This window comes from Tasmannia lanceolata, unplaced genomic scaffold, assembly GCF_043159265.1.
Source record: "Tasmannia lanceolata isolate RefF3 unplaced genomic scaffold, GAP_Taslan_0.1 ptg000012l, whole genome shotgun sequence".
NCBI lineage: Eukaryota > Viridiplantae > Streptophyta > Magnoliopsida > Canellales > Winteraceae > Tasmannia > Tasmannia lanceolata.
The window spans coordinates 38280670-38352758 of record NW_027518689.1 but is presented as its reverse complement, the minus strand read 5'-3'; the positions used below and the strand labels follow the sequence as shown (position 1 = coordinate 38352758).

General features: G+C 38.9%; 3 protein-coding genes across 3 annotated transcripts; all 3 read left to right on the top strand.

Annotated features, from left to right (window-relative positions):
• Nucleotides 1-18557: 18557 nt before the first annotated feature.
• Nucleotides 18558-21200, top strand: LOC143887308 (putative (S)-N-methylcoclaurine 3'-hydroxylase isozyme 2). The gene is made up of 2 exons (XM_077391418.1): nucleotides 18558-19469; nucleotides 20365-21200. Exons 1-2 carry the CDS (start codon nucleotides 18567-18569, stop codon nucleotides 20965-20967), a joined length of 1506 nt encoding a protein of 501 aa, XP_077247533.1. The 5' UTR covers nucleotides 18558-18566; the 3' UTR covers nucleotides 20968-21200.
• Nucleotides 21201-43146: 21946 nt separating this feature from the next.
• LOC143888134 (putative (S)-N-methylcoclaurine 3'-hydroxylase isozyme 2) lies at nucleotides 43147-53946 on the top strand. The gene is made up of 2 exons (XM_077392455.1): nucleotides 43147-44194; nucleotides 53127-53946. Exons 1-2 carry the CDS (start codon nucleotides 43292-43294, stop codon nucleotides 53727-53729), a joined length of 1506 nt encoding a protein of 501 aa, XP_077248570.1. The 5' UTR covers nucleotides 43147-43291; the 3' UTR covers nucleotides 53730-53946.
• An 11199-nt stretch (nucleotides 53947-65145) lies between these two features.
• On the top strand, nucleotides 65146-67608 carry LOC143887307 (scarecrow-like protein 28). Its single transcript, XM_077391417.1, has one exon. It carries the CDS (start codon nucleotides 66283-66285, stop codon nucleotides 67534-67536), a length of 1254 nt encoding a protein of 417 aa, XP_077247532.1. The 5' UTR covers nucleotides 65146-66282; the 3' UTR covers nucleotides 67537-67608.
• The last annotated feature ends 4481 nt before the right edge of the window (nucleotides 67609-72089 follow it).

Genomic DNA, 72089 nt, shown 5'->3' with positions numbered 1-72089 from the left:
TCTTTTCATGTTTTTTATGATTCTCCTTTTTCTTCCAATTGAGTGCTGCCTCTGGCTGTAAGTTGAAGCTCCCAACGTCTTCTGTCTGTTTATCAAATGGGTTTTAGAGGAGAATAAAATCGGGCTCTCTCTCTCTCTCTCTCTCTCTCTCTCTCTCTCTCTCTCTCTCTCTCTCTGTGTGTGTGTGTGTGTGTTTATCATGGTTTTTGACATCTCTCCCTCTCTTAAAATACGCCTTTCACTTATTTCTTTCCACGCTTTTTGTTTAATTCTAGCCCTAGCATTTTTGTAATTTCCAGTCGAGATGTTGTTTTTCTCTCAATCTGATGCATCGGGAGGAAGTTTTGTATGTTGACTTATGATGAGGATGATGATGAATCTCTTGAATTGCTTCTGCAATTTCATTCGATTCCGTTTTATTTGTATGCTCTTAATCACGGTTCTTCAGTTGTATCATGGGGTTTGGGTTTCTTTTGATATAATATTAACAATTCTTAATGGTTTGATATTTTTTTGGATTTTTCCTTTAAGAATTCGGGTTTTCCTCTCTCTTTGTTTTTTCCTTTGATGCTTTAAGAATTCGAGTTTTTTCCCGACAAAATGAAGAACCCTATTTCTTTTATGGGTATTCTTAGATTTTTGTTTCCCCCTTTTTCTAGGATTCAACGTGTAGGGAACATCAACGATTAAGAAGAAGATGAAGATAATGCCACCGTAGTCATCAAGGGCAATCTGCTTCTATTATGGATCAAGGATTCCAACTCTTGATGCAAAAATAAGCATTTTTTTATGGGGAAAAGGAAAGAAAGCCTTTCTACAGATTCCATGGTATCACTGATTTTATTTTCCTTTTAAATAAGATGGTTTTTGGCGTCAAATTCTATGTGTTAAAATAATAAAATTTATCATTTTTTCTTACCGTATAATGGCAAGAACATGAGGACTATTTGCCTCAATATTATTGTATTTTTTTGTTTTTTTGGAATAGAAAGGATGGTCTCCAAGAACTAATTTTACTCCATACCCTGATTTTTTCTAAGATCAGTTCCTTACAAATTTATAAATTCTTACTTTCAAATTATGAATTTTCTTTTTCCCTTTTACTTCAAAGTTAGTTGATTTGTTAATTTCTAGAACCACATCGAATGCATATCCGTGTCTCCCTACGAATTGTTGTTCTTCATGTTGATTTCCTTTTTAATGTTTTGTTGAAATTTATGTTCTTTAGTGTTTGATCTTTGCCATTGTGACTAATAAAGACTTTTTCACCCCGTGTAGTAACCTGCCATTTGGCACCTCCTAAACAAGCATTCAATAATTCGAGCTAAACCATTGGTAGCTCATGCTTAGGATAACCAAGACTTTAAAGGTTTAAGTGATCCAAGGCTCGAAAGGACACCTTCGCGATATTTATGTTGCTAGGACATGCTTTGGAACACGATACCTTCTTGATATTTATGTTGAGATATTCGATAGCTCATTAGTAAAATTTATCAGTCTGTGGTTAATGTTTTCTTTGTTCAATTTTTTGTTTGGATGCTGGTAGTAATCTTGCAGATGAAACTTGGAAGAAAAGAACATGGAGAACGGAATTTTCTTTTATATGCATTTTAATTTCGAGCTAAACATGATCCATTCTTCCTTTTTCTCTGCTGCTAACTTTGGGATTTTCCAAAACCTTTTTTTATTCCCCAATCCAATGACTAGAAATGTTCAATTAAATTTCATTTAGAATTTTTTTAAGCACTCAATTTCCTTTAGTATCTGAAATATTATTTTTATTTTTGGGTAAAAATGAATCTTGCTACTCTGTGCTTACTTCTAATTAGTAGTACAGTTTTGTGGATCATCAAGGCTGAATATCATAGGGGAACACCATTCTGATCTCGTTTATTAAGGATTTTTTTTTCATTTCTTTTTCAAACATCTACATAGAAGAGGATATAAAAGGCCTATATTGGGCTTCAGGTACGTATGATGTTTTGTTTTGTTCTTTATGGAGGCCTATATGCTATTGTGTTTTTTAGGAATCTTATTTTTGTCGTCTTTTTGCAATAAGAAGTCGTTGCATTTGTAGATAACCATATTGGTATTCAATTTTGTACAATTGTAATTTTTCATTCATGCATTTTCTATTTGATATTTCTAAAAGATAGTTGCTCCTGCCAATCTCTTTGTTGGCATTCGCCTCCAAGTGGAATCATGTCTGCAGGAGATAGAACTGAAATAATCTCAGGAAAGCAGCTGGATTCATTTCACATGGTCATTGTATGATAGTGGATTGTTTGATCAGAGTGGTCGATTTCATTCACATAATTTATAGTGAGAGGAAAATTCCTTTCTGGTCTTAATAGAGGAAATTAAATTTATTAATTTAATGTCTTTAAGTGTTTCCTTATTGCCAGATATTCAAAATGAGTTTCGTGTTTCAAGATTTTCCTAAGTTGTGCTCTTTAAAGTCTCAAGAAGAGAAACATCGTACTTGAGAAGACAAGTCTTCGCTAGAAGCTTTAGCATAGATCTGTGTATTGGTAGCCAATACTAGAAAACAATTTGCAGTTTCAGCTACTTATATACCATGTCTTTTAATATGGTTATGGTTGTTTGTCCATTTGGCAATCAATGGCGATATCTTTTAGAAGGCTGAAACAATGAATCTATCCTCAGTTTTTGATGACTCAAAGTCGAGCCGTAGCAACTTTATTTTACAATGGTGACTCTGGAATTTCACTACAACCTTTCCAGTTACTAATTTTTATTCTCCCTCATTTTGTGACCAATCTCTTAACCTAAACTGTTATGTAAACAGAGGACTTAATTGAATAAGAAAATTTCTATATACCTATGTTGCTCCTCTATTAAGTTCTTCATATTACATGACTCTTCTTCGGGTCCTTTTCCATCTTTTTCTAATGTTTTATGACCTATTGGATCCTTTCTTTCAACATAAATCTGCTCCACTCCTACTTTTAATTATGCTTGATATAGAAGCATTCGAATGTGGTAATTATAGTTCATCTAAATACTTAATGTTTCTTTGATAAACTATCAGTAGATTTTTCAATTTCTCTTTATCACCGCACAATCGATAATGGGGATTTTCTGTTTTTCTTCTTCTCATACAATTACATCCTCATTTGTTTTAAATCATCACTTTCACCATCATGTCTAGCCTCTTTTTTACAAATTGAATTCATTTTTTAAAACGTTTTTAGCGCATCTTATGAGTAATTTACTTTTCCATTTATATCTTCCATGAATGTTTATTCTTTATTTTCTTTTCTTTTTTAAAAATACCCTTTTTTTTAAAAAAAAAGGGTTCAATGTTTTTTTAGTTTTGTTGTACCTGCAGGGCTCAAAGTCCAAGTGACTAATTGCAGTCTCCGGAGACCAATCAAATCCTTGAAATTTGAGGGGGACATTTTGTCCCTGTTGGTTTAAGATTATGACAACCGATTGTGAGTGTCAAACCTATTATTCGATTCAAAATTACGTTTAAATTTTAGTGCAATAATCGGGTTGGCACTTGCAATCAGTTTTCCTAATCTTAAACAAATAGCTTCTTAGCAATGAGCCAATTTGATACAGGACTACTGTGAAATTCAAACTTTTAAAGTGAATATAACGATGAAATCTCAAAGTTGAAGCTAAATTGGAATAATGATGGAGACACCAAAGTATCCCCAATTTTTGGCAAACAAACTCTATTTCCATGTGAGGAGGAAGAGATAGCATTCACAAAAGTGAATTTCTCGAATGATGTGTCTTTTTACATACTAATTTGAGAATATAGTTTTTCTTTTTAGTTGTTGATAATTATTCAATTTGTTGGTATAAAACCAATGTTGGAAGTAGCCTTCTAAATCTGATATCCTAACTCTAGATGTTTTATAGGTTATAGCTTCTCAATTTTCTGGTTCATGGTTCAGTTACTTTCAGAGCCTGTGTTTCTTTGTTTGGAAGCCTGTGTTCTTTTCTTTTTTTTTTTAAATGTATATTGTTTCTCTTCTTATGTGATTGTCTACAGTTACTCCTTTCCACACATAATTCTCTTCTTCTGTTGCCTCCTTAATATGGTGTATGGTGATACTTATACATATATGCTTCCAGATTATATCTAATTTCTTGCTTCTTCTTTTTTATTGTTGAAGGGAGTGATTTTGAATATTGAGCCATGATTTCAAAGGTTATTGGCTCATCATATTTCTGGTTGTCTTTCTTCTGTTTATATACATCTAAATAAGTTTAGACCTCAGAGATCATTTGTATGTGAAATCCACTATTTAAAGCCTCACATAAAACAGTTTTTCCCTCTACATTTAAAATGTATTACTTTTTAGACTTATCCATACCACTTATTGAAGATTTGAATAGTCCAAACTTCACATGTGAAAGTTCCCCCCCCCCCCCCCCTCCCCCCTGAAATGGCTTGATTTCTTATTTGGATGAATTTTAGGCTACGTTGACATTGGAATAGGCCCTATTAGTGATCTACTTTGCACAATGTATTGGCTATTGGTAATGGCATCATATTGTTGATAGTATAACTCTGTCTCTTATTAAACTTTATTTGTTATTGTTCATCACATTGTTGATATTATAAGTCGGTCTCTTATTAAACTTTATTTCTTATTGTTTACTGACTCAACAACTAACTATATCTATGGGTTATAATTACAATGTCTTAAATAATCTTTTGTTGTCTTTGTCATGGACAAGACTGTCTTTGGCTGGTCTTGCCCATGATGCTTCTTAATTTGAACTTCATCGATCTTAGTGTTGATTTTAATTACTTCAATTGGCTTATGCATTGGTTGGGTTTCCTTTTACTTGAAATCGATACTGTGTTGACTTATATTTATCAAAAACAAAATACATGTTTTGTCGATACTGTGTTGACTTATATAACTCATCTTACTCCTTTTAGTCTTTTATTTTTCCATGGTTTGTATCTTATGATATGCTTTCTATGAGAATTCGGACGAAGTTCTGGGAATTTCAGGCTGTCTTGGCTCATATTTATCCAAAACACAATAATTGTCGATACATCTTTTTCCTTTTCTCGTTCTTCTATGGTTTGTATGTTATGATATGTTTTCTATGTATTGCAGAATGGGGAAAAGTACAGGAATTTCAGGTTGTTTGGGAGCCTCTAAAATGGCGTAGTTAAAGAGATGTTCGATGGAAGGAGATGCATTGTCAAGCTATCTGAAATTATCTCTGAAGCGACGTTGGAGACGTTGGAAACTGATTTAATTGAGCGGAACATTAGAAGATGCTCTAGCAAGATCGGGTAGCTTTGAGGGTTTGAGTTCATTTCCTCTTGATCCTTGGATCATATAACAAGGGGTTTGTCTTTGACAATGCATGCACGCCCGCTCACCTTATAAAATCTTTCTAAAGAATTAGATGTCTATATTCATATGACATATTTTTGTAAGAACAATGCTCATTAACTAAATGATCATTGTAGATTTTTTCCTCACTCTTGAACGATTTCAAATTGATGGTTTCATGTTTACCATATTTTTGTATTTACTTATTTATAGAGAGAGATATGGAAAAGGAGAGAATCCAAAGTTATTATGACAACCTCCACCTTTTTAGGATAAAAACTCTGTATTGATAATACTTAAATCAACGCACGCAAGTTGGGTTTCCATGTTTCACTATGTTATTGATTAAGCAATTTGTTCATTTTCTTCTTGCATAAGGGAAAATTTCACCAATGATTCCTGTAAGCTTCAAACAAATTTTATTAATCATTTATGTTTTCTGGTCACCCCGTGCATCGCACGGGTTTCCCACTAGTGTGTGTGTGTGTGTGTGTGTGTGTGTGTAAAGGAATGTGGGACACTGGGGGGTTGTGTCACGTGGCAACCCCTCCTCTATCCCGCAATTTTAATAAGAAGTCCAATACGCATTCAATTTTTTTGGGAGAAAACGTTCCCCAAATTTAGAAATACTTAACGTTTGTAATTGTTATCCAATGTGGTTTTTAATTGTTATCCAATGTGGCACATAAAAGCAAGTTTTTCCTTTTCAATTCCGTTTTCCATTTTCTTAGCAAGTCAGTTCATATCCCTGAAATATCCATTTTCCATTTTCATATTCCTGAAATCCCTCACCAATTCTAAGTGGACCGTTTTTTGAAAAAAAAAAAAAATCAATACTAATGCATTAAATACAACCACATAGAACGTATTTGTTTCCTCCAATCCTTTCCTTTCACATGGAACTCAATTACATGAGTAAGAACTGAAGTTTTGTTCTTCTTTCTTTACACCACCTCGAATTTGAGTATTTAATCGATGTCTTTTTTTTAAAAAAAAAATTTAACAGTGTACCCTTTTTATTTTTTAATTCCATATTATCTTTTTTATTAAATGTTCTAAGATTATTTGTTTCTTATATGTGTTCTTGATACTTTTTTGAAGGTAGCAAGCGATCGACCCGTCTGAATCATAGCATGAATTCTTCCTTCTATTACCTGATACCCAAACATCAGCTTCGCGGTGAAGTCGGTCACCTAAGGGGCTATTTGGCCTTATGTCTCAACGTGGGACTCACTAATATACACCTCATTACTTTGTATATATCTTAGGTTAGTTTATGGACTTTGGCCTTAGTCTTAGCCACATTAGATCATTGTTTAGTTGACATTTAGGCTTCACTATTTATCCAGTCATTATGCCTCTATATAGGACCCACTACTATATAACTCATTAGAATATGGGAAATGGCATATTCACTCTCCTTTCTTCCCTTTACATTTAGTGACTTCTCAAATTCATTGCAAAGGAAACCCACATTCAATTGTTACACGAATCTTTCTTCTTCTTTTTTTAAATTGACAAATATATGCATCGCAGCAAAAGTACAATAGGGGCCATTAGTCTCACCAGATTTATTCATAGAATTGCCCAAGAGCATTTTCCTTGGCCCAAAAAACCCATTACCCCTTACATTACCCAATAGCCTCAATTAAATAGAATCAAGCAAAATGTGTCATATTTGTGGGGCCCACCAAGTGAAGGTCGTGACCTGCCACATCATACTGACTTCTCCACCACAGTCCAGCTGGCTAATTCGATTTTCCAAAATTCCAGTTGAAGGCCCAGAGCTATTGTGCGCCCCAAACCGTGCATGATAGCCAACCACCTAACATTATCATCCAATCCCGGCTGCTTCCACCTCGAACCACCAACAGACACCAGCGGTTCCCTATTATATCAAATCCTCCCACCATCCTTTAAATTTTGAAACATGTAAAAGACCACCATCGGACACCGGCGGCTCCCCATTAAAAACATATCAAAAGGTCAGGTTTTCACTTATGGTTTATGTCCTTTGCTGTCACCTTCTTCCTCTCCGTCCCCAAACTCTTTATCATCCAGATCATGATCTTCTTTGAAGAAGACGAGTGCCCCTCCCATAGTACCCTCTAATTTTCGAGCTTCGTAAGGCTTTGACATCCCTTTTTTCCTTTTTCCAAGCTTTTTTATTTATGTTTACCGGCTCGATCCTTGTTTTTAATCTTCATGAAAGTTTTTCGGGTGCACACATCATCAATGTGATCGTCACCCATAGCATTCATGGCGACGAGCTCGTCAATCATGCCACCACCCTTATGGAAGGATTCCAAGAGGCCCTTTGCGCTTCCATTCTCGTTTTTTATTCTTTCTTGTCTTTGATAACCTTTCCCCAGCTGTCACATTATCGTTTTTCTTTCCTGAGCTAGCTTTTTTAATTTGAAATTTAAAATTCGAAAACACTTCACATTAGCTCGTTTGAGTTTTCGAGGACATGATCTTTTGTCATTTACTAACGTCGTCCATCCCAACATCCGCCGAGGTGCGATTGATCATTGGACCCTCCATGAGATCCACCAAAGCATCTTCTCGGCGATGAACCGCCGTTTCTGTCAAAAACGGCACTCCTTCCCCTTGAGCCTCCTCCTTCGGCAATGGATACAAGTTTTGAACCTCCAAACCTATCATAAAAAAAGAATCCAGAACTTGTAGTCGTAAAGAGGGTATTGACAATTTTCTTTTTGATGTATGAATTTTCGCCGCATAACTCATGCTCCGGCCATGATAAACAACTAGAGAGAAATTAGCACACAATATAAACGAATTTATTCTACTAGGTGGGATGGATACATTTGTGCACGTAACAAATCAGCATCATATTTCTATTCCGTCCTAGTTCTGGCATTCACCGAGTTCTAGTCTGTCCCAATTTTACCTCCCAACTAAAGAGTTAATTAGATAAGCAGGTTTGGTGGTTACACTTGTTGACTCGTTCGCACCATACATGTGGCCTGACTAAATTGATCTGAACCGTTGGTTGGTGCCCTATTGGATCCATGTCATCCAACCACATTTATCATTCCTTCAATTTATCATATTCATAATGTATAATTTTCAATGCCGTTGTAAATACAATTGGGTGATGTGGGTCCAGTGGGTACGTGGCTAGGTTTGGTGACATGAATACAATCTGGTACCGTCCCTAATAGGCCTTTGTTTGGATCGAATTTTCTGGAAAAAGTTTTGAAAAGAAACAGTTTTAGAGGAATGCTAAACTCAGGAGCACCCTTGCAAAAAAGGCCTGAAAGAGTGTCCCCATTGGCTTTTGGTCCCCAAAGTGCATTTAATGCTCTTTGGAAAGGGCGCCCTTGAGCTTATCAAACCTCATATTGTTAAAATTTCCTACTTTTATTACACACTATACGTTGAACAAACCCAATTAAATTTTGGGATTTTTGCAAAAGAAGTCTTCTACTTTTCTTTATTTGCCACAAAAAAAAAAAAGAAGAGAGTATTTGACAATTAGCAAAGGAAAATGATTTTAGCACTGAACTCTTTTGATATGTAGCGAAAGCTTCTTGTTTTTTAGTGTTTAAAGGGCTGTCCAAAGTTTACTTACATCTCCCAAAAAGCTCTGACCACACCAATTAAAAACTAAAGACAAGAAGCTTTCGCGACATGACAAAAGAGTGAGGTGCTAAAATCATTTCCCTTGGCAAATAGAGTCCCAAGATTTGAGTGAATTTTGCAAATCAGGTCATGCCATCTAATTGTCATCAAAATACCTGCCGTGGATTGTTTTTTAATTATAAAAAGACTAAAATGTCCTTATACGTGAAAAGACAAAAATTCTTTTGTAAAAAGATCAAAATACCTATGATAGTCAATGATATGTAATGAGTCAAGGGTGTGAAATATCATCTCTATATATTCTTAGCATTCTTGGCCCATGCAATGCATGGGTGTAAAAACAATGGGCCCACCCTATTAAAAAAAGAGGTTTAAAATGGTGGGCCCCGGCTTATACATGAGCTTGGGTGGAGATCGTGAGACCTAACCCAATAAAACATGAGGTAAAATGGTGGGCCCCATCCATTGCATGGGTTTGAGTTGAGTTGGTTGGACGCACCCTATCAAAACATATTACATAGCATCAGGGTTATTTTGGCTTTTTTATAAGGTCATTTTCATCTTTTTACATAAAAGGACATTTTCGTCTTTTTATAGTGAAAAAAATCAAAGACGGGTATTCTCAACTCAACTCAACAAAACCTTTGTCCTAAACTAGTTAGAGTCGGCTAAATGAATCCTTTACAGAAATTTCATGAAGAAGGTGAAAGGAATCTACCCGACTCTAATCATAGCTCTAGCTGGGTTCTTATACGTGGATCATTTTTTTACATCCTATCCTATCCAAGTTCATGTTCTCTGTTATGTTCCTAGCTATCTAGTCTTTCCTCATTGTTTCTACCCAAGTTGTATTCGGTCTGCCCCTACCTTTTTGCCTCACTGCTTCTACCCTAGTTGGGTGTTATGGTCACAAATTTATTGCATGACCTGATTTGCAAAATTCACTCAAATGTGATGAATCAATCTATTTGCAAATTGTAAAACTAGAATGCTGTTTTTGCAAATAAAGCAAAGTAAAAGACTTCCTTTTCCCGAAACCAGTGAAAAAATGAGTGGCATTGCCATTAGTGAGTTCATGTCACGAGTGGGTCGGAAGAGAGAGATACGAATCCACCACCATAACTGGGTCAAACGGTTGAGATCAAGAGATAAAAACTCATAATTGGGAAGCTTGGAAAGAATCTTCAGTTACCTGAAAGTTCTCAACAACCAAGTAGATAATATACCGTGTAGCCAATCCCGCAAAGTCATCCACTTCCTACTGTGATCAGATACTCCAAAAAGCTATAAACCCACATCTCCCTTTTTTTTCTTCCTCAACCAAATCAAAACAACTCACAAAATCCAAAACCCAAGTCCCAAAATATGGAAGGAGTGCAGATAGAGAAGAAAGGGAATCTGATTGAGCTGAAACTTGGTGGAATCGGTAATCTGTTCTACCCAGATTAGTCCTGGTGGGTTAGGGCCAATTGAGAGTATGATCTTGGTAATCTTATTTTCCTCTATTAATTATATGTCTGATCTTTTTCTATTCTCCTCTTTTTTCTGAAAACAAGAAGGGGCATATAGTTGGGAATCAACTTTCCCGAGTTAGACTCAGTCAACTTACTATGTTGGTTGTAGTCCTTAACTCGTAAATGTGAAATAATCGATTACTCCAAGAGCTATTTCGTTTATCATTTGGAATTGTGGCAGCAGATTGAGGAAGATTATTGTGATTATTGGACTCTAATGAGTTGACTGAGACCAATAATCACATGTGAAATTGAGTCCAATAATCAGTCGGATGCTACAATCCCAAACGAACAGGGCCTTAAGATTATGACAACCGATTGTGAGTGCCAAACCGATTATTAGACTCAAATTTAAATGTATTTTTTAGTTCAATAATTAGTTTGGCACTTACAATGAGTTGACATAATCTTAAAGGAACAGGGTCTTGAATTATGAGTGTTATTTATAATTATTTATGCTGGGACACTTCCCCTCACATGTGGCAGGCCCCTCTATCTTGGGTTGGCAGTACTTAACATCAAAGAGATGTTGAGTTTCGAACTCAGGATCTATTGGGAAACCATAGCTCTGGTACCATGTGAAAATCCTTTTTTCTGTTGTTAGCGCACGGAACTGAATCAAGAATTCTCTTTTTTCATCATCAATTGAACCATCGCAAGATTCTATTTTCTCGTAAATCACATCAACGTTCACGTTTTTCCTTTTTCTCATCAACGGACACAAACTCTTATTTCTCAAGCTTAAGCTGTTAGAGTTGGTGTTATTTATAATTATTTAAACTTCAACAGTACCCAGTATTATTTCCTGTTCAGTTTGTTCTATGCTAGTAGTATATTGGTGAAATTTTGATTCACTGAGTCAACTTAGCAATGTCCTTGTTTTAAAACTATTTTGCCATTTTCTCTAGGAAAAGGAATCCAGTTCGGAAATTAAAGGCGAAGAAGTTGCAATTGAAGAGAAGATCAAGAACGTGGAAAATGAAACTATCCAAGAAGGAGGACAAAAGGATGAGAAACAAGATCGACAAAAAAAGGAAGAAGAAGAAGAAGAAAGTGATGGTGAAATGGTTGAAGAGAGAGAAGAAGAAGGTTCGGATGGAACGGGAGTTTCCTCCATGGAATCAAACGCCGAGGCAATTTGGCCTTCTGAGTCAATGGAAGAAATATTCTTTATGGAGTTGATGAATGATGAGATAAAGATTACAGAAAAGATAAGTGGAAAAGAAGCTGAAAAGTCTCTTCTCCATGAAGAAGAAGAAGAAGAAGGGGAGATTATAGAGGAGATAGTAAAAGAAAAGGAAGAAATGGGTAGGTCTGAAATTGGTGGGGAGAAGGCAATGGACTTTAATGTAAAGATTACAGAAAAGATAAGTGGAAAAGAAGCTGAAAAGTCTCTTCTCGATGATGATGAAGAAGAAGAAGAAGAAGAAGTGGAGATTATAGAGGAGATAATAAAAGAAAAGGAAGAAATGGGTAGGTCTGAAATTGGTGGGGAGAAGGCAATGGACTTTATTGTAAAGGTGAGAAATTCATCTTTGCATTGGAAGGTTTTACTAGTCTCAACTTTGGTGGGACTGCTGCTACTTTTGTTCAGTTATCTTTTCGCTTAATCTTTTCATGTTTTTTATGATTCTCCTTTTTCTTCCAATTGAGTACTGCCTCTGGCTGTAAGTTGAAGCTCCCAACGTCTTCTGTCTGTTTATCAAATGGGTTTTAGAGGAGAATAAAATCGGGCTCTCTCTCTCTCTCTCTCTCTCTCTCTCTCTCTCTCTCTCTCTCTCTCTCTCTCTCTCTGTGTGTGTGTTTATCATGGTTTTTGACATCTCTCCCTCTCTTAAAATACGCCTTTCACTTATTTCTTTCCACGCTTTTTGTTTAATTCTAGCCCTAGCATTTTTGTAATTTCCAGTCGAGATGTTGTTTTTCTCTCAATCTGATGCATCGGGAGGAAGTTTTTTATGTTGACTTATGATGAGGATGATGATGAATCTCTTGAATTGCTTCTGCAATTTCATTCGATTCGGTTTTATTTGTATGCTCTTAATCACGGTTCTTCAGTTGTATCATGGGGTTTGGGTTTCTTTTGATATAATATTAACAATTCTTAATGGTTTGATATTTTTTTGGATTTTTCCTTTAAGAATTCGGGTTTTCCTCTCTCTTTGTTTTTTCCTTTGAAGCTTTAAGAATTCGGGTTTTTTCCCAACAAAATGAAGAACCCTATTTCTTTTATGGGTATTCTTAGATTTTTTTCCCCTTTTTCTAGGATTCAACGTGTAGGGAACATCAACAATTAAGAAGAAGATGAAGATAATGCCACCGTAGTCATCAAGGACAATCTGCTTCTATTATGGATCAAGGATTCCAACTCTTGATGCAAAAATAAGCATTTTTTTATGGGGAAAAGGAAAGAAAGCCTTTCTACAGATTCCATGGTATCACTGATTTTATTTTCCTTTTAAATAAGATGGTTTTTTGCGTCAAATTCTGTGTGTTAAAATAATTAAATTTATCATTTTTTCTTACCGTATAATGGCAAGAACATGAGGACTATTTGCCTCAATATTATTGTATTTTTTTGTTTTTTGGAATAGAAAGGATGGTCTCCAAGAACTAATTTTACTCCATACCCTGATTTTTTCTAAGATCAGTTCCTTACAAATTTATAAATTCTTACTTTCAAATTATGAATTTTCTTTTTCCCTTTTACTTCAAAGTTAGTTGATTTGTTAATTTCTAGAACCACATCGAATGCATATCCGTGTCTCCCTACGAATTGTTGTTCTTCATGTTGATTTCCTTTTTAATGTTTTGTTGAAATTTATGTTCTTTAGTGTTTGATCTTTGCCATTGTGACTAATAAAGACTTTTTCACCCCGTGTAGTAACCTGCCATTTGGCACCTCCTAAACAAGCATTCAATAATTCGAGCTAAACCATTGGTAGCTCATGCTTAGGATAACCAAGACTTTAAAGGTTTAAGTGATCCAAGGCTCGAAAGGACACCTTCGCGATATTTATGTTGCTAGGACATGCTTTGGAACACGATACCTTCTTGATATTTATGTTGAGATATTCGATAGCTCATTAGTAAAATTTATCAGTCTGTGGTTAATGTTTTCTTTGTTCAATTTTTTGTTTGGATGCTGGTAGTAATCTTGCAGATGAAACTTGGAAGAAAAGAACATGGAGAACGGATTTTTCTTTTATATGCATTTTAATTTCGAGCTAAACATGATCCATTCTTCCTTTTTCTCTGCTGCTAACTTTGGGATTTTCCAAAACCTTTTTTTATTCCCCAATCCAATGACTAGAAATGTTCAATTAAATTTCATTTAGTATTTTTTTAAGCACTCAATTTCCTCTAGTATCTGAAATTTTATTTTTATTTTTGGGTAAAAAATGAATCTTGCTACTTTGTGCTTACTTCTAATTAGTAGTACAGTTTTGTGGATCATCAAGGCTGAATATCATAGGGGAACACCATTCTGATCTGGTTTATAAAGGATTTTTTTTTCATTTCTTTTTCAAACATCTACATAGAAGTTGATATAAAAGGCCTATATTGGGCTTCAGGTACATATGATGTTTTGTTTTGTTCTTTATGGAGGCCTATATGCTATTGTGTTTTTTAGGAATCTTATTTTTGTCGTCTTTTTGCAATAAGAAGTCGTTGCATTTGTAGATAACCATATTGGTATTCAATTTTTTATAATTGTAATTTTTCATTCATGCATTTTCTATTTGATATTTCTAAAAGATAGTTGCTCCTGCCAATCTCTTTGTTGGCATTCGCCTCCAAGTGGAATCATGTCTGCAGGAGATAGAACTGAAATAATCTCAGGGAAGCAGCTGGATTCATTTCACATGGTCATTGTATGATAGTGGATTATTTGATCAGAGTGGTCGATTTCATTCACATAATTTATAGCGAGAGGAAAATTCCTTTCTGTTCTTAATAGAGGAAATTAAATTTATTAATTTAATGTATCTAAGTGTTTCCTTATTGCCAGATATTCAAAATGAGTTTTGTGTTTCAAGATTTTCCTAAGTTGTGCTCTTTAAAGTCTCAAGAAGAGAAACATCGTACTTGAGAAGACAAGTCTTCGCTGGAAGCTTTAGCATAGATCTGTGTATTGGTAGGCAATACTAGAAAACAATTTGCAGTTTCAGCTACTTATATACCATGTCTTTTAATATGGTTATGGTTGTTTGTCCATTTGGCAATCAATGGCGATATCTTTTAGAAGGCTGAAACAATGAATCTATCCTCAGTTTTTGATGACTCAAAGTCGAGCCGTAGCAACTTTATTTTACAATGGTGACTCTGGAATCTCACTACAACCTTTCCAGTTACTAATTTTTATTCTCCCTCATTTTGTGACCAATCTCTTAACCTAAACTGTTATGTAAACAGAGGACTTAATTGAATAAGAAAATTTCTATATACCTATGTTGCTCCTCTATTAAGTTCTTCATATTACATGACTCTTCTTCGGGTCCTTTTCCATCTTTTTCTAATGTTTTATGACCTATTGGATCCTTTCTTTCAACATAAATCTGCTCCACTCCTACTTTTAATTCTGCTTGATATAGAAGCATTTGAATGTGGTAATTATAGTTTATCTAAATACTTAATGTTTCTTTGATAAACTATCAGTAGATTTTTCAATTTCTCTTTATCACCGCACAATCGATAATGGGGATTTTCTGTTTTTCTTCTTCTCATACAATTACATCCTCATTTGTTTTAAATCATCACTTTCACCATCATGTCTAGCCTCTTTTTTACAAATTGAATTCATTTTTTAAAACGTTTTTAGCGCATCTTATGAGTAATTTACTTTTCCATTTATATCTTCCATGAATGTTTATTCTTCTTTTTTTTTTCTTTTTTAAAAATACTCTTTTTAAAAAAAAAAAAAGGGTTCAATGTTTTTTTAGTTTTGTTGTACCTGCAGGGCTCAAAGTCCAAGTGACTAATTGCAGTCTCCTGAGACCAATCAAATCCTTGAAATTTGAGGGGGACATTTTGTCCCTGTTGGTCTAAGATTATGATAACCGATTGTGAGTGTCAAACCTATTATTCGATTCAAAATTACGTTTAAATTTTAGTTCAATAATCGGGTTGGCACTTGCAATCAGTTTTCCTAATCTTAAACAAATAGCTTCTTAGTAATGAGCCAATTTGATACAGGACTACTGTGAAATTCAAACTTTTAAAGTGAATATAACGATGAAATCTCAAAGTTGAAGCTAAATCGGAATAATGATGGAGACACCAAAGTATCCCCAATTTTTGGCAAACAAACTCTATTTCCATGTGAGGAGGAAGAGATAGCATTCACAAAAGTGAATTTCTCGAATGATGTGTCTTTTTACATACTAATTTGAGAATATAGTTTTTCTTTTTAGTTGTTGATATTTATTCAATTTGTTGGTATAAAACCAATGTTGGAAGTAGCCTTCTAAATCAGATATTCTAACTCTAGATGTTTTATAGGTTATAGCTTCTCAATTTTCTGGTTCATGGTTCAGTTACTTTCAGAGCCTGTGTTTCTTTGTTTGGAAGCCTGTGTTCTTTTCTTTCTTTTTTTAAATGTATATTGTTTCTCTTCTTATGTGATTGTCTACAGTTACTCCTTTCCACACATAATTCTCTTCTTCTGTTGCCTCCTTAATATGGTGTATGGTGATACTTATACATATATGCTTCCAGATTATATCTAATTTCTTGCTTCTTCTTTTTTATTGTTGAAGGGAGTGATTTTAAATATTGAGCCATGATTTCAAAGGTTATTGGCTCATCATATTTCTGGTTGTCTTTCTTCTGTTTATATACATCTAAATAAGTTTAGACCTCAGAGATCATTTGTATGTGAAATCCACTATTTAAAGCCTCACATAAAACAGTTTTTCCCTCTACATTTAAAATGTATTACTTTTTAGACTTATCCATACCACTTATTGAAGATTTGAATAGTCCAAACTTCACATGTGAAAGTTCCCCCCCTCCCCCCTGAAATGGCTTGATTTCTTATTTGGATGAATTTTAGGCTACGTTGACATTGGAATAGGCCCTATTAGTGATCTACTTTGCACAATGTATTGGCTATTGGTAATGGCATCATATTGTTGATAGTATAACTCTGTCTCTTATTAAACTTTATTTGTTATTGTTCATCACATTGTTGATATTATAAGTCGGTCTCTTATTAAACTTTATTTCTTATTGTGTACTGACTCAACAACTAACTGTATCTATGGGTTATAATTACAATGTCTTAAATAATCTTTTGTTGTCTTTGTCATGGACAAGACTGTCTTTGGCTGGTCTTGCCCATGATGCTTCTTAATTTGAACTTCATCGATCTTAGTGTTGATTTTAATTACTTCAATTGGCTTATGCATTGGTTGGGTTTCCTTTTACTTGAAATCGATACTGTGTTGACTTATATTTATCAAAAACAAAATACATGTTGATGCATCTTACTCCTTTTAGTCTTTTATTTTTCCATGGTTTGTATCTTATGATATGCTTTCTATGAGAATTCGGACGAAGTCCTGGGAATTTCAGGCTGTCTTGGCTCATATTTATCCAAAACACAATAATTGTCGATACATCTTTTTCCTTTTCTCGTTCTTCTATGGTTTGTATGTTATGATATGTTTTCTATGTATTGCAGAATGGGGAAAAGTACAGGAATTTCAGGTTGTTTGGGAGCCTCTAAAATGGCGAAGTTAAAGAGATGTTCGATGGAAGGAGATGCATTGTCAAGCTATCTGAAATTATCTATCTGAAGTCCTCTATCCCGCAATTTTAATAAGAAGTCCAATACGCATTCAATTTTTTTGGGAGAAAACGTTCCCCAAATTTAGAAATACTTAACGTTTGTAATTGTTATCCAATGTGGTTTTTAATTGTTATCCAATGTGGCACATAAAAGCAAGTTTTTCCTTTTCAATTCCGTTTTCCATTTTCTTAGCAAGTCAGTTCATATCCCTGAAATATCCATTTTCCATTTTCATATTCCTGAAATCCCTCACCAATTCTAAGTGGACCGTTTTTTGAAAAAAAAAAAAAAATCAATACTAATGCATTAAATACAACCACATAGAACGTATTTGTTTCCTCCAATCCTTTCCTTTCACATGGAACTCAATTACATGAGTAAGAACTGAAGTTTTGTTCTTCTTTCTTTACACCACCTCGAATTTGAGTATTTAATCGATGTCTTTTTTTTAAAAAAAAAATTTAACAGTGTACCCTTTTTATTTTTTAATTCCATATTATCTTTTTTATTAAATGTTCTAAGATTATTTGTTTCTTATATGTGTTCTTGATACTTTTTTGAAGGTAGCAAGCGATCGACCCGTCTGAATCATAGCATGAATTCTTCCTTCTATTACCTGATACCCAAACATCAGCTTCGCGGTGAAGTCGGTCACCTAAGGGGCTATTTGGCCTTATGTCTCAACGTGGGACTCACTAATATATACCTCATTACTTTGTATATATCTTAGGTTAGTTTATGGACTTTGGCCTTAGTCTTAGCCACATTAGATCATTGTTTAGTATACATTTAGGCTTCACTATTTATCCAGTCATTATACCTCTATATAGGACCCACTACTATATAACTCATTAGAATATGGGAAATGGCATATTCACTCTCCTTTCTTCCCTGGGACAGCCCCATCTAGTGTATTTATGACTTATGAGTACTTTTACAATGCCCAAAGAAGACAAACGGGCGAACATATGATTTACCTTAGAATATATGTGGGTTCCACTGACCATAGCAGCTCTCTAGAACGTTCATTTCCCTTTGTAACAAACAAGAAGAATACTTTTTGAGTAAGAAAAATTCTTATTTTCATACATTGAACAAGACTCTCCAGCCTCTCTGTCGCCTGCCTCCGTCAAGTCAATCTCTTTATTAACAAACAATATGTGGAACGGACCTTTTCTTTAACTTCTTACGACTTATTTGAATAGTAGGCATCCACGTTAGGTGACTACTCCTCCATCTCCTCTATTTATACTTCAATTGCTAATCATCTTTCGCACTGCAAATTAAGCTCCTCTCTCTAGGCTCATAATTGCAGTAATGGCTATAGCCACAGATAACCAAATTGTCCTTCCCCTCCTTCCCCTCCTTATCCTACTACCCATTCTCCTCTTCGTCTTCAACCACATTCGAAAAACAACTACATCAAAATCCCCTCTCCCACCTGGCCCAACTCCATGGCCCATTATAGGAAACCTTCTTGACATGGGAAAGAAGCCACATATTGCACTAGCCCGCTTAACCGAAACCTATGGGGCCGCGCCGCTTATATCACTAAGGCTCGGCTCGCCACTCTTAGTAGTGGGCTCCACTGCGGCTGCAGCCACTCAAATTCTAAAAACCCACGACCGCCTACTCTCGGCCCGACATGTCCCAAACATAACCACCATCAAAAGGCCAGACCCTTATGACTGGTCTATAATTTGGGCCCCGGAGTGCACCGATCAGTGGAAACAACTCCGCACCATTTGCCGGTCCGAGTTGTTCTCAACTAAATCCATCAACGGGCAAGCACCGGTGAGAGAGAAGAAGGTGATGGAGATGGTGAATTTTTTGGTTGGGAAGGAGGGTAAAGTAGTGAAGTTGGCTGAAGTGGTGTTTGGTACTGTTTTTAATATGTTGGGTAACATATATGTGTCTAAGGATTTTATTGAATTGGAGGATGGTGTAGTGGCTGGAGAAATGAAAGAACTTTTCTCTCAGATGGGGGATATGACTACTGTTCCAAATATAGCTGACTTTTATCCTATGTTCGCTCGGTTTGATCTCCAAGGCCTAAAGAAGAAGGCTTGGGATTTTACTGATAGGGCAAGTTCTATATGGGAGGTTTCTATTCAGCAAAGGAGAGATGGTAAGGATGGTGATGTTTCAAGGCGACGAGATTTCTTGGATGTTCTGATCGAGAAAGAATTTACCAACAATCAGATTAACAACTTGCTTATGGTATGGGAACTCTCTCTCTCTCTCTCTCTCTCTCTCTCTCTCTCTCTCTCTCTCTCTCTCTCTCTCTCTCTCTCTCTCTCTCTCTCTCTCTCTCATTGGACCCCACTACGAATCTCTCCTTCCATACCATCCTAAACCTACCATTTTTTTTAAATGAAAAAAAAAACGGTTATATTCATTAATTCACAATGAAACCTCTACAAATTAAAGCCATTACGTTCTTCTTCTTTTTTTGAGAAAGAATTTTGGTCTATGACTTGTTCACGACAAGGCCCAGTAGATAACTGGTTTGGATCATTCAACAAATGGTCTCTACTTGGACTTTGGTGGTGTAATGTGAGAGCCCACATTTCAAACAAAAGACTCTCTTGCCCATAATTATTAGGAAACTATTTTTGGGTCATCGACTTTTTTTGACCATTTTCTTTAAAGAAATGTATTTCCAAACTTCTCTAAACCCAATTTCTAATTTCTAGAAACTTATTTCCTTTTAAAAAAAAAAAAAACTGATTTCCCATATAGCTTTGAATTTTTCAGTAGGTTGAGAGTAAGGGACATAGAAATAGAAAATAATAATACAAGTAAAACTTCCATTAATTACTCAAATTTGCTATGTATAAACTTATGCTTCCCTTTAAAAAAAATATGACTTGACTGAGGTCTTCCCCTTTGAATCCTAACACAAAGCTTTATTTAAACATTTATGACATGTTATTTCAACACCCACATCGATGGGCCTACATGCTGATACTGGCATGCCACGGTATTAAGAAGTCTCATTGTGAAAGAGCTCTAGAAGGGGAGAAAAGATATTTCCACCTCATTTTTTGTTCATTACACCCCTGATCACGCAGACTACAAAAGGTGTTCTTAACAGTTTCTCTTACATGGACAGGAGCTTTTCACAGCGGGCGTTGACACCAGTGTAACGACTATTGAATGGGGAATGGCAGAGCTCATCAAACACCCAGAAGCTATGAACAAAGTTATCGAAGAACTCAAAAGAGAGATCAAAGAGAATGTGGTGGAGTCTGATCTCCCTAACCTTCCATATCTACATGCTTGTGTAAAGGAGACCTTGAGATTACACCCTCCTGTCCCTCTTCTCCTTCCTCACCGAGCTCTCGAGGACTGCGAGATGATGAACTATAGAGTCCCCAAAGACTCTTTAGTTCAAGTGAACGCATGGGCAATTGGAAGAGACCCCGCAAGCTGGAAAGACCCCCTGAACTTCAAGCCAGAGCGTTTTCTCGACCCAAATTTGGATTACAAAGGGAATGATTTTGGGTTCATACCTTTTGGTGCTGGAAGAAGAATTTGCCCTGGACTACCCATGGCTACTAGGCAAATTCGTTTGATTATGGCTTGTATGATCTACTACTTTGATTGGTCTCTTCCTTGTGACATGAACCCTAACCAGCTAGACATGAATGAGAAGTTTGGCATCACTCTACAGAAGGAACAGACTCTCCTTCTCATCCCCAAATGCAAAAAATAATATGTTTATCTTGCATTGTAAATGTAAAAGTAGAGTGGAAGTGTATTTGAGATGGGTCCTAATAATATCTTTAGTACCTAGGAGGGGTTAGACTAGTAATAAGCTGTCCCTTGGATTTCATTTGGGAAAGCATTTGTTGTCCTGAAATAGCGCTGAAATCCCATTATCTTTGTATGTTCTCCAATAATTTACTTGTATTGAGTTACTTTTTATGAAATGAAATGATATCCAGACTCCAGCTTTTTTATAATGGAACTCCTCTCTTCATCTTATATTTTCTAAATAGAAATGATATCCGGACTTCCTCCATCTATCCAGACTCCAGCTTTTGCATTTTATCCATCCGCTCACCCACCTTGTTTGAATCTGATATAGCAATTGAACCCACTTTATTTCCAACCATCTAAACTTCCCAAATGGAGGGATTCCATTGCTGACGAGTTCGACCCCCTTGATCGCAATAGGACATGGACGCTTGTCCATGTTGCTTTTTTGTCCTTAGACCTTTCATACCCGAATATTCATTATTGTTTTTTGTAGTTATGCCCCGTATTTGAGCCCAAATAGTATGTGACCCATTACTATGTATGGGCTCAAGAAATTTTTGGCTATTTGGGTCCTCTATTGTAGCCCAGACTAGTGATTAGTATATATGTGGAGTCCATTAAGTCTCGGGCCATTAGCCTCTCTGAGTAAGCTGTAAGCCTCACTGGTATAAAAATAAATACTACGTATGTGTGGGTCTAATTAGTTTTTGGCCAATGACACTTGTATCATATAGGAACACTGGTAGATCATTGAATATCATATATATGGGGTCCATGTGGGACTCAATAATCGGACTCATTAATGTTTAACTCACTAGTTCGTATATAGCCCGGCCATGTGACTTTTTGGACTTTGGCCTTCCATTTTAGCCCCATTAGATCATTCATGAGTTCACATTTAGGGGCCATTTAAATACGCAGATTTTAGGATTATGGATTTCCTCAAAATCCTGTATGGGACACAAGAGAAGAAGGAGACCATCCGTTTCGCTTGTCTTTAGAATTCTGGATTTTAAGTCAGAAATCCAGGTTTTAGAAATATATCTGAGATTTTTAAAACCTGGAAACATGGGATGATCTCTACTCTCTTGCTGATGGAAAGAAGGCGAGAAATGAGAAAACAAAGGCCGGTCTCCTTCTTCTCTGGTCTCTTAAAGAAATCCAAGATTTATGTATCCAAACGGCCACTTAGGGTTCACCATTTGTCTGTCATGAGGAATGCTAAACCCAGGGGCGCCCTTGCATACAAAACATGAAAGGGCGCCCCATGACATGAAAGGGCGCCCCCATTGGTTGAAAGTCACCAAAGTGCATTTATAATAGCACTTAAAAATGGAAAAGTCAAAAGGCATTAAATGCACATCGGTAACTTTCAACCAATGAGGGCACCCTTTCGTATTATTTATGCATGTGCGCCCTTGTGTCTAGCATTCCTCACAAAAAAATTAGAACATGGGAAGTGCCGAAGCAATATGTTCGCCAAAGGATGACAATGGGGAGAATATCTAGGAAAAATTACCAATGGGAGACATCAAAATACGAGAATTGCCAACAGGGGACACACTTTTGAAAAATTGTTAAAGAGGGTTGATACTCTCCTTTTGAGAGTTTGAAAACCCCATTTAGAGAGTTGCTAACACCCTTTTAGAGACTTGATAACCCCCATTTCGTCCTTCTCTAACAATTTTTTTCAAAAGTGTGTCCCCCGTTGGCAATTCTCGTATTTTGATGCCCCCCATTGGCAATTTTTCCAATATCTAATTTCCAGGAGCGGGTTTGGATGATTATTGAGAATCTTTAGAAACAAACTCCGAATCTCTCCAGAAATCTTTTCTTTTTTTTTTAGAAATAGATGGGGGCCAAGGAGGAATCGAGAAATGGGCTTCACGGAGCCGAACCGGATTTTTGGCATCATTTTGTTTCTCTCATTATGTGAACCTTAAAAAGTGCAAGAATCCCATTATATTAATGTTGCCAAACCCGCCCTAGTACTTTCATTTTCCTTTTATAAGAAACGAAACATCCAAATAGAAGAAGAGAACTTATATGATGCCCGATCATGAGATTATAAAGGGTAGAGAGAGAAAACCATCTCTCCCTTGATTTTAGCACTGAACTCTTTTGATATGTAGCGAAAGCTTCTTGTTTTTTAGTGTTTAAAGGGCTGTCCAAAGTTTATTTACATCTCCCAAAAAGCTCTGACCACACCAATTAAAAACTAAAGACAAGAAGCTTTCGCGACATGTCAAAAGAGTGAGGTGCTAAAATCATTTCCCTTGGCAAATAGAGTCCCAAGATTTGAGTGAATTTTGCAAATCAGGTCATGCCATCTAATTGTCATCAAAATACCTGCCGTGGATTGTTTTTGAATTATAAAAAGACTAAAATGTCCTTATACGTGAAAAGACAAAAATTCTTTTGTAAAAAGATCAAAATACCTATGATAGTCAATGATATGTAATGAGTCAAGGGTGTGAAATATCATCTCTATATATTCTTAGCATTCTTGGCCCATGCAATGCATGGGTGTAAAAACAATGGGCCCACCCTATTAAAAAAAGAGGTTTAAAATGGTGGGCCCCGGCTTATACATGAGCTTGGGTGGAGATCGTGAGACCTAACCCAATAAAACATGAGGTAAAATGGTGGGCCCCATCCATTGCATGGGTTTGAGTTGAGTTGGTTGGACGCACCCTATCAAAACATATTACATAGCATCAGGGTTATTTTGGCTTTTTTATAAGGTCATTTTCATCTTTTTACATAAAAGGACATTTTCGTCTTTTTATAGTGAAAAAAATCAAAGACGGGTATTCTCAACTCAACTCAACAAAGCCTTTGTCCTAAACTAGTTAGAGTCGGCTAAATGAATCCTTTACAGAAATTTCATGAAGAAGGTGAAAGGAATCTACCCGACTCTAATCATAGCTCTAGCTGGGTTCTTATATGTGGATCATTTTTTTACATCCTATCCTATCCAAGTTCATGTTCTCTGTTATGTTCCTAGCTATCTAGTATTTCCTCATTGTTTCTACCCAAGTTGTATTCGGTCTGCCCCTACCTTTTTGCCTCACTGCTTCTACCCTAGTTGGGTGTTATGGTCACAAATTCATTGCATGACCTGATTTGCAAAATTCACTCAAATGTGATGAATCAATCTATTTGCAAATTGTAAAACTAGAATGCTGTTTTTGCAAATAAAGCAAAGTAAAAGACTTCCTTTTCCCGAAACCAGTGAAAAAATGAGTGGCATTGCCATTAGTGAGTTCATGTCACGAGTGGGTCGGAAGAGAGAGATACGAATCCACCACCATAACTGGGTCAAACGGTTGAGATCAAGAGATAAAAACTCATAATTGGGAAGCTTGGAAAGAATCTTCAGTTACCTGAAAGTTCTCAACAACCAAGTAGATAATATACCGTGTAGCCAATCCCGCAAAGTCATCCACTTCCTACTGTGATCAGATACTCCAAAAAGCTATAAACCCACATCTCCCTTTTTTTTCTTCCTCAACCAAATCAAAACAACTCACAAAATCCAAAACCCAAGTCCCAAAATATGGAAGGAGTGCAGATAGAGAAGAAAGGGAATCTGATTGAGCTGAAACTTGGTGGAATTGGAGGATTTCTTCTTGTTGGTGGAGCTTTAGCAGCTACTGCTTTGTTAGCTGCTTTCAAAAACCGAAGAAGTAAAAAAAGATCCAGAGAGAAATCTATCAAAGACCCATCAAAAAAATTATCAGAGGAAGCACTCGACTGTAAGAAAGAATATGTAGAAGGCCTTCGGTCTCTCATTCAAAATCCATCTCTATCTGTCGATAGAAATCAATGGTATATGCATAAAATGGAAGAAGTGGGGGTTGATGAATTCATTTCTCTTTCTTTTATTTGATACTTTTGACTGATGGGTGCTTGAATTTGCAGTGAGGAGGATATTTCTGAAGCATCGGTAATCTGTTCTACCCAGATTAGTCCTGGTGGGTTAGGGCCAATTGAGAGTATGATCTTGGTAATCTTATTTTCCTCTATTAATTATATGTCTGATCTTTTTCTATTCTCCTCTTTTTTCTGAAAACAAGAAGGGGCATAGAGTTGGGAACCAACTTTCCCGAGTTAGACTCAGTCAACTCACTATGTTGGTTGTAGTCCTTAACTCGTACATGTGAAATAATCGATTAATCCAAGAGCTATTTCGTTTATCGTTTGGAATTGTGGCAGCAGATTGAGGAAGATTATTGTGATTATTGGACTCTAATGAGTTGACTGAGACCAATAATCACATGTGAAATTGAGTCCAATAATCAGTCGGATGCCACAATCCCAAACAAACAGGGCCTTAAGATTATGACAACCGATTGTGAGTGCCAAACCGATTATTAGACTCAAATTTAAATGTATTTTTTAGTCCAATAATTAGTTTGGCACTTACAATGAGTTGACATAATCTTAAAGGAACAGGGTCTTGAATTATGTGTGTGTTATTTATAATTATTTATGCTGGGACACTTCCCCTCACATGTGGCAGGCCCCTCTATCTTGGGTTGGCAGTACTTAATATCAAAGAGATGTTGGGTTTTGAACTCAGGATCTATTGGGAAACAATAGCTCTGGTACCATGTGAAAATCCCTTTTTCTGTTGTTAGCGCACAGAACTGAATCAAGAATTCTCTTTTTTCATCATCAATTGAACCCTCGCAAGATTCTATTTTCTCATAAATCACATCAAAGTTCACGTTTTTTCTTTTTCTCATCAACGGACACAAACTCATATTTCTCAGGCTTAAGCTGTTAGAGTTGGTGTTATTTATAATTATTTAAACTTCAACAGTACCCAGTATTATTTCCTGTTCAGTTTGTTCTATGCTAGTAGTATATTGGCGAAATTTTGATTCACTGAGTCAACTTAGCAATGTCCTTGTTTTAAAACTATTTTGCGATTTTCTCTAGGAAAAGGAATCCAGTTCGGAAATTAAAGGCGAAGAAGTTGCAATTGAAGAGAAGATCAAGAACATGGAAAATGAAACTATCCAAGAAGGAGGACAAAAGGATGAGAAACAAGATCGACAAAAAAAGGAAGAAGAAGAAGAAGAAAGTGATGGTGAAATGGTTGAAGAGAGAGAAGAAGAAGGTTCGGATGGAACGGGAGTTTCCTTCATGGAATCAAACGCCGAGGCAATTTGGCCTTCTGAGTCAATGGAAGAAATATTCTTCATGGAGTTGATGAATGATGAGATAAAGATTACAGAAAAGATAAGTGGAAAAGAAGCTGAAAAGTCTCTTCTCCATGAAGAAGAAGAAGAAGAAGGGGAGACTATAGAGGAGATAGTAAAAGAAAAGAAGAAATGCGTAGGTCTGAAATTGGTGGGGAGAAGGCAATGGACTTTATTGTAAAGATTACAGAAAAGATAAGTGGAAAAGAAGCTGAAAAGTCTCTTCTCCATGAAGAAGAAGAAGAAGAAGAAGGGGAGATTATAGAGGAGATAGTAAAAGAAAAGGAAGAAATGGGTAGGTCAGAAATTGGTGGGGAGAAGGCAATGGACTTTATTGTAAAGATTACAGAAAAGATAAGTGGAAAAGAAGCTGAAAAGTCTCTTCTCCATGAAGAAGAAGAAGAAGAAGAAGAAGGGGAGATTATAGAGGAGATAGTAAAAGAAAAGGAAGAAATGGGTAGGTCTGAAATTGGTGAGGAGAAGGCAATGGACTTTATTGTAAAGGTGCGAAATTCATCTTTGCATTGGAAGTTTTTACTAGTCTCAACTTTGGTGGGACTGCTGCTACTTTTGTTCAGTTTTCTTTTCGCTAAATCTTTTCATGTTTTTTTTTATTCTCCTTTTTCTTCCAATTGAGTGCTGCCTCTGGCTGTAAGTTGAAGCTCCCAACGTCTTCTGTCTGTTTATCAAATGGGTTTTAGAGGAGAATAAAATATGGCTCTCGGGCTGGCTCTCTCTCTCTCTCTCTCTCTCTCTCTCTCTCTCTCTCTCTCTCTCTCTCTCTCTAGCATATATATCATAGATAAATAGACGCAGATATTTTTGTCCTAAAAATGGATCATTCGAGTACAGGGAGAGTTACAAGAGTGTCACCGGACGTGCCTTCCTAGCAGCACACTTTCTGTAAAGACCAATGCGAGGAAGAACCACCCCCTGTTAGGGATGTTCTAACAACCCTCCCTCTTCAGCTATATGTTAATAACAATTTTTCTGACGAAAAACATAGCCTATTCTGGACAAATTGCAATACTAAAAGAGCTGTTTGGGACAACCTTGAGGAAAGTGAGTCTGGATGTGTTTGGGCTGAAGCCTGTAATGAAATTATGACATACCACTTGAAAGAACTTTCATCCCTTTTGCTGCTTTACATTCACAAGAAAATTGGAGCTAAAGATTGGATGCCTAGATTAGTATAACTAATCATTAACTTACCTCAAATGAAACATCAAAACAAATAGACAGGCAAATTATATTTCAACCCCCTTTTCCAGCCATCTCCCTTCTCTTTTTCTTTTCCTAATAACAAGATAAAGACGGAAAAGGTAGTGGAAATGCTGGGAAAGAGCATGTAAATATCATTTTCCAAATACAAACACCTAAGAGCATTCTTTGGCAATCATGAAAATATAGGAGATGGGAGGAGGGGGAAAAGGACACTTAAGAAGGCAGGATTGGAGAGAGCATGAGAAACCTCTAAAAAGGGTAGAAAAAATACTAGTTAAATTGGGTTTTTTCCTCTTTTTTAGGGGCTATTTATGTTCACTTACCTCCAACCTCCCAAGTATCTCCCTTTCCTACGCATCTCTCAGAGGTGGCCCCACAAATATTCCATGAAATATTTTTTCATGGTTGCCAAACATGCCCTAAACAACATCCAACAGGGATAGCAAGAAAAAAATAAAGCATAGGTAAATAAAAGAACGGGGAGAGAAGGAGATGGGAATATATGAGAGGACTTGACTATATTTTCACAACAACAAAGATCCTTTACAAATGTACCAGTAACAGAGGCTATTGGAACCAAAATTCCTTCACTACTCTTTCTCCTATATACAACCAAAATTCCTTCCCTTGGCAAATAGAGCCCGGCTCGATCCTTGTTTTTAATCTTCATGAAAGTCTTTCAAGTGCACACATCATCAATGAGATCGTCACCCATAGCATTCATGGCGACAAGCTCGTCAATCATGCCACCACCCTTATGGAAGGATTCTAAGAGGCCCTTTGCGCTTCCATTCTCGTTTTTTATCCTTTCTTGTCTTTGATAACCTTTTTTTTTAACTTGGATCCACCCACACTTCTTTTTAGGATACCCATGGCCCATTTGACTTTGGCTTCGAGCCCTGGCAAATTCGCACCATTTCTTTCACGCCATTTTTTCCTTTCCCCAGCTGTCACATTTTCATTTTTCTTTCCTGAGCTAGCTTTTTGAATTTGAGATTTAAAATTCGAAAACACTTCACATTGGACCGTTTGAGCCTTCGAGGACATGATCTTTTGTCGTTTACTAACGTCGTCCATCCCAACATCCGCCGAGGTGCGATTGACCGTTGGACCCTCCGTGGGATCCACCAAAGCATCTTCTCGGCGATGAACTGCCGTTTCTGTCAAAAACGGCACTCCTTCCCCTTGAGCCTCCTCCATCGGCAATGGATAGAGGTTTTGAACCTCCAAACCTATCATAAAAAAAAATCCAGAACTCGTAGTCGTAAAGAGGTATTGACATTTTCCTTTTTGATGTATGGATTTCCGCCGAAGCATAGCTCATGCCCCAGCCATGACAAACAACTAGAGAGAAATTAGCACACAATATAAACGAATTTATTCTACTAGGTAGGATACATTTGTGCACGTAACAAATCGGCATCATATTTCTATTCCGTCCTAGTCTGGCATTCACCAAGTTCTAGTCTGTCCCAATTTGACCTCCCAACTCTTTAAACTCAACTGGTTAATGAGAAAAAAAAATGACTAGTTCAATTCTTAGTTCGCCCAAGTTCACCCAGATTTACTCTCGACCGAGTTCTCCATCCGAGTCATAATTTTTAAACACTCGTCCATTTTGCAAAAAAATGCACCGTCCGGAGGAATATTTTAATCAGTGGCTTGCAAAAAAGGCCTGAAAGAGTGTCCCCATTGGCTTTTGGTCCCCAAAGTGCATTTAATGCTCTTTGGAAAGGGCGCCCTTGAGCTTATCAAACCTCATATTGTTAAAATTTCCTAACTTTATTACACACTATACGTTGAACAAACCCAATTAAATTTTGCCTAGATAGACCTTCACTTCAGTTAGAGAATGGTTGTATCTCTCTATATTAACCATAGTTATATCTTTTTTCCCCTCTACATTGTACAAAGAATAAATTTTGTCGAAAAATTTTTCTTTCAGAAATGTTTTTCTCGTTATGGTGATGGAAGGCTGGGAAATTTTTCTCTTGCAAGTCCCATATTTTAAATGTGGAAACTATTGGAGGATAAGCATGCATAATGATCCCCCAAGCAGCCCTCTTAATGTCACCATGTGACCCTATATATTTTCTTGTTTGTCATTTTATCAAAGTGATAAATGATTAAAATACATGGTTGTCTAACTGCTAAAACAGGTCCTACCATCTCTCTTGCAAATTAAACTCTCACACAGATACAAACAAGGGATTTTTGCAAAAGAAGTCTTCTACTTTGCTTTATTTGCCAAAAAAAAAAAAAAAGAGTATTTGACAATTAGCAAAGGAAAATGATTTTAGGACTGAACTCTTTTCATATGTAGCGAAAGCTTCTTGTTTTTTAGTGTTTAAAGGGCTGTCCAAAGTTTATTTACATCTCCCAAAAAGCTCTGACCACACCAATTAAAAACTAAAGACAAGAAGCTTTCACGACATGTCAAAAGAGTGAGGTGCTAAAATCATTTCCCTTGGCAAATAGAGTCCCAAGATTTGAGTGAATTTTGCAAATCAGGTCATGCCATCTAATTGTCATCAAAATACCCACCGTGGATTGTTTTTGAATTATAAAAAGACTAAAATGTCCTTATACGTGAAATATTTTGTAAAAAGATCAAAATACCTATGATAGTCAATATAATGAGTCAAGGGTGTGAAATATCATCTCTATATATTCTTAGCATTCTTGGCCCATGCAATGCATGGGTGTAAAAACAATGGGCCCACCCTATTAAAAAAAGAGGTTTAAAATGGTGGGCCCCGGCTTATACATGAGCTTGGGTGGAGATCGTGAGACCTAACCCAATAAAACATGAGGTAAAATGGTGGGCCCCACCCATTGCATGGATTTGAGTTGAGTTGGTTGGACGCACACTATCAAAACATATTACATAGCATCAGGGTTATTTTGGCTTTTTTATAAGGTCATTTTCATCTTTTTACATAAAAGGACATTTTCGTCTTTTTATAGTGAAAAAAATCAAAGACGGGTATTCTCAACTCAACTCAACAAAGCCTTTGTCCTAAACTAGTTTGAGTCGGCTAAATGAATCCTTTAGAAAAATTTCATGAAGAAGGTGAAAGGAATCTACCCGACTCTAATCATAGCTCTAGCTGGGTTCTTATACGTGGATCATTTTTTTACATCCTATTCTATCCAAATTCATGTTCTCTGTTATGTTCCTAGCTATCTAGTCTTTCCTCATTGTTTCTACCCAAATTGTATTCGGTCCGCCCCTACCTTTTTGCCTCGCTGCTTCTACCCTAGTTGGGTGTTATGGTCACAAATTCATTGCATGACCTGATTTGCAAAATTCACTCAAATGTGATGAATCAATCTATTTGCAAATTGTAAAACTAGAATGCTGTATTTGCAAATAAAGCAAAGTAAAAGACTTCTTTTTGCCGAAACCAGTGAAAAAATGAGTGGCATTGCCATTAGTGAGTTCATGTCACGAGTGGGTCGGAAGAGAGAGATACGGATCCACCACCATAACTAGGTCAAATGGTTGAGATCAAGAGATAAAAACTCAAAATTGGGAAGCTTGGAAAGAATCTTCAGTTACCTGAAAGTTCTCAACAACCAAGTAGATAATATACCGTGTAGCCAATCCCGCAAAGTCATCCACTTCCTACTGTGATCAGATACTCCAAAAAGCTATAAACCCACATCTCCCTTTTTTTTCTTCCTCAACCAAATCAAAACAACTCACAAAATCCAAAACCCAAGTCCCAAAATATGGAAGGAGTGCAGATAGAGAAGAGAGGGAATCTGATTGAGCTGAAACTTGGTGGAATTGGAGGATTTCTTCTTGTTGGTGGAGCTTTAGCAGCTACTGCTTTGTTAGCTGCTTTCAAAAACCGAAGAAGTAAAAAAAGATCCAGAGAGAAATCTATCAAAGACCCATCAAAAAAATTATCAGAGGAAGCACTCGACTGTAAGAAAGAATATGTAGAAGGCCTTGGGTCTCTCATTCAAAATCCATCTCTATCTGTCGATAGAAATCAATGGTATATGCATAAAATGGAAGAAGAGGGGGTTGATGAATTCATTTCTCTTTCTTTTATTTGATACTTTTGACTGATGGGTGCTTGAATTTGCAGTGAGGAGGATATTTCTGAAGCATCGGTAATCTGTTCTACCCAGATTAGTCCTGGTGGGTTAGGGCCAATTGAGAGTATGATCTTGGTAATCTTATTTTCCTCTATTAATTATATGTCTGATCTTTTTCTATTCTCCTCTTTTTTCTGAAAACAAGAAGGGGCATAGAGTTGGGAACCAACTTTCCCGAGCTAGACTCAGTCAACTCACTATGTTGGTTGTAGTCCTTAACTCGTACATGTGAAATAATCGATTACACCAAGAGCTATTTCGTTTATCGTTTGGAATTGTGGCAGCAGATTGAGGAAGATTATTGTGATTATTGGACTCTAATGAGTCGACTGAGACCAATAATCACATGTGAAATTGAGTCCAATAATCAGTCGGATGCCACAATCCCAAACAAACAGGGCCTTAAGATTTTGACAACCGATTGTGAGTGCCAAACCGATTATTAGACTCAAATTTAAATGTATTTTTTAGTCCAATAATTAGTTTGGCACTTACAATGAGTTGACATAATCTTAAAGGAACAGGGTCTTGAATTATGAGTGTTATTTATAATTATTTATGCTGGGACACTTCCCCTCACATGTGGCAGGCCCCTCTATCTTGGGTTGGCAGTACTTAACATCAAAGAGATGTCGAGTTTCGAACTCAGGATCTATTGGGAAACCATAGCTCTGGTACCATGTGAAAATCCTTTTTTCTGTTGTTAGCGCACGGAACTAAATCAAGAATTCTCTTTTTTCATCATCAATTGAACCCTCGCAAGATTCTATTTTCTCGTAAATCACATCAACGTTCACGTTTTTTCTTTTTCTCATCAACGGACACAAACTCTTATTTCTCAAGCTTAAGCTGTTAGAGTTGGTGTTATTTATAATTATTTAAACTTCAACAGTACCCAGTATTATTTCCTGTTCAGTTTGTTCTATGCTAGTAGTATATTGGTGAAATTTTGATTCACTGAGTCAACTTAGCAATGTCCTAGTTTTAAAACTATTTTGCCATTTTCTCTAGGAAAAGGAATCCAGTTCGGAAATTAAAGGCGAAGAAGTTGCAATTGAAGAGAAGATCAAGAACGTGGAAAATGAAACTATCCAAGAAGGAGGACAAAAGGATGAGAAACAAGATCGACAAAAAAAGGAAGAAGAAGAAGAAGAAAGTGATGATGAAATGGTTGAAGAGAGAGAAGAAGAAGGTTTGGATGGAACGGGAGTTTCGTCCATGGAATCAAACGCCGAGGCAATTTGGCCTTCTGAGTCAATGGAAGAAATATTCTTTATGGAGTTGATGAATGATGAGATAAAGATTACAGAAAAGATAAGTGGAAAAGAAGCTGAAAAGTCTCTTCTCCATAAAGAAGAAGAAGAAGAAGAAGGGGAGATTATAGAGGAGATAGTAAAAGAAAAGGAAGAAATGGGTAGGTCTGAAATTGGTGGGGAGAAGGCAATGGACTTTATTGTAAAGATTACAGAAAAGATAAGTGGAAAAGAAGCTGAAAAGTCTCTTCTCGATGAAGAAGAAGAAGAAGAAGAAGGGGAGATTATAGAGGAGATAATAAAAGAAAAGGAAGAAATGGGTAGGTCTGAAATTGGTGGGGAGAAGGCAATGGACTTTATTGTAAAGGTGAGAAATTCATCTTTGCATTGGAAGGTTTTACTAGTCTCAACTTTGGTGGGACTGCTGCTACTTTTGTTCAGTTATCTTTTCGCTTAATCATTTCATGTTTTTTTATGATTCTCCTTTTTCTTCCAATTGAGTGCTGCCTCTGGCTGTAAGTTGAAGCTCCCAACGTCTTCTGTCTGTTTATCAAATGGGTTTTAGAGGAGAATAAAATCGGGCTCTCGGGCTGGCTCTCTCTCTCTCTCTCTCTCTCTCTCTCTCTCTCTCTCTCTCTCTCTCTCTCTCTCTCTCTCTCTCTCTCTCTCTCTCTCTGTTTATCATGGTTTTTGACATCTCTCCCTCTCTTAAAATATGCCTTTCACTTATTTCTTTCCACGCTTTTTGTTTAATTCTAGCCCTAGCATTTTTGTAATTTCCAGTCGAGATGTTGTTTTTCTCTCAATCTGATGCATCGGGAGGAAGTTTTGTATGTTGACTTATGATGAGGATGATGATGAATCTCTTGAATTGCTTCTGCAATTTCATTCGATTCCGTTTTATTTGTATGCTCTTAATCACGGTTCTTCAGTTGTATCATGGGGTTTGGGTTTCTTTTGATATAATATTAACAATTCTTAATGGTTTGATATTTTTTTGGATTTTTCCTTTAAGAATTCGGGTTTTCCTCTCTCTTTGTTTTTTCCTTTGAAGCTTTAAGAATTCGGGTTTTTTCCCAACAAAATGAAGAACCCTTTTTCTTTTATGGGTATTCTTAGATTTTTTCCCCTTTTTCTAGGATTCAACGTGTAGGGAACATCAACAATTAAGAAGAAGATGAAGATAATGCCACCGTAGTCATCAAGGGCAATCTGCTTCTACTATGGATCAAGGATTCCAACTGTTGATGCAAAAATAAGCATTTTTTATGGGGAAAAGGAAAGAAAGCCTTTCTACAGATTCCATGGTATCACTGATTTTATTTTCCTTTTAAATAAGATGGTTTTTGGCGTCAAATTCTGTGTGTTAAAATAATTAAATTTATCATTTTTTCTTACCATATAATGGCAAGAACATGGTCTCCAAGAACTAATTTTAATCCATACCCTGATTTTTTCTAAGATCAGTTCCTTACAAATTTATAAATTCTTACTTTCAAATTATGAATTTTCTTTTTCCCTTTTACTTCAAAGTTAGTTGATTTGTTAATTTCTAGAACCACATCGAATGCATATCCGTGTCTCCCTACGAATTGTTGTTCTTCATGTTGATTTCCTTTTTAATTTTTTGTTGAAATTTATGTTCTTTAGTGTTTGATCTTTGCCATTGTGACTAATAAAGACTTTTTCACCCCGTGTAGTAACCTGCCATTTGGCACCTCCTAAACAAGCATTCAATAATTCGAGCTAAACCATTGGTAGCTCATGCTTAGGATAACCAAGACTTTAAAGGTTTAAGTGATCCAAGGCTCGAAAGGACACCTTCGCGATATTTATGTTGCTAGGACATGCTTTGGAACACGATACCTTCTTGATATTTATGTTGAGATATTCGATAGCTCATTAGTAAAATTTATCAGTCTGTGGTTAATGTTTTCTTTGTTCAATTTTTTGTTTGGATGCTGGTAGTAATCTTGTAGATGAAACTTGGAAGAAAAGAACATGGAGAACGGATTTTTCTTTTATATGCATTTTAATTTCGAGCTAAACATGATCCATTCTTCCTTTTTCTCTGCTGCTAACTTTGGGATTTTCCAAAACCTTTTTTTATTCCCCAATCCAATGACTAGAAATGTTCAATTAAATTTCATTTAGTATTTTTTTAAGCACTCAATTTCCTTTAGTATCTGAAATATTATTTTTATTTTTGGGTAAAAAATGAATCTTGCTACTCTGTGCTTACTTCTAATTAGTAGTACAGTTTTGTGGATCATCAAGGCTGAATATCATAGGGGAACACCATTCTGATCTCGTTTATAAAGGATTTTTTTTTCATTTCTTTTTCAAACATCTACATAGAAGTTGATATAAAAGGCCTATATTGGGCTTTAGGTACGTATGATGTTTTGTTTTGTTCTTTATGGAGGCCTATATGCTATTGTGTTTTTTAGGAATCTTATTTTTGTCGTCTTTTTGCAATAAGAAGTCGTTGCATTTGTAGATAACCATATTGGTATTCAATTTTATATAATTGTAATTTTTCATTCATGCATTTTCTATTTGATATTTCTAAAAGATAGTTGCTCCTGCCAATCTCTTTGTTGGCATTCGCCTCCAAGTGGAATCATGTCTGCAGGAGATAGAACTGAAATAATCTCAGGGAAGCAGCTGGATTCATTTCACATGGTCATTGTATGATAGTGGATTATTTGATCAGAGTGGTCGATTTCATTCACATAATTTATAGCGAGAGGAAAATTCCTTTCTATTCTTAATAGAGGAAATTAAATTTATTAATTTAATGTATCTAAGTGTTTCCTTATTGCCAGATATTCAAAATGAGTTTTGTGTTTCAAGATTTTCCTAAGTTGTGCTCTTTAAAGTCTCAAGAAGAGAAACATCGTACTTGAGAAGACAAGTCTTCGCTGGAAGCTTTAGCATAGATCTGTGTATTGGTAGCCAATACTAGAAAACAATTTGCAGTTTCAGCTACTTATATACCATGTCTTTTAATATGGTTATGGTTGTTTGTCCATTTGGCAATCAATGGCGATATCTTTTAGAAGGCTGAAACAATGAATCTATCCTCAGTTTTTGATGACTCAAAGTCGAGCTGTAGCAACTTTATTTTACAATGGTGACTCTGGAATTTCACTACAACCTTTCCAGTTACTAATTTTTATTCTCCCTCATTTTGTGACCAATCTCTTAACCTAAACTGTTATGTAAACAGAGGACTTAATTGAATAAGAAAATCTCTATATACCTATGTTGCTCCTCTATTAAGTTCTTCATATTACATGACTCTTCTTCGGGTCATTTTCCATCTTTTTCTAATGTTTTATGACCTATTGGATCCTTTCTTTCAACATAAATCTGCTCCACTCCTACTTTTAATTATGCTTGATATAGAAGCATTCGAATGTGGTAATTATAGTTCATCTAAATACTTAATGTTTCTTTGATAAACTATCAGTAGATTTTTCAATTTCTCTTTATCACCGCACAATCGATAATGGGGATTTTCTGTTTTTCTTCTTCTCATACAATTACATCCTCATTTGTTTTAAATCATCACTTTCACCATCATGTCTAGCCTCTTTTTTACAAATTGAATTCATTTTTTAAAACGTTTTTAGCGCACCTTATGAGTAATTTACTTTTCCATTTATATCTTCCATGAATGTTTATTCTTTATTTTCTTTTCTTTTTTAAAAATACTCTTTTTAAAAAAAAAAAAAAAGGGTTCAATATTTTTTTAGTTTTGTTGTACCTGCAGGGCTCAAAGTCCACGTGACTAATTGCAGTCTCCGGAGACCAATCAAATCCTTGAAATTTGAGGGGGATATTTTGTCCCTGTTGGTTTAAGATTATGACAACCGATTGTGAGTGTCAAACCTATTATTCGATTCAAAATTACGTTTAAATTTTAGTGCAATAATCGGGTTGGCACTTGCAATCAGTTTTCCTAATCTTAAACAAATAGCTTCTTAGTAATGAGCCAATTTGATACAGGACTACTGTGAAATTCAAACTTTTAAAGTGAATATAACGATGAAATCTCAAAGTTGAAGCTAAATTGGAATAATGATGGAGACACCAAAGTATCCCCAATTTTTGGCAAACAAACTCTATTTCCATGTGAGGAGGAAGAGATAGCATTCACAAAAGTGAATTTCTCGAATGATGTGTCTTTTTACATACTAATTTGAGAATATAGTTTTTCTTTGAAAATAATCAGTTTTCTTTTTACATACAGGACTACATTGAAAATAATCCAATGTGGTTTTTAATTGTTATCCAATGTGGCACATAAAAGCAAGTTTTTCCTTTTCAATTCCGTTTTCCATTTTCTTAACACGTCAGTTCATATCCCTGAAACATCCATTTTCCATTTTCATATTCCTGAAATCCCTCACCAATTCTAAGTGGACCGTTTTTTGAAAAAAAAAAAAATCAATACTAATGCATTAAATACAACCACATAGAACGTATTTGTTTCCTCCAATCCTTTCCTTTCCAAAAGATACAGACATTTCTTTTAGTTGATAACCCTTCCTAATTACTCAAAATTAAACATTTATGTTACAACTCATCTGTTTCACTTCCATAGCACATAATAACTTAAAAACATCTTTCTTAAGGAATTTTCATCCGCCTTATCCATTCCCTTCCCAAATAGTAGCTCTAGCATCCCTCGCCGTTAGTGATGATGAGCATCATGTTTCTCAATTCCACTCGGCTTTGCTCTTGCGGATCCACAGGAAAGCACTCCTTTTCTCAAAGGTAATTTTTTTTTACGTTTCTGATGTTCTCTCCCCCTGGCTATTCTATATTTAACTGATCGAACTTTGTAATTAATGCAAGATGTAACAAAGAGAATGAGAGAGGCGATGGAATTTGCTTCTAAATCCTTGAAAAATCTGCTATGATTTTTTTTCCTTTTGGATCATCTTCTGTATGCCAATGATGATTTTGGTTTGTGTTACGTGCCTAATCGGCCGTAACGGAAATAAACAAAAAGAAAATAGAAATGAGGGGAAAGAGGTAAGCATAAGAAAATACACATAAAAATTTGGTTTATGATTTTGTGTTATTTCCTTTCACATGGAACTCAATTACATGAGTAAGAACTGAAGTTTTGTTCTTTCTTTACACCACCTCGAATTTGAGTATTTAATCGATGTCTTTTTAAAAAAAAAAAAATTAAACAGTGTACCCTTTTTATTTTTTAATTCCATATTATCTTTTTTATTAAATGTTCTAAGATTATTTGTTTCTTATATGTGTTCTTGATACTTTTTTGAAGGTAGCAAGCGATCGACCCGTCTGAATCATAGCATGAATTCTTCCTTCTATTACCTGATACCCAAACATCAGCTTCGCGGTGAAGTCGGTCACCTAAGGGGCTATTTGGCCTTATGTCTCAACGTGGGACTCACTAATATATACCTCATTACTTTTTTTTGACAAGTTGACAACCAAACATCCTTGCAAAAAAGGAAAATGACATCATTTTACTTTCCTTTTTTTTGGTAGTAGTCATTTTACTTTCATTTCCCAAGGAAACACTATTTTGATGGCAACCAAGCATACCCTAAAGAAAACAATTATCGTACATTATGAATATGTTTTTTTTTGAAAAGGGCAACAGAATATATATATATATATATATATATATATATATATATATATATATATATATATATATATATATATATATATATATATATATATGTGAAAACAAAACCGAGGTGGTCCTGAAGGAACAAAGATAATACACAGATAGCAGTACAATAATTCAAGGAGGTAGATAGTCAAAGCACTCAAACGCGGCCCGAAAGACTCCTTTCTTGGCAAGGGTGTCTGCTTCCGCATTGGCTGATCTCCTGATATGGCGAAAAACTATTGAGGAGCCCTTAGCTCTGTCCTCTATTTCCTCTAAGAGAGGCAAAAATCGCCAAGGGGGAGAAGCGTTACCCGAAAGCCAGCGAATAACATTTAAGGAATCCCCTTCGACGATAATTTTGTCGCACTCTAGACGAGGCATCGAGAGAAGCCCGCTATGAACGGCTCGGACCTCTGCCTCGTTTGAGTCTGCCACTCCGATAGGCCCCGAGTAGGCCCAGAGGACTTCCCCTTTGTGGTTTCTACATAACCCCCTACTCCTGTCATTCCTGGATTGCCGATAGACGATCCGTCAAAGTTAAGTTTCAGGGAACCCGGAGGAGGAGGAATCCAGGAGGGAAGGATTTTTACTTTGGTAGCCGATTCCAAGCATATGATTGACCATCCTTCCCAGAGGTCAAAAGCTGAAACAAAACGAAACAGGGGAAGGCTTCGAGCCCAGGATATGACCGCAGCTATCAACTGAATATAAATCCAATAGGGAGATCTAGCCTTCCCTTCAAAGATACGAGCATTCCTCTCTTTCCACAAGAACCACCATGAGGCCAGGAGACACATCTTCCACAGCGTTCTGCCTTTCCTTTTCCAAGGAGTCCAGGCCCAACTCTGAATGAATTCAGCCATAGAGTTGGAGGGGACCCAACTGATTCCAAAACGAGAAAAAATAAGACCCCAAATATGGCGAGCGACCTTACAGTGTATGAAAAGGTGGTCAATGGATTCCCCAGCGGATAAACATAGAGGACAGTGATCTACCAACCACATTCCTCGTTTCCTCAAAAAATCCATAGTTTGAATGCGGCCCCAGCTAACCGACCACCCAAAGAAAGCAACTCTCGGAGGGCAAGATTGTCTCCAAACCGAGGACACATGCTCCACTAAAGAAGGGATCAGATGGTTATAAAAAGATTTGACTGAAAATATCCCCGAAGGATTCCAAATCCAAATCCGACGATCTACGCCCGAAGACTTGATGAAGCAAGAATCCAATAAGGAGAGGAGGGTGCTGTAAGAGTTTAACTCCCTAACAAAGAAGTCTCTGCGAAACTTAGGAGACCAAGCCACCTTTCCATGTTCCCTTGCAAAACATTCCGATACCCAGGCCTCTTTCTGAGATGAAACGATGAATAAGTCAGGAAACATCACTTGAAGAGGAACGTCCGAACACCAAGGATCCTGCCAGAACCGAATCTGATCCCCCCTATATACTCTGAATCGGACGCCAGGAGCAAATAACGACTTCAACTTCAAGATGTCCCTCCAAACCGTGAGACCTTTGAGTTTAAAATTATCAACAGAGTCCCAATGCCCATGATCTGAACCATACTTACTTCCAATGACCCGGACCCACAAAGAGGATTGTTCTTCGCCAAATCTCCACAGCCACTTGCCCATAAGGGCCTGGTTAAAACTCTGAACCCTCCTGATACCCAAACCTCCATTTTTAGTAGGCAAGCAGACCATACTCCATTTAATCAGGGAGACCCCCTTGGAAGACCCTAATCCGCCCCACAGGAAGCGTCTCTGAATTTGTTCGATGCGTTTAGCAACCGAGGCGGGACATTGAAAAAGAGATAGAAAATATATCGGCATATTGGATAGAACGGCCTTTATAAGCACTAATCTACCTCCTTTGGAAACCAACCGGCGCTTCCAGATGGCCAAACGTCGCTCAATCCTTTGAATAATAGGAGCCCATAGGTTGTGTTTCGGTCGACCCACACCAAGAGGAAGACCCAGATAGGTTGCTAGAAAGACATCTAAACCACACCCCATAATTCCGGCGAAAAATGATGCATCGCTCTCAGAAACGTTGATCGCGAACAACCGAAATTTTGCGAAATTAGATCTTTGACCCGAAACCATCTCATAACAACGAAGCATAGCTTTAAGGTTAAGAATCTGGGATATGACTGGAGAACAGAACAGAAGAGTGTCATCCGCAAACTGAAGAAGCGATACTTCCACCTTACTCTCGCCAATAAGGAACCCTTGATATAGCCCCAACTTACTTCCTTTTTTCAGCAGTCTGCACAGTGATTCGGCCACAATCAGGAAAAGAAAAGGAGAGAGAGGATCGCCCTGCCGCAATCCTCTAGAAGATTTGAAGAATCCTTTTGCTGATCCGTTGATGAGGACAGAAAACCAGGCGGACGATAAGCAGTTCCGGATCCACCCTCTCCACCGACCCCCAAAGCCCATACGACCCATGAGAAAATCTAATGCTACCCAATCCACTCTGTCATATGCCTTCTCCATGTCAAGCTTGCATAGAATGCCACCTTCCCCCTTCCTCCGATAATAGTCAATGGCTTCATTGGCTGTTAAAGAACAATTAAGAATTTGCTGGTTGCTTATAAAGGCACTTTGACAGACCGATATAATTGAAGGAAGAACCACTTTGATACGATCCGCCAGAACCTTTGCGAGGACTTTGTAAAGGCTGCCCACCAAGCTAATCGGGCGAAAATCCGAGCTTTTTGTTGCTCCTTCAATTTTTGGAATGAGGACGAGAAAAGTTGCACCTGTCCCTTTGTCAAGGATGGCTCCCTCAAAAAATTCTATGAAGAATCGAAGAATGTCCGATTTTACTGTTTCCCAGCAAGTTTGAAAGAAAGCCAAACAAAAACCATCGGGTCCAGGGGCTTTATCTTTTGCCAGAGAAAATAGTGCTGATCGGATTTCCACCTCAGAGAAAGGGATTTCCAATCCGGCTGAGTCTTCCAGGCTTAAGCTAGCAAAACAAATGTCTTGAGGAATTGGGCGTAACATCCCATCAGCCGAGTATAAAGATCTGTAGAATTCAATAATTTCTTCAATAATTCGCTCCTTGTCAGATACAATCTCCCCCTCCACTTCTAAGGATTCAATTCTGTTCCTTCTTCTGCGAGCACTAGCCATGGCATGGAAGAAGGCTGTGTTTTTATCTCCCTCCAACAACCACTTGACTCGAGATCTTTGGCGCCAAGAGATTTCTTTAAGCATCAACAACTCTTTATGCTCTTGAATTAATCTTCCTTGTTGCTCATAATCCTCCGCCGAGGCCAAACCACTCTCTGCCAATGTATTTATCTCCATCAATCTGTCCTCAAGAATCCTCTTCCTGCCTTGGTCCACTTCTTTCTGCTCCTTATCCCACTCTTTTAATTTCCCCTTAATGAAGCGTAATTTTTTGCCTATAACTACGTCCCCTGGACCTTCAAAGACGCTTTCAGACCACCATCGGACTAAGAGAGCCTCCATTTGGGGATTTTCCAGCCAAGCTAATTCAAATCTGAAGGGGGGCGGGCCCCAGAACTCCATTTTAGGAGACAAAAGGAGAGGGCAATGGTCGGAAACTGAATGGGGTAAAGCCTGCTGATAGACTTCAGAAAGAATTGCCAACCAGTCACCCGAGAGAAGAAATCGGTCAAGCCGACTCCGGTTCGAACCTCTGGCCAAGGTGAAAGAGGAGCCACCCAAAGGTAAATCTACGAGCTCGTTGATTGCGATGAAATCAGCGAAAGATCTCATGCCCGCAGTGACTCGCTGACCCCCAAGTCGATCTCTTGATCCTAGAACTTCATTGAAATCCCCCCCGATACACCAAGGAGCGGAACATAGGCGTCGCGTCTGATTTAATTCTTCCCAAAAAAGACACTTCTCAGAGGATGACAAAGGACCATAGACGCCTGAGAAGAACCAGACTGAATTATCATTGCATTTTCGGAAAGCAACGGAGAGAGAGAAAACTCCACGCCAAACATCCGTGCTGTCCCACAAGACTGAATCCCAAGCCACCAAGATGCCCCCTGAAGCTCCTCTGGATGCTAAGAAAGCAAAATTCCAGTCAGTATTGAACCCCATGCTTCTCATATCTATGTTACGGATTTGCTCCATCTTTGTTTCCTGAAGACAAACAACCTCAAGGCGCCGATGTTTAACTAATGCTTTGATTTGAATTCTTTTCTCCTACCTCATTACTTTGTATATATCTTAGGTTAGTTTATGGACTTTGGCCATAGTCTTAGCCACATTAGATCATTGTTTAGTATACATTTAGGCTTCACTATTTATCCAGTCATTATGCCTCTATATAGGACCCACTACTATATAACTCATTAGAATATGGGAAATGGCATATTCACTCTCCTTTCTTCCCTGGGACAGCCCCATCTAGTGTATTTATGACTTATGAGTACCCTTTTACAATGCCCAAAGAAGACAAACGGGCGAACATATGATTTACCTTAGAATATATGTGGGTTCCACTGACCATAGCAGCTCTCTAGAACGTTCATTTCCCTTTGTAACAAACAAGAAGAATACTTTTTGAGTAAGAAAAATTCTTATTTTCATACATTGAACAAGACTCTCCAGCCTCTCTGTCGCCTGCCTCCGTCAAGTCAATCTCTTTATTAACAAACAATATGTGGAACGGACCTTTTCTTTAACTTCTTACGACTTATTTGAATAGTAGGCATCCACGTTAGGTGACTACTCCTCCATCTCCTCTATTTATACTTCAATTGCTAATCATCTTTCGCACTGCAAATTAAGCTCCTCTCTCTAGGAATTACTCATAATTGCAGTAATGGCTACAGCCACAGATAACCAAATTGTCCTTCCCCTCCTTCCCCTCCTTATCCTACTACCCATTCTCCTCTTCGTCTTCAACCACATTCGAAAAACAACTACATCAAAATCCCCTCTCCCACCTGGCCCAACTCCATGGCCCATTATAGGAAACCTTCTTGACATGGGAAAGAAGCCACATATTGCACTAGCCCGCTTAAGCGAAACCTATGGGGCCGCGCCGCTTATATCACTAAGGCTCGGCTCGCCACTCTTAGTAGTGGGCTCCACTGCGGCTGCAGCCACTCAAATTCTAAAAACCCACGACCGCCTACTCTCGGCCCGACATGTCCCAAACATAACCACCATCAAAAGGCCAGACCGTTATGACTGGTCTATAATTTGGGCCCCGGAGTGCACCGATCAGTGGAAACAACTCCGCACCATTTGCCGGTCGGAGTTGTTCTCAACTAAATCCATCAACGGGCAAGCACCGGTGAGAGAGAAGAAGGTGATGGAGATGGTGAATTTTTTGGTTGGGAAGGAGGGTAAAGTAGTGAAGTTGGATGAAGTGGTGTTTGGTACTGTTTTTAATATGTTGGGTAACATATATGTGTCTAAGGATTTTATTGAATTGGAGGATGGTGTAGTGGCTGGAGAAATGAAAGAACTTTTCTCTCAGATGGGGGATATGACTACTGTTCCAAATATAGCTGACTTTTATCCTATGTTCGTTCGGTTTGATCTCCAAGGCCTAAAGAAGAAGGCTTGGGATTTTACTAATAGGGCAAGTTCTATATGGGAGGTTTCTATTCAGCAAAGGAGAGATGGTAAGGATGGTGATGTTTCAAGGCGACGAGATTTCTTGGATGTTCTGATCGAGAAAGAATTTACCAACAATCAGATTAACAACTTGCTTATGGTATGGGAACTCTCTCTCTCTCTCTCTCTCTCTCTCTCTCTCTCTCTCTCTCTCTCTCTCTCTCTCTCTCTCTCTCTCTCTCTCTCATTGGACCCCACTACGAATCTCTCCTTCCATACCATCCTAAACCTACCATTTTTTTAAAATGAAAAAAAAAAACGGTTATATTCATTAATTCACAATGAAACCTCTACAAATTAAAGCCATTACGTTCTTCTTCTTTTTTTTTCTTTGAAGAAGGCAACAGAATATATATTTATATATATGAATAAGCAGAACCGAGATGGTCCTGTCGGAACAATGAGCAAATAAAATAGCAAGACAATGACTCAAGGGGGGAGATAGTCAAAACACTCCATTTCGGCCCGAGAAACACCACTTTTAGCCAGAGAGTCGGCTGCCACATTGGCCGATCTCCGGACATGCTGAAAGACCATGGAGTAGCCCTTTCCTCTATCCTCTATCTCCTCAAAGAAAGGCACAAATCTCCAAGGGGGAGAAGCATCTCCCGAAAGCCAGCGAATAACATTTACGGAATCGCCTTCGACTATCAGACTGTCGCACTCCAAGCGAGGCATGGAAAGAATCCCACTGTGAACGGCTCGAACCTCCGCCTCAGACGAGTCGACAAATCCAAGAGGCCCTGAATAGGCCCAAATGACTTCCCCTTTGTGATTCCGACATAACCCCCCCACTCCAGCCGCCCCTGGGTTACCGATAGAGGAACCGTCAAAATTGAGCTTCAGAGACCCCGGTGGCGGGGGGGACCATGAGGGTCGAGATTGCACTTTGGTAACCGATTCCATGCATATGGTTGACCACCCTTCCCAAAGGGCATACGCAGAAACAAAACGAAAAAGAGGAAGTGAACGGGCCCAGGAGATGACCGCTGCTACCACCTGTATATAAATCCAATATGGGGACCTGACTTTCCCTTCAAAGACCCGCGCATTCCGCTCTTTCCACAAGAACCACCAGGAGGCTAAGAGACACATCTTCCACAAAATTCTACCTTTCCTCTTCCACGGAGCCCAGTCCCAACTCCTAATAAATTCGGCCATAGAATTGGAAGCAACCCAACTGACTCCAAATCTAGAAAAGAGCTGACCCCAAATATATGAAGCAACCTGGCAATGTATAAATAGGTGGTCGATGGATTCCCCGGCGGATAGACATAGGGGGCAGTGATCAACCAGCCACATTCCTCTTTTTCGTAAGAAATCTATCGTCTGAATTCGTCCCCTGCTAACCGACCACCCAAAAAAAGCAACTCTTGGGGGGCATGCGAGGCGCCAAACCGCGGAGGACGCATGCTCCATTAGAGTGGGGATCAGATGGAGATAAAAAGATTTAACAGAGAAAATCCCCGACGGATTCCAAATCCAAATACGACGATCTATGCCCGAAGACTTGATGAAGTAAGAGTTCAATAAGGAGATGAGGGCGTTGTAATCGCTTAACTCCCGGACAAAGAAGGCTCGACGAAACTTAGGAATCCACTCCACTTGCCCTTGGACCCGTTCGAAACATTCCGATACCCAAGCTTCTTTCTGAGAAGATACGATATATAAGTCAGGAAACAAAACTCGGAGAGAATGGGACGAACACCAAGGGTCCTGCCAAAACCGAATTCGATCCCCCCTATAGACTCTGAAGCGAACTCCAGGGGCAAAAACGGTCTTCAAACGCAATATGTCCCTCCATACCGTGATTCCTTTGATTTTGAAAGTATCAACAGAGTCCCAATTCCCATGAGATGAACCATACTTACTGTCAATGATCCGAACCCACAAAGAGGATTGTTCTTCTCCATATCTCCACAACCACTTACCCATAAGGGCCTGATTAAAGAGCTGGACTCTCCTGATACCCAAACCTCCTTTTTTAATTGGAGAACAGACTAAACTCCATTTAAGAAGGGAGACCCCTTTGGAAGTCCTTGAACCGCCCCACAGAAATCGTCTCTGAATTTGCTCGATGCTCTCAGCAACAGAAGCTGGACAATGAAAAAGGGATAGAAAATAAATCGGCATATTAGAGAGAACAGCCTTTATAAGCACCAATCTACCTCCTTTGGAAACCAAACGGCGCTTCCATGTGGCCAACCGACGCTCAATCCTTTGTATAATAGGAGTCCATAGGGTGTGTCTCGGACGGCCCACCCCGAGAGGGAGACCCAAATAGGTAGCGGGAAAGACATCTAGACCACACCCCATAATTCCGGCGAAGGATGAAGCCTCACTCTCAGATACATTAATCGCATACAACCGAGATTTACCAAAATTGGATCGTTGACCTGAGACCATCTCATAACACCGAAGCATGGCTTTCAGATTGAGAAGCTGGGAGAGGACCGGGGAACAGAACAGGAGGGTATCATCCGCAAACTGAAGCAGCGAGACTTCCACCTTATTGGTCCCAATTAGGAAACCTCTATATAGCCCCATATCACTTCCCTTTTTCAGTATACTGCATAAGGATTCGGCCACTATCAAGAAAAGAAATGGAGAGAGAGGATCGCCCTGCCGCAATCCTCTAGAGGATTTGAAGAATCCTTTTGCTGAGCCGTTAATTAGAACGGAAAACCATGCAGATGATAAGCAATTCCGGATCCACCCTCTCCACTTTTCCCCAAAACCCATACGACCCATAAGATAATCTAAAGCGGCCCAATCCACACGGTCATATGCTTTCTCCATATCAAGCTTACATAAGATGCCGCCTTCCCCTGACCGTCGGTAATAGTCAATTGCCTCATTTGCTGTTAAGGAACAATCAAGAATTTGACGCTTGCCTATAAAAGCACTCTGATTTACCGATATAATGGATGGAAGAACCACTTTGATACGGTCCGCCAGCACCTTCGCAAGCACCTTGTATAGGCTGCCCACCAAGCTAATCGGACGAAAATCTGATACTTTGGATGCTCCATCAATTTTTGGAATAAGGACTAGAAAAGTCGCCCCCGTCCCCTTGTCGAGAATAGCACCCTCAAAAAATTCTAGGAAGAAACGAATAAGATCCGATTTGACTGTGTCCCAACACGTCTGAAAGAAAGCCAAGCAAAATCCATCAGGGCCAGGGGCTTTATCCTGAGCTAGAGAGAATAGAGCGATTCGGATTTCCTCCTCAGAGAAGGGGATTTCCAATCCAGCAGAAGCTTCCAGGCTCAAAGTTGAGAAACAAATGTCTTGGGGTATTGGGCGAAGAAGTCCGTCAGCGGAGTACAAAGAACGGTAGAATGCAATAGTTTCCGCAATAATCCTCTCCCGGTCCGAGATAACAACCCCTTCCACCTCTAAAGATTCAATTCGGTTCCTTCGTCTGCGAGTACTGGCTATGGCATGGAAGAAGGCTGTATTTTTATCCCCCTCCATCAACCACTTGACTCGGGATTTTTGCCGCCATGAGATTTCTTCAAGCCTTAACAACTCTTTATGTTCTTGGATAAGCCTGCCTTGTTGCTCAAAATCCTCCGCCGTTGCCGATCCACTATCAGCCAATGAATGGATCTCCAACAATCGGTCCTCAAGGACCCTCTTCCTGCCGAGGGTAATCTCTTTCTGCTCCTTATCCCATGCTTTTAATTTCCCTTTGATAAACCTTAATTTTTTGCCAATGACGACATCACTGGGTCCCGAGAAGGCACAGTCCGCCCACCAACGGACTAATTGAGCCTCCAACAGGGGATTTTCCAGCCAAGCTAATTCAAATCGGAAGGGAGGGGGGCCCCAGGACTCCATTTTAGGGGACAAAAGAAGAGGGCAATGATCGGAGACAGAATGGGGTAATGCCTGCTGGTAAACTTCTGAGATACCTGCCAACCAGTCGCCCGATAAAAGAAACCTATCAAGCCGGCTCCGGTTCGTACCTCTTGCCCATGTGAAGGATGCACCGCCCAACGGTAAATCGACTAGTTCGTTGTTTGCGATAAAATCAGCAAAATTTCTCATACCTACAGTAATGCGCTGACCCCCAATTCGATCTCGTGAATCTAGAACTTCGTTGAAATCCCCCCCAATACACCAAGGAGCGGAACATAGGCCACGCCTCTGATTTAATTCTTCCCAAAAAGAACACTTGTCGGAAGGGGACAAAGGACCATAGACGCCTGTGAATAACCATTCTGATTGATCGTTACATTTGCGGAAGGCTACAGATAGTGAGAAGACCCCTCGCCAAACATCCGAGCTGGCCCACAAGACTGTATCCCATGCCACCAAGATACCCCCTGAAGCTCCTTTAGATGCTACGAAAGTAAAATTCCAATCAGAGTTGAACCCCATGCTACTCATATCTATGGAACTGATTTGTTCCATCTTAGTTTCCTGTAGACACACCACCTCGGGTCGCCGGTGTTTAACTATTGCTTTTATTTGAATTCGTTTCTCTCGAGAGCCCAAGCCATTGATATTCCAGGATAGAATCTTCATCAACAACTAGAGTGCGGTTAGATCCTCCCCTCCCCAACTCCAATTTTTCTTCCTTTTTTCGTACGCTTGAGACCACTGCTATGCGAGCCAGAGTCATAATTGATATCTGAATGAAGCCGTATCAATTCTCTCTCCGTACGTTTCAGATTTGCGTCGGATATAGGTGCAGGAGATGACACTACATCGACCTCCCTCAATTCTGCCGCCTTTATGTTGGATCGGTAATCTTCAGCCGGACCCGGATAAACTAGGCCCAAGTGGGAGCTGATAGACACTGTATGATCCACCATCAATTCAATCACCTGATGGATAGTAACTGGGCCTGATTCAACCCGAGAAGAAGAGAGTGATGGGGCACAAAGCAGGGGCTGGAGGACTGCCTTGCTACACCATCTTGGAGAAGGAGGATGGGAGTAGTTGCCGATTGAAACCTGGACCAGGGAACAAAAGGGCCGCCCCCTAGGGGTACAGTAGAATAAAGAACTCATATCACCCCAGCAACGATTGTCAAATAGCACCACCCTATGTCCCACCCGGCACTGAAGGGAAAAACAGTCTTCTCTAGGTAAAAAGAAACATCTGCTGGTGGGATTTATTGTCTTAGGTCCTCTCAATTGGCTGACCCCAGTCTCCTCTGCTGTCGCATAATAAGATCGATTGTTACCCGATGTACTGAAATTGGAAATAAGATTCATCTGGGTAGAGCTCAAAGCTGCCGAAGAGGAGGGGGTGAGTGAGCCAGGACATACGTGATGAGGCCCGAAATCCCTCTCCCCTTCCTGGGACCCAAGATCCGCCAGCGAAGAATCCCAGCTGACTTTTTCACCAACCCCTTGTGTATCAATTTCCTCGCGCTCCGAAGCGAGCACAATACTAACACCCACTCGAGAGGAGTCTCTTTGATACGGAGAAGATAAGATGGATAAAATATCTGCGTAGCTGTGGACCTGGGAGTACGGAGAATCGGAGTAGGGAAGTCCCTGAATAGGCCGATCAACACTGTGCCACCTGATTGCCTGTGTGGGACCCTCTGTTTGAATTGGAACATTTGCCTCAGATGAAAGGTGGAGATCCGGCAACTCCTGCTGAACCCGAGTAGAGGCGATTGGAGGGAGCGCGGAATCCACCAGTCCGGGGTTGGTGACATTGAAGGCTGACTCTGAGAGGATCTCTGTGACGACAATGGGTGCATTAAATGCAAGCTGGACTTCATTGATGAACGGTGGGTCTTCATTGATGGCACAATGATGATTTACCTCCTCCTCCTCACCCGGCATCTCATCTGTAGCAAAAGCTGGTAAATTGACACAGTGCTTTTCACCTTCATCAATTTCCCGGGAGGCGAGAATCCAGCGAAGGGTGCCATCGATAGAGCTCTGTATAGATAGTTCATTTCCAGGGCGACCTGCAGTTACGATCTTCAACCTACCCACCCCATATCCGGAACCAGCATAACATGAGACATCCACCTCCACCACCTGGCCTAATTTTTTACCGATGCGCCGAAAATTGTCTGCACACCAAGCTTCAGGCGGAACGCCTTCTATTTTCCACCAGGCCGACTTCTCCCCCTTAGGAAATTTTATATCCCAAATTTGCAGGTCTGCCAAAGGAGAATCGGAGGAAGAACTCCAGTCTCTGATCAAATTCGAACGATTAGCACCTGCAGGGATGGCAATGTGTAGTTCAAGAGGAGCAATTTTATACACCACTGCTTCACTCCCTTGACTGCTATTCTGAACAAGCCATATCTCCAAGGCATCCAGATCACCATCCCAACCCTCCTTCATCTTCCCCCATAACCCCAAATCTGCATTACTGATAGATTTAAGGGGGACTACCTCAATGTTGAAAGCTACCCCTTCTGAAGTCGCAGGAAGCAAAAACTCCGATCTAACTGTCTCAGCAGGGAGCTCCTGTGGGTGAGGAGGAAGTGGACAACTCACCACCGGAGCCGCTCTCTGTAAGTGTCGTCCGGGAAAATTGAAGTCCAAACTGGACCAAGGTTTGTGACATTTCCAGCAGCTGGCCCTCCTGCTAAAATTCCGGAAAGTACACCTGTGGCATCTCCAGTCTCCCAAGGCTCGACTTTGTCTTCGGTGGAAGGCATTCTCCAGACGTCTGTTTTTCCTGGTTCGTACGAGAATCCAAGCCGCCTCTTCAGCTCGGAGAATCTGGAGACTCACCTCATCGGTCGGCCCCAGCCGTAACGGATGCCCACAGTCCGTCCGGGCGCCCAAATTACTAGGTTCAGGTTGGAGTCTCCGGACTCCAAGCGGGGTTAGATTCGCCCCAGTGGCCCATCTAGAGTTCGCTCCCACTCCACGGCTGATCCCGCCGGATTTCATATAAACCACCACCCAGCAAAATTTGTCGCCCTCCAAATATTTTGGATCCGCCGGATTCTGAATCGGATCCCCAAAAGGAAACCGAGAGGGAGGAAGACACCGAGTCAGAGGGAACTGGAGACGAAGAGGAAGATGATACAGAGGAGGAATCCAAAGATGCCGCCGTCTACAAGAATCCCTGTACGGAACTCTGATCCCGGAATCTAAAGCAAATTCCGGCGATCCGCCCAACGTCGTGAGTATGCTTGCCGTCTGGAAATCACCGGAGTTGAATCTACGGTTCCGGATTCAGAAACAGGGCCCGGATCTGGATGGAGTCTCTTCGCCGGAGAGCACCTGCCGGATTCCGTCGCCGGTGCTCGGAGCGACGAGGCCGGATCTCTCGGTAACCTGTCAAGCCTTCGTGACTGACATGGCAGTTGAGGAGATAGATGAGGAGATATTTCCTGCCTCAGATTTCTGCACACGTGTGGTGGCCTCCGGCGCCGGTGATGGATGTTGCTCGCCTCGCCGTCGATTCTGCCGGAGATCTGGTTGCCAGTCACAGAACCCTTAGGATCTACAAGATCCTATGAGGATTTTTCATCAGAGAGATGTCGAAAAAGGATCAAATCTCGCAGATCTGAAACTTCCAACTACTTTTGGCAGCTCTGGATCGTTGAAAAATCTGGCCGATCTACAAGATCCTGCGACGATTCATCAGATTGGGGTCGAAAAAGGATCAGATCTCTCAGATCTGGAACTTCCGAATACTCTTCACAGCTCCGGTGAACAGTCAGATCTGAAGATTCCGGCAGGGAAAGGCACCGATCTGAAGATTCCGGCACGGAGAAGCAGGTCGTCGGGGTGGGACCAGTGGCGGGGAGGGGGTCGGGACTCGGATAGCAACCAGAAACCAGATTTTCCTCTGCTAATCTTCGATTGGGGTTTCAGCGAGGAAGAGTTGGATCTGATGGATTCGATTCCGCAGGGAAGGGGTGTGTGATGAAGAGGGGTTTGTCTCTGTCAACGGGCCTTACAAGTCCCTGGAAACAGGACTTGAATGGGTTTTGTTGGTAGGAAGAAGAAGAAGAAAAATATTCTACGAAGTGGGTTTTGTTGAGACGCCCATGAAGCTTCAGATCTGAGAAGGTTTTAGGTGGTGGGATTCCGTCGAGGGGATTTTCCCCATCGTGGCCACATTAGGAAGAGACCCAGATTGAACTCGGCAAGTGGACTACGGATGGCTGTTGCATTTTAGAACGAGATATTGGAACTGCATTTTTCACTCACTTGACACTTCTAATCTGCCTTCCATCAGGTTAATGAATAAGAACAATCCCCGGTGGATTGTTAGGACCTTGCTTCTGAAGAATCAGTGATTCCGATAATATACCCAACTCTAATGGGGCCTGAACAGAGGATTGAAAGCCTATCCAAGGATAAGATAAACCTTGGCTAGCAATTCCCACGGTAAACAGTCCCTAGGACAGTAGATAACTGGTTTGAGAAAGAATTTTGCTCTATGACTTGTTCACGACAAGGCCCAGTAGATAACTGGTTTGGATCATTCAACAAATGGTCTCTACTTGGACTTTGGTGGTGTAATGTGAGAGCCCACATTTCAAACAAAAGACTCTCTTGCCCATAATTATTAGGAAACTATTTTTGGGTCATCGACTTTTTTTGACCATTTTCTTTAAAGAAATGTATTTCCAAACTTCTCTAAACCCAATTTCTATTTTCTAGAAACTTATTTCCTTTTAAAAAAAAAAAAACTGATTTCCCATATAGCTTTGAATTTTTCAGTAGGTTGAGAGTAAGGGACATAGAAATAGAAAATAATAATACAAGTAAAACTTCCATTAATTACTCAAATTTGCTATGTATAAACTTATGCTTCCCTTTAAAAAAAATATGACTTGACTGAGGTCTTCCCCTTTGAATCCTAACACAAAGCTTTATTTAAACATTTATGACATGTTATTTCAACACCCCAACCACATCGATGGGCCTACATGCTGATACTGGCATGCCACGGTATTAAGAAGTCTCATTGTCAAAGAGCTCTAGAAGGGGAGAAAAGATATTTCCACCTCATTTTTTGTTCATTACACCCCTGATCACGCAGACTACAAAAGGTGTTCTTAACAGTTTCTCTTACATGGACAGGAGCTTTTCACAGCGGGCGTTGACACCAGTGTAACGACTATTGAATGGGGAATGGCAGAGCTCATCAAACACCCAGAAGCTATGAGCAAAGTTATCGAAGAACTCAAAAGAGAGATCAAAGAGAATGTGGTGGAGTCTGATCTCCCTAACCTCCCATATCTACATGCTTGTGTAAAGGAGACCTTGAGATTACACCCTCCTGTCCCTCTTCTCCTTCCTCACCGAGCTCTCGAAGACTGCGAGATGATGAACTATAGAGTCCCCAAAGACTCTTTAGTTCAAGTGAACGCATGGGCAATTGGAAGAGACCCCGCAAGCTGGAAAGACCCCCTGAACTTCAAGCCACAGCGTTTTCTCGACTCGAATTTGGATTACAAAGGGAATGATTTTGGGTTCATACCTTTTGGCGCTGGAAGAAGAATTTGCCCTGGACTACCCATGGCTACTAGGCAAATTCGTTTGATTATGGCTTGTATGATCTACTACTTTGATTGGTCTCTTCCTTGTGACATGAACCCTAACCAGCTAGACATGAATGAGAAGTTTGGCATCACTCTACAGAAGGAACAGACTCTCCTTCTCATCCCCAAATGCAAAAAATAATATGTTTATCTTGCATTGTAAATGTAAAAGTAGAGTGGAAGTGTATTTGAGATGGGTCCTAATAATATCTTTAGTACCTAGGAGGGGTTAGACTAGTAATAAGCTGTCCCTTGGATTTCATTTGGGAAAGCATTTGTTGTCCTGAAATAGCGCTGAAATCCCATTATCTTTGTATGTTCTCCAATAATTTACTTGTATTGAGTTACTTTTTATGAAATGAAATGATATCCAGACTCCAGCTTTTCTATAATGGAACTCCTCTCTTCATCTTATATTTTCTAAATAGAAATGATATCCGGACTTCCTCCATCTATCCAGACTCCAGCTTTTGCATTTTATCCATCCGCTCACCCACCTTGTTTGAATCTGATATAGCAATTGAACCCACTTTATTTCCAACCATCTAAACTTCCCAAATGGAGGGATTCCATTGCTGACGAGTTCGACCCCCTTGATCGCAATAGGACATGGACGCTTGTCCATGTTGCTTTTTTGTCCTTAGACCTTTCATACCCGAATATTCATTATTGTTTTTTGTAGTTATGCCCCGTATTTGAGCCCAAATAGTATGTAACCCATTACTATGTATGGGCTCAAGAAATTATTGGCTATTTGGGTCCTCTATTGTAGCCCAGACTAGTGATTAGTATATATGTGGAGTCCATTAAGTCTCGGGCCATTAGCCTCTCTGAGTAAGCTGTAAGCCTCACTGGTATAAAAATAAATACTACGTATGTGTGGGTCTAATTAGTTTTTGGCCAATGACACTTGTATCATATAGGAACACTGGTAGATCATTGAATAGCATATATATGGGGTCCATGTGGGACTCAATAATCGGACTCATTAATGTTTAACTCACTAGTTCGTATATAGCCCGGCCATGTGACTTTTTGGACTTTGGCCTTCCATTTTAGCCCCATTAGATCATTCATGAGTTCACATTTAGGGGCCATTTAAATACGCAGATTTTAGGATTATGGATTTCCTCAAAATCCTGTATGGGACACAAGAGAAGAAGGAGACCATCCGTTTCGCTTGTCTTTAGAATTCTGGATTTTAAGTCAGAAATCCAGGTTTTAGAAATATATCTGAGATTTTTAAAACCTGGAAACATGGGATGATCTCTACTCTCTTGCTGATGGAAAGAAGGCGAGAAATGAGAAAACAAAGGCCGGTCTCCTTCTTCTCTGGTCTCTTAAAGAAATCCAAGATTTATGTATCCAAACGGCCACTTAGGGATCACCATTTGTCTGTCATGAGGAATGCTAAACCCAGGGGCGCCCTTGCATACAAAACATGAAAGGGCGCCCCATGACATGAAAGGGCGCCCCCATTGGTTGAAAGTCACCAAAGTGCATTTATAATAGCACTTAAAAATGGAAAAGTCAAAAGGCATTAAATGCACATCGGTAACTTTCAACCAATGAGGGCACCCTTTCGTATTATTTATGCATGTGCGCCCTTGTGTCTAGCATTCCTCACAAAAAAATTAGAACATGGGAAGTGCCGAAGCAATATGTTCGCCAAAGGATGACAATGGGGAGAATATCTAGGAAAAATTACCAATGGGAGACATCAAAATACGAGAATTTCCAACAGGGGACACACTTTTGAAAAATTGTTAAAGAGGGTTGATACTCTCCTTTTGAGAGTTTGAAAACCCCATTTAGAGAGTTGCTAACACCCTTTTAGAGACTTGATAACCCCCATTTCGTCCTTCTCTAACAATTTTTTTCAAAAGTGTGTCCCCCGTTGGCAATTCTCGTATTTTGATGTCCCCCATTGGTAATTTTTCCAATATCTAATTTCCAGGAGCGGGTTTGGATGATTATTGAGAATCTTTAGAAACAAACTCCGAATCTCTCCAGAAATCTTTTCTTTTTTTTTAGAAATAGATGGGGGCCAAGGGGGAATCGAGAAATGGGCTTCACGGAGCCGAACCGGATTTTTGGCATCATTTTGTTTCTCTCATTATGTGAACCTTAAAAAGTGCAAGAATCCCATTATATTAATGTTGCCAAACCCGCCCTAGTACTTTCATTTTCCTTTTATAAGAAACGAACATCCAAATAGAAGAAGAGAACTTATATGATGCCCGATCATGAGATTATAAAGGGTAGAGAGAGAAAACCATCTCTCCCTTGATTTTTAATCCAAGAGAAAGCTCTTTTCTGACTTTTCCTTGGCTCAAAAACCAAGGCAGCAGGTTTTGTCTCTACTCACCCATTACATTCTCACGGTCAGGCATCATATAATTTCTCATAGAAGAATACTTTTTTTTCAGAAAATAACTTCATTTCATATTCATTGAATGAGCCACTCGCATCGCTCTCTCCTGCCTTCTGGAATTTACACAGCCACGTTAGGTGGCCAACTCCTCCATCTCCTCTATATATACTTCAACTGCTAATCATCTTTCGCACTGCAAATTAAGCTCCTCTCTCTTCAAATTACTCATAGTTGAAGCAATGGCTATAGCTACAGAGAACCAATTCTTCCTTCCCTTCCTCATCCTACCCATTCTCTATTCATCTTCAAGTACCACATTCGAAAAACATTTTCTTCAAAATCCCCTCTCCCACCTGGCCCAACCGCATGGACCCATTATAGGGAACCTTCTTGACATGGGAAAGAAGCCCCATATTGTCCTAGCCAAGTTATGCCAAGCCTATGGTGCACCCCCCATTTCACTAAGGCTCGGCTCGCCCCTCTTAGTAGTGGGCTCCACCGTGGCTGCACCTACCGAAATTCTCACCCACGACCGCCTACTCTCGGCCCGACATGTCCCAAACATAACCACCATCAAAAGGCCAGACCCTTATGACTGGTCTATAATTTGGGCCCCGGAGTGCATCAATCAGTGGAAGCGACTCCGTACCAATTGCCTGTCGGAGTTGTTCTCAACTGAATCCATCAACGGGCAAGGGCCAGTGAGACTGTGAGAGAGAAGAAGGTGATGGAGATGGTGGATTTTCTAGTTGGAAAGGAAGGTAAAGTAGTGAAGTTGGATGAAGTGGTGTTTGGTACTGTGTTTAATATGTTAGGTAACATATATGTGTCGAGGGATTTTGTTGAATTGGAGGAGGGTGTAGTGGCTGGAGAAATGAAAGAGCTTTTCTGTCTAATGGGGGATATGACCACTGTTCCAAATATAGCTGACTTTTACCCAATGTTCAAACGGTTTGATCTCCAGGGCCTAAAAAAGAAGGCTTTTGATTTCATAGATAGAGCAAGTTCCATATGGGAGGTTTCTAGATTGGAACTTGCTGGAGCAGCCAAGGGAAACCCAGGAGAGTCGGGAGGCGGTGGAGTTATGCGAGATGCCAAAGCAAAAGTTATATTTGCTTTTGCGTTCTTCTACGGTACATCTACCAACATGGTGGCTGAAGCGAGAGCTCTATTGGACGGCCTTAGGCTATGCAAAGCCTTTGGGTTCAAGAATTTCGTAGTAGAGTCAGACAGCAAAGTTCTCATGGATTTCATCTCTAAGAAAGGAAGCCACCCCTGGTCCCTCTCTTTCTTCTGGCCCGAAATCATAGACCTCATGGACTTCATGGGCCCTCATCATCAGCACCAGTTTAGAGAAGGTAACCAAGTGGCAGATGCTCTTGCAAATGAAGCTTGCAAATCTAGATCTCATCAAATTTTCCATGGATGGTCAGAAATGCCTCGCATAGCCCGGGGGCTGCAAGATGCGACACTAATGGTTTTCCAAATATTCGCCCAAGCAAATGATCGAAGCAGGTGGTGTTGTGTAGGGTCTTTGGTACCCCTTTGTTTGTCGCGGTCTAGAGGGCTGGTTGTTTGCCCTCCTCTTGTATTGTGCCTTCAATAAATAATATGCAGAGGCCCGCCCCGGGGTCGCATTCCTTTCCGGGTTTAAAAATATATATATATATATATATATATATATATATATATATATATATATATATATATATATATATATATATATATGGGAGGTTTCTATTCAGCAAAGGAGAGATGGCAAAGATGGTGATGTTTCAAGGAGACGAGATTTCTTGGACGTTCTAATTGAGAACAACTTCACCAACAATCAGATTTACAACTTGCTTATGATATGGAGTCTCTCTCTCTCTCTCTCTCTCTCTCTCTCTCTCTCTCTCATACCCACACACATTTTACATATAGGACCCACTTCGTATTTTCCTTACAAAAGGGAAATCAAATATACAACCCTTTTTCTTCCCCGGGCCACCTCGGCAGTCATAAATACACTTGAGGGGCTGGGCGGCGAGGGATGGAAAGAGGGTGAATATATCACTCCCGAAACCAAAATTTCAACGGAAATTTTAAAATTTTCAAACAAAATCAAACGAAACCAATAAAGTTGTATTTTATCTCGTCCTAAATTTTCGGCTAAATTTTCGGCTTTCGCCCCAAATTTCGGGATGATATTAAATAACATTAGGATTCCTTATTTATTAGGATTTTCCTCTGAAATTTTGGGAAAAATGAAATTTCGGTCGAAACTTTGTAACGTTTTGAGTTTACACGATTTCGGTTTCGTTCTCCACCGAAACCCAAAATTTTGCTCAGTTGAAATTTAAAACCTTGGATAGAAGTACAAGGGCTACTTGTTCAATGATCCAATACTCTCTCTCCCTCATATATATTGGACCGCACTTCCTGTTATCCTTTGAAAAAGGGAAATGATTGCCACGTACACTACACTGCAGTTGGGTGTCCCATGTGATGAAAAGCGGAAAAGGGGCACATTTATCATTTCCCTTGAAAAATATGAGCAGATAGAAGAAGTAGAGGGGCTAATTGTTCAATGATCCAAACCATTATCTAGTAGGCTTTGTTGTGAATGGGTCATGCACTACTAGTCTCTCCTTTCATACTATCCTAAACCTCTAATTTGAGTTTATTAAATCAACAGGTAGGAAATAATAATAATAATAAAAACAATGGTTATATTCATAATGAAACCTCTACAAAAATTAAACTGTCATTATGGTTTTTATTGTTTGGAGAGAATTTTGCTTCATGACTCATTCGTGACAAGGCCCAGTAGATAAATGATTTGGATCGTTGAACAAATGGTATCTACTTGCACTTCTTTTCATATTTTTTCAAAGAAAAATATGCAGATACACGTGATCATATATTAAATTAACTATACATTTTCATGACCTATAGTCATTTTTAATATGAAATAAATCCTAATTCAACTTACTTCTTTGGTGGTGTAAGGTGAGAACCCACATATCAAATAAGAGACTCTCTTCCCCATTAGGAAACTCTTTGTGGGTCGTCCTCAACTTTTTTGGACCATTTTCTTTAAAAATTACCATATACAGACTTCCCTCTGTGTAAAATAACTATCTAAATAAAAATATTAATGAAATGTGTTTCCAAAGTTTTCTATTTTCTAGAAACTCATTTTCTATTTTTTTGACTTTAAGAAACTAATTTCCTACTTTTCTTGGACTGTTTTCTTTCTTCCTTTGCCTACTTAATTCTATAATTGTTTGACTTATGCAAGTTAAAGAATTTTGAGAATTGAATAAAATTAATTTTATCATTATAATTCTATAGTTGTTTTGATTTTCTAACACCCCAACCACGTCGATACGCTTACGTGCTGATACAGACGTGTCACGTATTGGGAATAGTCTCATAGGGAAAAGATATTTCCACCTCCCCGTTTTTGTTAATTTCACCTCTGACCATGATAAAGTACAAGAAGATTTGATTAATCTCGGTTAATCTTTATTAGCAATAATCGATGCTTAAGGATGTTTATCAACATTAGTAGAGACTGGTGTACATCGAGTGGTTGGTGCCTAACACCTCCCAACCCCGTAATCAGATTTCAAACCTCCTCTATGGTGTTAAAAATCATTCCGTTTGTGATCAGATTCATATCTTGTGTCCTACCACTACGAGAAATACAGTCATTGGCAATTGATTAATCCACCAACAATAATAGGAATTCCTTCAATATGTCTTTAGCGACTGAAATTCCCCAATGGCATGAGAAGGCGTCCCTAAAGCCTTATTGGGACCGATGGGGTGACGGTTATACCACCATCGCCATTAATTAAGGAAATGGGATGGTATTATCCATCACCAAAGGTTTTTTATTTTTTTAAGATTATTAATATGGATTTTATAGCGACGAAATTAATCTGTCACTAATATTAAATTTTTTGTCACGTATTAATGTCGTTGCAAAAACGAATCAGCGACGTAATAAAACCATCGCGAATAAAATCATCATTTAAAAAAAATATCTGGCGACAGACTACACCGTCGCTGTTTTGAATAGTAATTAAAAAAAATGATTTGACGCCGTCGTTAATAAATTTTTATTTTTAAACAAATTACCTTAGGAGCAGATCTACGAACCCTGAAAGATAAACAATTATTATTAGTATAATAATATAAGAGAAATGATATCAGCACAACCATGTTTTAATAGTTGCACGGTCCCATGTTGTCTTTTCTTTTTTAATTGGATTGTGATAGCATTTTTGGGAATTGTAATAACTTTTTGACAGCTCTTCAAAAACTAAAAGACATTATGTATTAGTGGAAATATCAAAACATGACAGTGCAGATATCATTACGGAGGAGATCAGAGTCTCACCCTTTGGTGCACACTTTGAATCCACAAAGAGAATCGGAAAACACAATATTGTAAGTTTGTTTTTTTTTATTCTGAAGATGATTCAAACATACCTTACATCCTAATGGCAAACAAAATAGAAACTCATATTCCACTAGCGAACCACATTTTCTACCCCGGAACCACTAAGGAACCACATCTTATACCCCGGGGAACCACTAGGGAACTACATTTTCTACCCCGAAAGTACTAGGGAACCACATCTTATACCCGGAACCACTGGGGAACCACATCTTATACCTCGGAACCACTAGGGAACCACATCTTATACGCCGGAACCACTAGGAAATCACATTTTCTACCCCCGAACCACTAGGGAACCATATTTTATACCCCGGAACCACTAGGGAACCCTGCCTTAAACTCCGAGTCGAAAGTCTGAACCAATGGTCGGACTTCCGAATGGAAGCCAGTAGAAATGGCAAATCTACTGGTTTCCGTCGGAAATCCAAAGCTTGGTTCAGACTTCCAAGTCAGAAGTCCAAAACAAACGTCGGAAATCCGACAAAAACCAGTAGAAATTGAGCTTTATCACGTTGGCAATGGATTTTTTTTTTTTCAAAACTACAATGGCAATGGAGCTTTATCACGTTGCAAATGGAGTTTTTTTTTCAACACTACAATGGCAATGGAGCTTGGAAACGTTGGCAATGGAGTTTTTTTTCAAAACTACAATGGCATTGGAGCTTGGAAACATTGCCAATGGAGTTTCATGTTAGAAGACTTGTGGAAGGCTTAGGGAAGAAGAAAACAAAAAGGTGATATGTGTAAGTGAGAAACATAGGGATTAGTGCCTCTAAAAAGGGTGGGAAAAGCAAGGGGCTATAGTTGTCCCAAAACCCAAATTTTCGTACCTGACAGCCCCTATTTTATGAATTTGAAATGTCTACCCTTGATTCACAATAAAACTAAAACTAGAGAACCACATCTTATACCACGGAACCACTAGGGAACTATATTTTCTACCCCGGAATCACTAGGGAACCACATCTTATACCTCGGAACCACTAGGGAACCACATTTTATACCCCGGAACCACCACGGAACCACTAGGAAACCACATTTTCTACCCCCGAACCACTAGGGAACCACATTTTCTACCCCGGAACCACTAGGGAACCACATTTTATACCCGGAACCACTAGGGAACCCTGCCTTAAACTCCGAGTCGGAAGTCTGAACCAATGGTCGGACTTCCGAATGGAAGCCAGTAGAAATGGCAAATCTACTGGTTTCCGTCGGAAATCCAAAGCTTGGTTCGAATTTCTGAGTCGGAAGTCCAAAACAAACGTCGGAAATCCGACAGAAACCAGTAAAAATGGAGCTTTATCACGTTGGCAATGGAGTTTTTTTTTTTTTCAAAACTACAATGGCAATGGAGCTTTATCACGTTGCAAATGGAGTTTTTTTTCAACACTACAATGGCAATGGAGCTTGGAAACGTTGGCAATGGAGTTTTTTTTCAAAACTACAATGGCAATGGAGCTTGGAAACGTTGCCAATGGAGTTTCATGTTAGAAGGCTTGTGGAAGGCTTAGGGAAGAAGAAAACAAAAAGGTGATATGGGTAGGTGAGAAACATAGGGATTAGTGCCTCTAAAAAGGGTGGGAAAGTCAAAGGGGTATAGTTGTCCCAAAACCCAAATTTTCGTACCTGACAGCCCTACTTTATGAATTTGAAATGTCTACCCTTGATTCACAATAAAACTAAAACTTTGTATTTTTTTAATAATTTTCCCTAGTTAAAATAACCTAATCAGCATTGTCAATGTCGCTATCGCCCTTGCCCCGAGTCATATGCCTCTTTGAAGGTTGACGTGGAGTAGCGTAATTATGAAGATTTGCCTACACATTTGCAAAGAATAATAAATAAGATAATGCACTGACTATATACCAGAAACTCGGCCCCAGGTTGGGAAAACTTAACCCGAACTCAACCCAGGCTGGAAAAACTTAACCCGGACCCGAACTCGACCCCGACCCGACCTTTTTTAAGGTTGAACCCAACCCTAGTTCCACCCCTAGTTGTGGACCATCAAATGGATGGTTTGAATCATCCTATGGTGTGGGCGGTACCTTACTTTTCGAAAAATACGGATTTAAATGGCCACAAATCATATAAAATCTCAAAAAGAGTAGTCATAAAAAATAGAAAGATCAAACGGTTAGGATTATCCAATTATTTTGGGGGAACCACTTTCTTAAACTGCGGCGATCCAAATTGGCGGTTTGGATCATCCTATGGTGTTGGCCATACCGTATTTTTGGGGAGTTTGCATAGGTAAGCTCCGTATGCAAACTCTTGGATTCCCTTTTCCCTTATACATAATACAAAACTTATTAAATATGACCTTTGTACTCTCACCAACACCAAGTGATAAGGAGAATTGCATGACACTAAGTGATGAGAAGTGCAGGTTGTAATGTGGGTGTGTCTGTGTAATCATCATCCGCGTCTCCTTCACTGTCACCCTGAGCTCTGCTAACTCAGACCGCTACTCTAGTATCTCAATCAGATGCTCTGCAATCGTCACCGAAGCTGCGCATGCTGAGCCTCATAAATGCCCACAGACTGACATCTTACGCCGTAAGTCCTCAACTGGATCCAAAGATGATCTCGAAGTCTCCCCACAGGTATGCGAATAAGGATGAGGACCTGTGCAATGGCATTGTCTCGATGAATACTGTAGCTGTTTGAGAGTCTGACGGGTGACGTAGGTGCTAGGCCCCGCCTCACCCTTCCTACAATGCTGGGCCATCCACATCTCCATCCGATTATGAAGAGTTTCATCTTCCCGCTTGTGTTGTCAAGTTAGCAAAAGTTAAGTTAATATTCATCTATTAATTGTTAAAAAAATATATACATAAATAAAGAAACCAAACATTGAATACAAAGTGATGTTAGCTTCTCACAACAATGTTTATAGGTGCCCTCACTCCTTGAATTATTGTACTGCTATCTTTGTATTATCTATGTTCTTTCAGGACCACCTCGGTTCTGTTTATATATATATATATAGAGAGAGAGAGAGAGAAAACGGTTCCTACACATATGTGTAGAGAGTTCTCTACACACTAGCTTAAAATACAGTGGGGGCCCACATTGTTTGGGTGATCCAAGCCATCCATTTTAAAGGCCCTCACATAGATAGGGTGTCTACAAAAAATCAGATCCATAGGATCATCCCAACCCTACGATTTGTAAAGGTAAAATGGATGTCTTTAAACCTTCACAAATTAGTCCACTTTTTGCCTCCACAATTTGAATGGTTAGGATGATCCTACGGATCTGATTTTTTGTGGACACCCTATCTATGTGAGGGCCTTTAAAATTGATGGCTTGGATCACCCAAACAATGTGGGCCCCCACTGTATTTTAAGCTAGTGTGTAGAGAACTCTCTACACATATGTGTAGGAACCGTTTTCTCATATATATATATATATATATATATATATATATATATTAGAATAGAGTTCCTAAGGTGTCACCTCATATAGCTTATATGAGGTGGCGCTCACAAAACATAAGGGGCCCACATTTTTGGGGTGATCGAAACCATTCATTTGAAAGGCCCTTAGATGGATATGGTGCCTACAAAAAATCAGGTCCATAGGATCATCCTAACCCTTCCATTTATGGAGGTTAAAAATGGGCAGATTTATGGAGGTTTATACCCATCCATTTCAACCTCCACCAATGGAAGGGTTAGGATGATCCTATGAAATTGATTTTTTGGGCACAACCTATCTATGTGAGGGCCTATCATATGAATGCTTTGGATCATCCAAACAAAGTGAGCCCCTTATGTTTTTAAGCGCCACCTCATATAAGCTATATGAGGTGACACCTTAGAAACTCTATTCTCTCTCTATATATATATATATATATATATATATATATATATATATATATATATATATATATATATATATATATATATATATATATATTCTGTTGCCCTTTTCAAAAAAAAAAAAGGTGCCCTCACATTGTCATACATGCTTAACCATTTGTTAGAATCCCCAAGAAGCTGTCAGCAACCTTTGGCTGCTTGTTAAAGCATACGGGACAAGTAAAGTTCGTGCCTATTATCAAAACATGCTAGTGCTTATATCATTTGCCTTAACAAAAGGCTGTAAAATGGCTTTGTGCCATATTGCCTAAACATTCCATTGTTATCATTAATTGGGATTTGCTAGCTTCCTTTGCCGAAGCATCTTCTCCCTTTGCAACTGATGACAGCCATGTCAGATGAATTATAAATGAATAAAGCAAAAGTCAACATATGCTGCTGTCATCACTCGCAAAGGACGGAGCGCAAAAGTGCTTCCGTAAAGGAGGCTAGCAAATCCCCCCCTTTAATGTTATTCATTAAGTTTTACAGGCAAAGAAAAATGTTAAAGAGGGTGAATTTATCCTCAAAGAACCATTCTCAAGAAACCGTTAAGGGGGGGGGGGGGGGATTTTATCCGTTTAAGGGGGGGAAATATCATTTCCCAACTTTTACACCGAGTAGTTTTTTCCTCCATGGGCCCACATATTTAGATGATCCAAGGAAAGTGATATATTCACCCCCTTTTATTTACTCAGGACAACCCCGAGAGCGTATCTATGATTACTATATTACACTATAGCGGATTGTCTCATATAAAAAAGGGGCGAGTATATAATTTCTTGTGATCGAATCCCTTCATTTGTTGGGTCCAGACCTTTTTATGACGAAACTGAACAAAAAAAATGGATCTCATAGGCAGAGAGTTCTAGACTTCTAGGCCACTTCATTTTTGAAGTTATTTATACTCTTGAAATGATATATTAGCCGCCTTTTCATCCTGGGCCACTCCCTTCTAGTCTAAAAAGTGCAGTCGTAAATACACTGGAGGGGGTGGCCCGGGGAAGAAACCCCGACGAACGAGTAGAGGAGAATGATGACGGAATGGTCATGAGTGGGCAACGGTCACAAAAACGGATATTCAGCAGACTCTGCAACCAAACACATGCCGTGCTCCAACGGGGAACGAACCCAAATCAAATCCCACCTCCCAACCGTACACCACTGTTCCAACGGTCATATTGACCATATCCCAACGGTCATATTGACCGCCCTTACCACCCTAGGATCTCCATCCAACGGCCAGAACACGAGATTGGAAAATCTTGAGATTGCACCCCTTTTTACAGGCAGCGTTTGTTCATACTCCATGAGATCAAATCAACAGACAAAACCCAAAAATGTGAGCAGCAATCATGAGTGCAAATATGGATGAACAAAACCCTATTTAAAAACCCTAATCAGCTTGGGTATAGGCTTTTTTGCATCCAGGAAACCTTAATTAGGGGAACTTTCTGGGCTTTTTCTGGGTTTTCTCTTTGGATTAAGAATCAGCGATTATGGGTTGTTTACAAATTTCTGATTCTGGTTTGGGTCTTGAACCTCCTCAGAAAATCAGCTTCAAAGGACAGCGAATTTTTCTTCGGATTTCTGGGTATCATTTCAGTAGACTTGTGGAGAAGAAACACGACTTTCTCTGATGAATTTCCCGGCCATTTTCCGGTAGGTGTAGAGAATCATATCATATTTTTTAAATTTTTTGAATTTTTTTGAAGCTTCTCTTTCTTGCTATTCCACATTTCTTTTCCAAACATAGACACCCAAATTCAATTTATCCTCATCTCTACATCTTGTTCTTTATTATTTCAAGCGGTTTCTGTTAATTATAACCATCCACTCTCCTTCTCTCTCATTTGTATTCTTTTAGCATGCATAGATTCATTTGAAAATTTAGGAAATTATACAGAACATACATTGTCAAAAAAACTAAAGAAGAGAGAGGGAAGAAAAAAAGGGGGTTGGAATTGATTTTAAAAAAAAACTTGGAAGAGTATAGAGGATGTTGGCTGGGTGTCCCACATTCTTGTCACCAAGGCATAAATTGGGTTCCATGGGTACACAAAGATTGGATCTCCCTTGCAATTACACGCGAAAAGAAGCCCCTCGACCCCAACCTTCAAGAACGGTTAGCCTTTCGGTAGAGAAATCGGTCGAGACAAAGGGAAATTGCTCTCTTAGACAAAATGTTAGCTCCAAAACATCGTTTTGGGAAGGTAGAAGAGAGATTGAAGATAAGTTTTGGGAGAAACGGAAGGGCTTGAAGAGGTTTTGTGAGCAGAGTTCGTCTGAGGAGTCATGTATAAATAGAGCGAAAAGAAAAAGGAGCAGTAATAACACAACATTAGATGGTTCTTTGGAAGGTGAAAGACTAAGTGTTAACCAATTGGGCGGCAGAGATATCTGGATTGCTCAACCTATTGAGGAGTCTCAATCTATGATAGGAGTCACAAGACTAGACCCTTCAGATGCCAAATTACCACCTTTGCCACTGTCAAACAATCCTTTGGTGAAATCTACTGTGACAGAGATTCCAGATGAAGGTGACAAAGAAGCCGAGACGAGCCACGGGCCGAAGAACACAAAGTCTACTTCAAGTACCTCATCGGAGACTCACAGCCTGAGTATTAAGTCACACGAGTACTCCGCTGAAACGGGCAATGGGACTCAGAATCCTTACCTGTCTGAAGGAGCCAGAGTAACAGGCAATGAGAATATTCAAACAGAGAATCAGTGTCTTGAGCTCTTGAGCGTACTTGTCGCCTGTGTTGAATCAATTAGCTCCAATAATTTCTCAGCTATCAGTCAATATCTGTCTAGATTGGGTGAGCTTGCTTCTCCAGAAGGAACCTCAATTCACCGCGTAGTAGCTTACTTTACAGAAGCTTTAGCTATTCGTGTTACGAAGGTTTGGCCTCACATTTTCCACGTCAGCACCGCTCGAGAGTTTGTTTGGGCCGAGGATGATGTGGCGACTGCGTTCAGGCTTCTCAACCACATAAGTCCAATTCCGAAGTTCCTTCAATTCACATCGAACGAGATCATGTTGAGGGCTTTAGAAGGAAAAGATCGGGTTCACATTATAGATTTTGACATCAAGCAAGGGCTACAATGGCCTAGTTTGTTTCAGAGCTTGGCTTCCCCGCCTAATCCCCCAAGCCACGTAAGGAGAAGGCAAAAAAGGCCTGAAAGACTGTCCCCATTGGCTTTTGGTCCCCAAAGTGCATTTAATGCTCTTTGGAAAGGGCGCCCTTGAACTTATCAAACCTCATATTGTTAAAATTTCCTACTTTTATTACACACTATACGTTGAACAAACCCAATTAAATTTTGGGATTTTTGCAAAAGAACTCTTCTACTTTGCTTTATTTGCCACAAAAAAAAAAAAAAAAAAGGAGAGTATTTGACAATTAGCAAAGGAAAATTTATTTTAGGACTGAACTCTTTTGATATGTAGCGAAAGCTTCTTGTTTTTTAGTGTTTAAAGGGCTGTCCAAAGTTTATTTGAGTGAAGACTAAAGACAAGAAGCTTGACCACACCAACTAAAAAGCTCTGACCACACCAATTAAAAACTAAAGACAAAGAAGCTTTCGCGACATGTCAAAAGAGTGAGGTGCTAAAATCATTTCCCTTGGCAAATAGAGTCCCAAGATTTGAGTGAATTTTGCAAATCAGGTCATGCCATCTAATTGTCATCAAAATACCTGCCGTGGATTGTTTTTGAATTATAAAAAGACTAAAATGTCCTTATACGTGAAAAGACAAAAATTCTTTTGTAAAAAGATCAAAATACCTATGATAGTCAATGATATGTAATGAGTCAAGGGTGTGAAATATCATCTCTATATATTCTTAGCATTCTTGGCCCATGCAATGCATGGGTGTAAAAACAATGGGCCCACCCTATTAAAAAAAGAGGTTTAAAATGATGGGCCCCGGCTTATACATGAGCTTGGGTGGAGATCGTGAGACCTAACCCAATAAAACATGAGGTAAAATGGTGGGCCCCATCCATTGCATGGGTTTGAGTTGAGTTGGTTGGACGCACCCTATCAAAACATATTACATAGCATCAGGGTTATTTTGGCTTTTTTATAAGGTCATTTTCATCTATTTACATAAAAGGATATTTTCGTCTTTTTATAGTGAAAAAAATCAAAGACGGGTATTCTCAACTCAACTCAACAAAGCCTTTGTCCTAAACTAGTTAGAGTCGGCTAAATGAATCCTTTACAGAAATTTCATGAAGAAGGTGAAAGGAAAACTAGAATGCTGTTTTTCCAAATAAAGCAAAGTAAAAGACTTCCTTTTCCCGAAACCAGTGAAAAAATGAGTGGCATTGCCATTAGTGAGTTCATGTCACGAGTGGGTCGGAAGAGAGAGATACGAATCCACCACCATAACTGGGTCAAACGGTTGAGATCAAGAGATAAAAACTCATAATTGGGAAGCTTGGAAAGAATCTTCAGTTACCTGAAAGTTCTCAACAACCAAGTAGATAATATACCGTGTAGCCAATCCCGCAAAGTCATCCACTTCCTACTGTGATCAGATACTCCAAAAAGCTATAAACCCACATCTCCCTTTTTTTTCTTCCTCAACCAAATCAAAACAACTCACAAAATCCAAAACCCAAGTCCCAAAATACGGAAGGAGTGCAGATAGAGAAGAGAGGGAATCTGATTGAGCTGAAACTTGGTGGAATTGGAGGATTTCTTCTTGTTGGTGGAGCTTTAGCAGCTACTGCTTTGTTAGCTGCTTTCAAAAACCGAAGAAGTAAAAAAGATCCAGAGAGAAATCTATCAAAGACCCATCAAAAAAATTATCAGAGGAAGCACTCGACTGTAAGAAAGAATATGTAGAAGGCCTTCGGTCTCTCATTCAAAATCCATCTCTATCTGTTGATAGAAAGCAATGGTATATGCATAAAATGGAAGAAGAGGGGGTTGATGAATTCATTTCTCTTTCTTTTATTTGATACTTTTGACTGATGGGTGCTTGAATTTGCAGTGAGGAGGATATTTCTGAAGCATCGGTAATCTGTTCTACCCAGATTAGTCCTGGTGGGTTAGGGCCAATTGAGAGTATGATCTTGGTAATCTTATTTTCCTCTATTAATTATATGTCTGATCTTTTTCTATTCTCCTCTTTTTTCTGAAAACAAGAAGGGGCATAGAGTTGGGAACCAACTTTCCCGAGTTAGACTCAGTCAACTCACTATGTTGGTTGTAGTCCTTAACTCGTACATGTGAAATAATCGATTACTCCAAGAGCTATTTCGTTTATCGTTTGGAATTGTGGCAGCAGATTGAGGAAGATTATTGTGATTATTGGACTCTAATGAGTTGACTGAGACCAATAATCACATGTGAAATTGAGTCCAATAATCAGTCGGATGCCACAATCCCAAACAAACATGGCCTTAAGATTATGACAACCGATTGTGAGTGCCAAACCGATTATTAGACTCAAATTTAAATGTATTTTTTAGTCCAATAATTAGTTTGGCACTTACAATGAGTTGACATAATCTTAAAGGAACAGGGTCTTGAATTATGAGTGTGTTATTTATAATTATTTATGCTGGGACACTTCCCCTCACATGTGGCAGGCCCCTCTATCTTGGGTTGGCAGTACTTAATATCAAAGAGATGTTGGGTTTCGAACTCAGGATCTATTGGGAAACAATAGCTCTGGTACCATGTGAAAATCCCTTTTTCTGTTGTTAGCGCACAGAACTGAATCAAGAATTCTCTTTTTTCATCATCAATTGAACCCTCGCAAGATTCTATTTTCTCATAAATCATATCAAAGTTCACGTTTTTTCTTTTTCTCATCAACGGACACAAACTCATATTTCTCAAGCTTAAGCTGTTAGAGTTGGTGTTATTTATAATTATTTAAACTTCAACAGTACCCCCTATTATTTCCTGTTCAGTTTGTTCTATGCTAGTAGTATATTGGTGAAATTTTGATTCACTGAGTCAACTTAGCAATGTCCTTGTTTTAAAACTATTTTGCGATTTTCTCTAGGAAAAGGAATCCAGTTCGGAAATTAAAGGCGAAGAAGTTGCGATTGAAGAGAAGATAAAGAAGGTGGAAAATGAAACTATCCAAGAAGGAGGACAAAAGGATGAGAAACAAGATCGACAAAAAAAGGTAGAAGAAGAAGAAGAAAGTGATGGTGAAATGGTTGAAGAGAGAGAAGAAGAAGGTTCGGATGGAACGGGAGTTTCCTTCATGGAATCAAACGCCGAGGCAATTTGGCCTTCTGAGTCAATGGAAGAAATATTCTTCATGGAGTTGATGAATGATGAGATAAAGATTACAGAAAAGATAAGTGGAAAAGAAGCTGAAAAGTCTCTTCTCCATGAAGAAGAAGAAGAAGAAGGGGAGACTATAGAGGAGATAGTAAAAGAAAAGGAAGAAATGGGTAGGTCTGAAATTGGTGGGGAGAAGGCAATGGACTTTATTGTAAAGATTACAGAAAAGATAAGTGGAAAGAAGCTGAAAAGTCTCTTCTCCATGAAGAAGAAGAAGAAGAAGAAGAAGGGGAGATTATAGAGGAGATAGTAAAAGAAAAGGAAGAAATGGGTAGGTCTGAAATTGGTGGGGAGAAGGCAATGGACTTTATTGTAAAGATTACAGAAAAGATAAGTGGAAAAGAAGCTGAAAAGTCTCTTCTCCATGAAGAAGAAGAAGAAGAAGAAGAAGAAGAAGAAGAAGGGGAGATTATAGAGGAGATAGTAAAAGAAAAGGAAGAAATGGGTAGGTCTGAAATTGGTGGGGAGAAGGCAATGGATTTTATTGTAAAGATTACAGAAAAGATAAGTGGAAAAGAAGCTGAAAAGTCTCTTCTCCATGAAGAAGAAGAAGAAGAAGAAGAAGGGGAGATTATAGAGGAGATAGTAAAAGAAAAGGAAGAAATGGGTAGGTCTGAAATTGGTGGGGAGAAGGCAATGGACTTTATTGTAAAGGTGTGAAATTCATCTTTGCATTGGAAGTTTTTACTAGTCTCAACTTTGGTGGGACTGCTGCTACTTTTGTTCAGTTTTCCTTTCGCTAAATCTTTTCATGTTTTTTATGATTCTCCTTTTTCTTCCAATTGAGTGCTGCCTCTGGCTGTAAGTTGAAGCTCCCAACGTCTTCTGTCTGTTTATCAAATTGGTTTTAGAGGAGAATAAAATATGGCTCTCGGGCTGGCTGGCTCTCTCTCTCTCTCTCTCTCTCTCTCTCTCTCTCTCTCTCTCTCTCTCTCTAGCATATATATCATAGATAAATAGACGCAGATATTTTTGTCCTAAAAATGGATCATTCGAGTACAGGGAGAGTTACAAGAGTGTCACCGGACGTGCCTTCCTAGCAGCACAGTTTCTGTAAAGACCAATGCGAGGAAGAACCACCCCCTGTTAGGGATGTTCTAACAACCCTCCCTCTTCAGCTATATGTTAATAACAATTTTTCTGATGAAAAACATAGCCTATTCTGGACAAATGGCAATACTAAAAGAGCTGTTTGGGACAACCTTGAGGAAAGTGAGTCTGGATGTGTTTGGGCTGAAGCCTGTAATGAAATTATGACATATCACTTGAAAGAACTTTCATCCCTTTTGCTGCTTTACATTCACAAGAAAATTGGAGCTAAAGATTGGATGCCTAGATTAGTATAACTAATCATTAACTTACCTCAAATGAAACATCAAAACAAATAGACAGGCAAATTATATTTCAACCCCCTTTTCCAGCCATCTCCCTTCTCTTTTTCTTTTCCTAATAACAAGATAAAGACGGAAAAGGTAGTGGAAATGC

Coding starts and splice junctions, on each gene's coding strand:
- LOC143888134 (XM_077392455.1), top strand. CDS start 43,292: ATGGCTACAGCCACAGATAACCAAATTGTCCTTCCCCTCCTTCCCCTC. Junction 44,195..53,126: donor AGATTAACAACTTGCTTATG/GTATGGGAACTC, acceptor TTACATGGACAG/GAGCTTTTCACAGCGGGCGT.
- LOC143887307 (XM_077391417.1), top strand. CDS start 66,283: ATGTTGGCTGGGTGTCCCACATTCTTGTCACCAAGGCATAAATTGGGT.
- LOC143887308 (XM_077391418.1), top strand. CDS start 18,567: ATGGCTATAGCCACAGATAACCAAATTGTCCTTCCCCTCCTTCCCCTC. Junction 19,470..20,364: donor AGATTAACAACTTGCTTATG/GTATGGGAACTC, acceptor TTACATGGACAG/GAGCTTTTCACAGCGGGCGT.